The sequence below is a fragment of the Rhinopithecus roxellana genome, chromosome 12, assembly GCF_007565055.1.
Source record: "Rhinopithecus roxellana isolate Shanxi Qingling chromosome 12, ASM756505v1, whole genome shotgun sequence".
NCBI lineage: Eukaryota > Metazoa > Chordata > Mammalia > Primates > Cercopithecidae > Rhinopithecus > Rhinopithecus roxellana.
Window position 1 is genome coordinate 82,697,675 of NC_044560.1, and position 70,658 is coordinate 82,768,332.

Here is a 70,658-nt window from a genome sequence, read left to right on the forward strand (position 1 = left end):
CAGGAGGGACCACCCGGGTCCGAGGCAGCACCATCCCTCAGCAGATGCATGCACAAACTACCATAATTCAGACACACCACATTCCCCAGCACAGCTGACCCAGCACAGGAGTCTGGGATAGGCCCCTGACACCAGGCTCAGGGACAAGCCCACCAGTGCACACCCAGGAGTGCACACACCCACACCCCCGACCCAGAGACTCAGCAAGTCTGTGCACACCCCACACTCGAACAACTCCACCTCTCCCTGGGTCTTGGACCCTGTGGGGTGAAGAAGGCCAAGACTCAGAAGTCCCAGAGAATAAGGGCAGCCTTGAGTCACTCAGTGTCTCCTCTACTCTGATGGGCTTTGGAGAAGCCGTGGTGGTTCTCCCTACATCCTACCTCCCTGAAGCTCTCAGTCAAGGGTTAGCAGGAAAAAGCAGACCCCAAATCCAGTCATTTCCATCAGGTGCCACACCACAGCCAGAAGCAGGCAAGGGTCAGGGGCTGCCTCTTCACAGGGATGCTCTACCCCCAACCCCCGCCACAGAGAACTGGCTGGGCACAGGGAGGTGATGTCAGGATGTCCAAAGGACAGTAAAGGAGGAACTACAGATGGAATGATGGTTTCACAGCCTCCTTCCCTGCCAGATTGGGAGCATTTTGAGAAGGGGTGTGGGCTGACTCCTCCCAGTAATGCTCAGCTATGGGCCTGGCACCAAGGGTCTGCTCCATTTAAAACACTTATTGACGGAATGAAGGAAAGAAGTAAATGAGTCAGAGAATGCAGGACCACTTAAGAAGGGAGGGAGCACTGTACAGAAGAGGCAGAAATAGTATACCCAGGCTGTGTGCATGGCTGTGTGCATGTGTGTGTGTGTGTGGTCCTTATGCTTGGGGGAAGATGTGTGAAATGAAGGTTAGGCTGGAAATACATCACTGAGGGCCTTCTAAGCAAAACCAGAGGTAGATTTTATTCTGAAAGCAAAAGAGATCTATGATCTATGAAGGGTTTTGGACGGGAATGAATCACAGTCAAGTTTGTTTAAGAAACAACTGGGGCAAATGGAAGGTGGATTTGAGGAGTCAAGATTGAAAAAGGGGACTGGATGGAGGCTCATTCATTCATTCATTCAAGCAATATTTATTGGGAGCTTACTAAAAGTGCCCAGCACTGAGTGAGTAGAACAGATACAATCAGTCGAACAGTTCCAAGATGCCAAGGAACTTCTAGAACCTGACCACATAACTGCTGTGTTTATGTGGAGTTCACCTCTAGTGGGGAAAGGGAGGCAGACACAGACACCTAAATGTATGGAATGCGTATGTGGACAAGTGCAAAGAGGGAAAATAGTGTCCAGCAAGGGTGCAGAAGTGGTGGATGAGAATGGGGGCTGTTTTAGGAAAGGTGGTCAAGGAAGGTGTCTCTGAGAAGGTGACACCTGAGCAGACCCCTGAGGGATATGAGGGATATTTGGAGGAAGAGCTGTTCAAACAGGGGAAATTGCAAGTGCAAAGGCCCTGAGGGGGAGTGTGCCATTTACTCAGATGGGGAAAGACTTGTGGGAAGTCGATGATTTCTATTTTAGACATGCTGCATTGAGGTGCCTTCAGGACATCCAGAGACAGTGTCCAGGAAACAGGAGAGATCTGAGTAAAGATAGGGATTAAAGAGGCCGGGTGCAGCAGCTCACACCTGTAATCCCAGCATTCTGGGAGGCCAATGGGGGAGGATCACTTGAGCCTAGGAGTTTGAGACCAGCCTGGGCAACATAGCGAGACCCTTTTTCTCTGCTAAAAAATAAGATTAGCCAGGTATGGTAGTGCACCCTTGTAGTCCCAACTACTCAGGAGGCTGAGGCAAGAGGATTGCTTGAGCCCAGGAGTTCAAGGCTACAGTGAGCCATGATCACTGCCTGGACAGAGTAAGACTGGGCAGAGCAAGACCCCAACTCTAAAATATAAATGATAGGGAGTAAGAGAATTGATCCCTGGGAACTGACACAGAGGATAACTGCAGGGAGGGGAAGAGGGAGCAACCTGAGGTGTGAGAGTCAATTGTGGGGAGACTGGATGCTAGGGATGGGAAGTGGGGAGTGGAGAACATGTGACTAATGTGGTATCCCCAGAATGGTCCTAAGAACAGCTGCTCCTCCTCCCAGTCTTACCCAGCTGCCTGGGAGAGAGCTGGGGCTATTTCATTACATTTCAGACGGTTCAGTGGTATGCTGGTACAATTTAACAACTGGCTTGGGGGCGGGGAAGTGCAGCCCTGATGTGCAGCATTTGCCAATTTCCATGGTGTAAATCCTCCCATGATGGCCAATTTACATTACCAATGTGAAGTTAACTGACTGGCAAAATTCCTAAGAATTTAACAGTCAGCTCTCACAAGCTGGTATGGGCTGGCTCTAGCACCTTCTCCAGACCCTTTCCAGAGAGATGGGGAGAGGCAGAAAGCTAGGGTGGTGGTGGGGGGATTTGCCTTTCAGTCGGAGGAAAGCATTCTGGCCTCCCCATCTTCCCTCTCGACACCCAAGTCACTCCCCAGAAAGAAGCTCTGGAAACCTCTTCTTTGTTCCCGCTGCTCCTCCAGTTCTAACAAACAATTTGGTATCCTGCCTAGGCCCTCTTTCCATTGCATTTCCTGCTTAAAAGATGGACTGGCCTGGGTGTGGTGGTGCACGCCTATAATCCCAGCACTTTGGGAGGGTGAGGCAGGCAGATCACTTGAGCCCAGGAGTTTGAGACCAGCTTGGGCAACATGGCGAGACCCCGTCTGTATTAAAAATACAAAAATTAGCCAGGCATGGTGATGCATGCCAATAGTCCCACCTACTTGGGAGGCTGAGGCAGGAGGATCACTTGAGCCTGGGGAAGTCAAAGCTGCAGTGAGCCAAGATCACTGCACTGCACTCCAGCGTGGGCAACAAGAGTGAGAACCTGTCTCAAAGAAAAAAAAAATGTGGGCTGATACCACACCCCCACCCACTCTCCCTGGTTCCCTTCTTTAGAAGCAGATGCCAGAGAGCCGTGGGCCATGTCACCTTCACCCACAGCCAGAGCACCGCTCTGGTCAGTGTAAACAGATGGCCTGGATGTTTGGCCCAGCTCTGCCACCAGCTCCCAGGAGGCTCCTCGCCCTGTTATCAGTTTCCCCATCTGTAAGGTGTTGGCAAGTGCTAGCCTCTCCAAAGGCCCTTTGACTATGAGATTCTGCAATTTCTATCACTGCCTGTCTCAGCCCTGATGGCAGCTCGGGGCCTTCTCTCTCAACCATTTCCCCAGCCTCCTAGACCCTCCCTGCTCCAGCGGCCCCCCACTGCCTCTGACTCCCCAGGCTCCCGGATAAGGGGCCCAACTAATTACATTAGGATTTCATGCTAATTAGCAAACAATTACACGGGCAAATTGGTGCCTAATTTGGAACAATAACGACAGCTCCATTGGCCCAGGAACATAGCTGCAGACAAGACTGTTCCCCTGGCCTGGTCCTGTCAGGGCCACTGGAGGATGGGAGCCAACTTTCTGCTCTAATCTGAGCCAAGGCCTGCAGTTCTCCTTGTAGAATCTTTAGGTAACTATTTATGCTCATTACATGGTCAGCCCAGGCCTGTGCTAAGTGAAGAGGGTAGAGGAAAGGGAGGGAAGGTGAAAGTGTGGGTGGAGGGGCACTAAGGCCTGCAAGGCTCGCTTCAGTGAGAAGATGGGGAAGATTTTGGGGAGGCAGGGAAGACGGAAGACAGCATAGGGAAGGGGAACAATAATTAATGTGAACAATGGCTTGGATGCTAGAATGAGCCATAGGAACTCATGGAGAGTTCCCATGGAGAAACCACGTGGGCCAGAGCACAGGAAGGTAGGGGAGCTGAGGTCACAGAGGTATATAGGGCCAGGCTGGGACTGTCATTCCAGGAAATTTAAATATTCTCCTGGAGGCCTTGGGCGCTAACGCGGCTTCAGGGTAGAAGGAGTAGACTGTGCTGGGACTCATCTTAAACTCAGAATCTTGGATCACCAGCAGCCATCCATCCCACCTCCAACCTGTCATGGGGTCCCATTTGGTTTGCCCTCTTAACATCTCTAGAACCCGCCATCCTTGTTCAGGACCACAGATACCATAGCAGTAGCTGCCAGTCCTGTCCCCCCACCATCCCTGTCCACGTTTTCTCCATGTGACCACTTTATGGCACGAAACTGCCCCCTATTCCTCCCCTGCTTAAACCCTCAATGTCTCCCCAGTACTCTCAGAATAAAGTTCCAACCCGCTGTAGACCTCCCAGCTTTCTCTCCCTTCCTACCTCTGCATCCACCCTGTTCCCTGGGAGCTAGACACCATTTACAGATCATGCCAGGCTCTTTCACACCTCCAATCCTTTGGCTGTGCTGTTCCCTCTGCCCAGATTGCTTTCCCGGCACCCCTTTTTTTGTTACCAAATGCATCCTCCCAGGCCCCCTCTTCTGCCTCCCAAATTTCCCCAGGAAGTATCGATTCTTCTCTCCCCTGGGATCTGTTTGTAAACTCCTTCTTCTGTGGCACAGGTCACTCCATATCAGAGCTCTTTGTACCAGGGTCTTCCTGTTCCACCCGACTTGGAGCTGATTAGAATCAGGGCCTGGGCCCAGCGCAGTGGCTCATGCCTGTAATCCCAGCACTTTGGGAGGCTGAGGCAGGCGGAACACCTGAGGTCAGGAGCTTGAGACCAGCCTGACCAACATGGCGAAACCCTGTCTCTACTAAAAATACAAAAATTAAATGGGCATGGTGGTACATGCCTTAATCTCAGCTACTCGGGAGGCTGAGGCAGGAGAATCACTTGAACCCGGGAGGCAGAGGTTGCAGTGAGCTGAGATCGTGCCATTGCACTCCAGCCTGGGCAACAAGAGCGAAACCCCATCTCAAAAGAAGGGCCTGGTGCTGATTTACTTGATGTCTCCTTCACCCAGCACCAAAAGTGAATGGAGAGAGAAGACAAAGGGACACGATAGAAACATTTTCCCCTGAGCACAGTGGGGAAACTGAGGCAGAGACCCAGAAAAATATTTATGAACGTGGCAAATGCTTCTCTCAGAAAGGAAAGCTGGGTCAGCTTCCAGCCTCTGCCCATTGGAGCCAAGCCCCGCCTCCATCCCCTTTAAGGTTTTCTCCTGAAGCACCCCACCTCCACCAGCCCCCACCCTGGTGTTTTTACCTCTGCTTTCAGTAAGTGAGATAAAGAAAGCCCCTATAGCCAAGAATTCCCAAAAAGCAAAGGCAGCTCTCATGGGGGCAGTGGCAGAGCAGATTGAACTGCAGCATGAAGGGCTGTGGGCAGGCTCAAGGAAGAACCTCCTGACCATCAGAGCTCAGGTGATCCCTAAAGTGATCCCTAAAGGAATGACCAATGGGGAAGAGGAGGGGGCTTGACCTATCCAAGGGATGTCGGAAAGAAGCAGCCGGGGATGGAACACAGATCTTTCCAGAGGCAGGGGGATGACCTGGCTGACTTGCCTGAGAGCTTGGTTCTCACTTGGGGGGCTGCTACTCTATCTCAAGGCCCATCGCTCACATTAATTACTGAGAAAAAGCTGATTTCTCCTCATTTCCAGATCTCAAATGACAGTATCATTAGGCTAGTAATGTGCTGAGAAATTGTGCATGTCTGTCTTGGAATATGTCCTGAGCCAGAATGGATGAGGGCGCCCCCAGCAGGGGTTTGTCTACAAGACACTCCCCATGGCTGAGGGACAGTCTCCAGAAGAGATGCTGTGCCACCAAGGCAGAGATACTCTCCCGCTCTGTTCAGTTGGTACTAATGATGGTGATTAAATCATAGCAGGCAATGGTGTGGGCAATAGCCCACAACACAAAAACCCTGCCACACATGAACAGAGCCACTGTTGACTTACCACAAGGACAGGAACTCCCTGGTCTGGGCTGAACTTGAATTTGAAACCTGCTCTGCTGTGCCATGGTCCTTCCCAGTCTTGCCTGGACACTTTTCTCTGAGCTCCTATCCGCCTGTGAATCAAGAAGCATCTGGGCGCCATCTTGCCTCCGGGAAGGAGGAGTTGGCCGGTCCTGAACATTTTCTCTTCCCTCAGCAAAGTTAGTTCCCTGGATGTGAGCGGAACACTGCCTCCTAGCCCCGAAAAACTCCTCTGTTCACAGCTCTTCACACACCTCTCCACACTTTTCTCTTCATGTCTAGTGCTTTTTTTTTTTTGAGACCAGAGTCTCGCTCTGTCGCCCAGGCTGGAGTGCAGTGGCGTAATCTTGGCTCACTGCAAGCTCCGCCTCCCGGGTTCACGCCATTCTCCTGCCTCAGCCTCCCAAGTAGCTGGGACTACAGGCGCCCGCCACCACGCCCAGCTAATTTTTTGTATTTTTAGTAGAGACGGGGTTTCACCGCGTTAGCCAGGATGGTCTTGATCTCCTGACCTCGTGATCTGCCCACCTCAGCCTCCCTAAGTGCTGGGATTACAGGCGTGAGCCACTGCGCCCGGCCGTCTAGTGCTCTTTCAAACCCACTTGACACATGAGGAAGCTGAGGCCCAGAGAAGCAAGGCGATTTGCCCAAGTTCAAGCCTCAGAGCTAGGCTTGACCCCCAGGTCTGCCAGAGGCCAAAGCTCAGATTGAAGCCAGAGGCCTCAATTCAATCCATGCAGTACTCTAGGCATATGATGTCCTCCGTCCCAGCTCCCGCCCTCAGAGCTGAGGTTGGTGAGGGAGAGGCAGGATGTGAAAATATAATTATAGCTCAGTGTGATGCATGCATGACACAAAAGAGGAGATCCAAAAGGTTTATCCTCCCCAGTAATCAAAGAAATGCAAATTAAAACAACAGTGTAATGCAGTTTTACCTGTTGAAATTAAGACAGGTTTTTGTTTTGTTTTGTTTTGTTTTTTAAAGATAGCACCAGGGTTGGTGAAAAGTGCAATCTGGGGCGCTGTCAGACTCCGTTGATGAAAGGGTAAATTAGAACAACTTTTCTAGAAGGCCACTGGGCAGGAGTGTCAAGAGCTTTAAAAACAGATAGACCCTTTGGCCCCATTAATCTACTTGGAGGAACTCAATCCAAAAAATAAACACAGCTGTTAAAAAGAACCAGGTACAAAGATGCTTATTACTGTTATTTACAACTATGAAAAATCACAACCAACATAAATGTCTAGCAATAGAGGGTTGGTTAAATAAATTATGATATATCCATATATAAGGATATTATGCAAACATTAGAAGTCACGTTCTTGAAGAATTTTTAATAATCTGGGCAAATGCTCACAATATAATGATACATGAAACAGAGCAGGAAAGAAAACCATACAGATAGGATGGGCTTTATGTTATAAAGAAAATGTTTTATCAATTCATTTGAAGAAGTCTGAAAGGAAATAAAATGAGAGTTAATCTGAGAGGATTCTGGGTGATTTTTTGTTTCAATTTATACTTTTCTGTTTCTTCCAAATCTTCTATACATTTTTGGGGGAAATAAAAGCCATTAGAAATATATGCAGTGTGTGTGTACAGGTGGAGTAGCAGCCCAGGATGAGAAACAGAGGCTCCTAACCAGCCTGCAGGCAGTCAGGGAAGGCTTCCTGTTGGAGGTAATGGCTGTGCTGTGTCCCAGAATGACTAAGCTTTATCCAATGGAGGGAGGATTCGAGTTCTAGGCTGGGGAACAGGTATGTGCACAGGCAGAGGCAAGAGAGATCCTGGCCTCTTCTGGAAACTCTTAGTCACTGGCTAGGTGAGGGGATAACAGGGAGAGGATGAGGGGTGGGCAGAGGTCTGACCAGGGAAGGCCCAGAAGACCAGGCTGAGGAGCTGACACTTTGCCCTAGGAACAAAGTGGAGCGTTGACAGGTCCTAAGCAGGTGGGTGACAGGATCTAAGCTGTGTTTTATCTTCAGGGACACAGAATGGTGAGAGGATGGGGCATGGAAGATAGAGAGAGGCCAGATGTGGAACCTGGGGCAAGGGGGCAGCAGTGGGGAGGCTGCTGCATGTCCAGAGGAGGGAGGGTTTAGGCCTGGGCTGGGCAGTGGTGGCCAAGAGAGGAGGGCCCCTTGGAAGCAGTGATTAGGAGCAGATTGGACAGGACTTGTGATTAATTGAAGAGTAGCGGCAGAGTGCGGGAGGGGGCCTCTGCTGCTGACAGTGACTATAGCATGCTCAGAGATTTCGATCGCAGTTTTAGGAGTGGCTTCCTCCTCCATTTCCCCTAGATAGACAGATCTGGGGCTTCTATGATATTAGGCTGCAGATGGTGGGAGAAGTTGACCTTGGTCCCACCACCACACCCAGCCTGACCTCTGACTCACCCTGAGCACCCTGCACCTTCGTCACCTCTGCACTGCCAGCCCTGGAAGGTGGGGCGGGCAACAATGAGGGAAGTCCACAGGAAGGTGAGGAAGTCCCTGGCAAGGTCCCTCCCTCAGGACACAGGCACACACTGTCACACACGGGGACACACATCCTCAGAGAGAGAGCACAGCCACCCACGGGGCTCTGAGAGTCAAGTCATAGGCACTGATGTATACCCAGGGACATAGCCTGACAGGAGCTATAAGATACGGGACTGTCACACACACAGTCACCACCCCACAGTTACACAGCCTCTGACACTGCCAACCCCAGCCTGGGTCTCACACACAGGCCACTGTGCTCAGCCAGAGTCCCCAAGGTCCTCCCTCCTGCCCTGCCCCCCCCCACCCTCCTCCAGGAGGACAGGGCAGAGGGCTGGCTGGCAGAGAGGCCAGCACAGGGGGCTGGCACAGGGACCTGCAGCTCAACGGGGCAGCCCAGCCAGGAGGGAGGCCTCTGAGAAGGGGTTGCCAAGGCAACAGGCTCCTGCAGAACCAACCAGAGGCTGAGATTCTCGGCTCTTATTTTTAGAAGTTGGGCCTGGGCTGGTTGGGCCGGTCAGGGGCCAGGCTCCCCCGGGCACGCCCAGGGCATAGACACCAGCCTGAACACCCTAAGGGGTTCTGGTGGGCAGCATCCATGCTGCGGCTTCTTCCACACACTCCCAGCCTCCTTCCTGGGGTTCATGCCCCAGGTGGGATCTTCCATTTCCTCTGTCTTCAAATACAGCCAGGGGCCTACCAGCAGCACCCACCACCCACCAGAGCCGAGGCCAGGGACAACAGCCTGTTCGCCCTCTGCACTGGAGCCTCTGAGTGTCTGTGCTTTGATTGATGGCATCGGGGAAGGGGAGCTTGGCCAGGCCTGTAGGGTGGTGTTGCGAGGCTCGCGGGTCACTGTCAGCATGAGTGTATATGTGTGTATTGCAGGGGCTGCTCTCACTCTCGTGTGCGTGTGTGCATGTGTGTGTGTGTGTGTGTGTGAATTCCCTCTTCTATGGGGCAAAACAGAGGGTCTCCCTCTGTCTCAGCTCCACTCACCACCCCCCGCTAACTTCCACCCTTGCCTGGATTTCTTTAAAGTGAGGGGAGGGGGCAGAGATCTCAAGCTGCTGCATTGACCTTGGTGGCCCCCCTTGTCCAGCCCCTTTCTGTGTCTGAGCAGGCTTCTGAGGGGGTAGAAAAGCGGTGGCCAGGACGGGGAGGGGCCAGGCAGGCCCAGCCCGACAGAGCCTGGGAGAGGGGTACTGGGGAAGCTGGGGTGAACTGACTTTAAGGTGACTCCTCCAGCTGCCAGGGATTTCTCTGTTAATCTGGGACAGCTCTGTTTGCATCTCATTTCCCTATATTTGCATAACAAGGGCCTGGCTGGCACCAGAGATCGAAATTCCTGGCCTGGTAAATTGTGTGGAAAAGCCTCTGGAGGCCCAGCAGGAATCCTGGGGAAGCAGAGGCAGGGGTTGGCTGTGTTGATGGGGAAGGTCCCCATCCAATCCCAGGAGCCTCCACTTCTTCCCCACTCCTTGGTCAGGAGGGATAAGAATGCTGGCGGAAACGGAGAGGGAGGGGTGACATATCGCTAACAGAGTAAATTTCTAATGTTCTCATCACAAAAAAAAGTTAAATATTTGAGGAGCTAGATATGCTGATGAGCTTAATCATTCCACAGTGTATTAAAAACTCATAACACCACTTTGTACCCCACAAATCAATACAACCATAACTGGTCAATTTACAATAAGAAAACAATTTCAGTCATCCTCAACAGACCCTGGCACCCAGCATGGAGCTGGGGTGTGTACCCATTGGTGGAAATGGCCGGAACTTGGTAAGGTCAGAGTTGGGATGAGGAAGTAAACCTCAGCAACCTCTTCCCTCTCCACTCTCTCAGCCCCCACCAGTCTCGGGAGAGGTCCTCTCTGGCAGGAATGACTGGGATCCTATCTGGGACCTGCCACTTACTGTCCCCAGGACTCTCAGACCTGGGCAAACAAGGTCCATGTCCTGGGGTCCCACTTTAGATGACACCCTTTGGCCCTCTTCTGCATGGGGGTAAGGAATTCAAAGGTTCAGGGTCCACCTGGAGCTCCAGTCCCCTTCTAGGCCATATTCCGACCCACGACCCTGGAATTCCCTGCCCAAGGAGGCCTAAGCCAACAACCAGGGTCTATGGAGCCACTTTCCCATGCGCATCCTTCCTCCTCAAGCCCAAAGGGTGGCTGTTTGCCAGGAGTGTGGACCAAGCAGGGATTGGAGTGTTGGGGTGCCCACAGGCATGCATATAAGGGCCCTTATACTGCAGGATGGAGCCCAAGGTAGGATGAGAAGGGGGATGGGCAGAGGGCTGGGGACCTCCTTTTGTGTTGTTGCCCTAAGCTCTTTAAACACTTGGGGTGGCTCTGACAAGCTGTTTGACCTTGGGCAAGTTACTTAACCTTCCTGTGCCCCCCAGTAGGGTTAATAATAGTACTTGCCTCTCAGAGTTGTTATGAGGATGAACTGAGTTAATTCATGTAAAGCAATTTGAACAGTGCCTGGCACAGAGTACCAGTGCGTAAGCGTTAGCTATTATTATCCATTATCCTAGGATTTGGCTTTTTTTTTCTCTCCAGCTGCAGAAGCCCCTTCTCTTTCATTTAAGAGACTGAGCAAGAAGCAGGGGAAGGGGATCCCCTGCACTTCCTCTTCCTCCTCCCTCAGCCCAGGCCCCTTTTCTCCTTTCCCAGCTTCTGCACCCCCAGGCCAGGGGTGCCAGGAGGACAGCCAGGTCATTGGACTGAATGTCATGATTTGTTTAAAGTCTTTATTGGCTGAATGACTGAAGGAGCAACTGAATAAATGAAAAACAAGGACTGAGTGAATAAAAGTCAAACAGAAGGCTGGACGGACTGATGGAAGAACAGACTGACAGACAGACAGTTTGGCTTTGGGGCCCTCAGATCTGTTTCCCGGAACATTACTGTTTTCTGCCTGTTTTGATTAGATGGTGGGAGGCAGATAGGGGAGGCAGGCTCTCTGCAAGGTCAGCTCTGGCCTGGTGAGTGGCTCACCCTGCAGAAGGGGCCCCTGTGCCTGTGGCATTAAAGGGAGATTGCCCACATTCAACCAAGTCCTTCTGTGTCCTGTAGATGTCTGACTGTGAATGAGAGACCTTGGGACAGGCTCTATCCTGGCCTAGGACAGCGGGGGCTGAGGGCAGAAGCTGATGAGCCTCATTACTTCCTTATTTACACCCTAGCCTGCTTCTGGTGGAGCCAGGCCTCAGTGCCCGCCTGTCAGCCAGCGGGTTAGCGGTGATGGAGAGCTCCCTTGGGGCCTGTCAGCCTCCACCGTCTGGCCAGGCTGGGGAAGGCGGGCGGACCTGTCGCAGGATGCCCCTCTGGGCCCCCGGCTTGGACTCGGCTCATCTCAAAGAGTGATGGACGAGTGGGCATGTGGGGGTGCAGCTGTGTGGGCCTTCGTGTGTGTGGCCAGCCAGTGCACACAGTGGCTAGGTCGGGGTGTGACAATAAGCAGCATTTGATGTGTTCGTATTCATGACTGGCCATGTTTGTGTGTCTGCATGACTGTATTCTGTGCATGACAGTGTACGCCCCAGAACGTGAGCACAGAGCATGGGTCTCACGTCTGGGGGTTTTCCAAGGGAAGCTCAGGGTGGAGACAAGGGTGGGGAAGGCTTGAGCCCAGTGGGGACTGGGGCTGTGGCTTTAAGAGGAAGGTGCTCAGTGAATTCCTGGCTCAGCTTTCAAGCAGGAGAAATTAACCTCCATGTCTATCTCTTGAAAGGGGCTGGAAGTCCCTGTGAGGGAAGCCAAGTCAGCCTGAGAGCATCCCTGCCTGTCCTTGAGCCCCATTCCGGTGGTGCGCAGTGGGGAGACAACTGCTTTCAGGCACCACCCCAGGCTTCCCAGGCAAGCATCCCTCGCCGGCCCCAGCACAGAAACAGGATACATGTAAAGCCACTCGGAAGTACAGGCATACGATGACCCAGACATGGACACTAGCACAGCATGATTACATGTGATCCAGTCACCCACAAGTGTAGTCACAGATCTGCTGGGCACAGCACACATACATATACCCAGGCATCACAACAGACGCTCACCTCGTGCAGCCACACAAATGTATAGACACATGCATGTTTACACACAGGAATGTGCCCATACATGGGTGAAACACATTCTTGTGAAGATGCACATGCTTACAGTCACATGCATGCAGACACACTTGCATGTTTTCACACACATTCTGTCACTCCTGTGTCCCCTCCCACCCTCCAGTTCTCTCTCAGTCCAATTCTCTCCAGTTCACGCCATTTCTCTCAGTCCAGTGCCCTGCTGCTGCCCTCACTCACTATGGACAATCCTCTGAAGGGCATCACAGGAGGGTTGTATGCACATGTGACCCTATGAGTAGAAAGCTGTGTGTGTCTACACGTCTAAGTCTGTATACGTGAATGTCACTGGTAGTCTGTGTGGCTCTAGCTCTGTGAAAGTGTATGTTTGTGACACTGTGGGTATTTTTCTGTGTATCTCTGTGTATGCTTCTGGAAGGCCCTATGTGTGCTGTGTGTACTCGTCTGTGTGAATGTGAGTATGTGAGACAGTGGGGAATTTTTATATCTTTGTGACTGCATTCTGTGGGCCACCTCTCTGAGTATGTCTGGATGTGTTTATCTCTGTGTGCATTTGCATATCTTTGCCTGTGTACATGCCTCTGCGGTCCAGGATCCACAGTCTGGCTCAGTGAGCACCCCTGCCAACAGAGGCTGTGGCCTGGGGTGGGGCCAGGCAGGACTGAACTGAATACCCTGGCCGTTGACAGTTGTATTTACAGAGCTCCGAGTAGGACGTAATTGCTTCTATTAATCTTTCTCCGGTTGTTAATTGCTCACTTATTGGGTTGTGTATTATGCCGACTGTTGCTCTTAATTCGCCTCCATAGCTGCAGGTGTTTGCTGCCTTATTAACTGTTAATCGGCACGGCTAGGGATGGAGACTTAATTGGCCCCCAGAGTGGGACACAGGCGGGCCAGCCGGGCACTGCCAGGCTCACAGCCTGTCCCTGGAACCCTCACCTGTGGAGCACAGGTGGCTGGCCCACGGCCATCCACCAGCAGACAGCAGTTTTGCATATAGCAGTCAGAGTGACAACTGCAGAGTATGGCCCCCATACAGTCCTATCTCCTCCAGGAAGCCACTCAGTCCCTTGGAAGCCAGTTCTTATACCCCTGTCCATCACCAACAATCTTCCTCTACCTAGGATAGGAGCCAACCCCAGTTTTTAAATGAACAAGAGCCTCCAGGAGTTCTGCTGCTCCTATCCAGCACACTTTAGGGGTCCCTTTCGGCTTCTGCTTGCACAGCGCAAAGAACAGGGAACTCCCTCCACAGCACTGTTACCATAGCTGCAGCAACGAGAGGGTTCTCCATACTGAGCTGACTTCTTACCCCCCACACAAGTTGCAACAGAGGAGTCCTTACTGCCTACAACAGGGAAACTCAGGCTCAGAAATGGCAAGGGGGTGGCCCCAGGGTTCCCCAGTCCTGTCTGGTAAAGGTACAGACATGTGGCTCTCCAAGCAGTTTCTGCTGTCAGTCTCCTTTCCACCCCAGTCCTGCTTCATCCCAAACACCTCAGTCCTGGAAGGTACTTCCTCAGCCACCACCTGCTCCGCCCTGGTCTTCGGGCCTCCCAAGCACAACTGTCACTGCTGCAGCCGTCTCAGGCTCCAGGGCTTTGGAACAAGAAAGCAAGTTTTCTGGAAACCAGCGGGCACCCTGAGAGAGACAAGGCTGTAAGGGGGAGGCAGGAGGAGGGTCCACGCTCACCAACCCGACCTCCAGCTTCCGAGAAGGACAAATAGGGAAACCAACAGTCCTCATCCTGTGCGTCAAATCCAGTCTGCCCTGACATCTGGAAGTTCTTCTGGTGTCTAGTTGGCATGTCTCAAGCGGCAGTGGAAGTTGATTTGCTTTGGTTGGGTTCCGAGAAGAGTTAGGCTCCAGGGAAGGAGGAAGGGAGTACCACGGAGTGCCTACTATTAAGAAATGAGACCACTACTACTCCTGCCGCCCTCCTCCCCCCAACTTTGCCCAGTTCACAAGACAGGAGGAAAGAGAGAAAGCAAAAAGTTGGGAAAAAACAAAAGTAAGATAAATAGCCAGACAACCTTGGCACCACCACCCAGCCCTAGGAGGTAAAAAAAAGTAATAATAATAACATCAACCCCTGACGTAAACTACTTGTGTTATCTGTAAATTCCAGACACTGTAAGAAAAAAGCATTATAAAACTTTCTGTTAACTGATGCATGTAGCTCCCAGTCATGTTTTCCATGCTTGCTTGATTTATCACGACCCTTTCACGTGGACCCCTTAAAGTTGTAAGCCTTTAAAAAGGTCAAGAATTTCTTTTTCGGGCAGCTCGGCTTTTAAGATGCGAATCTGCCGACTGCTCCCAGCCAAATAAACCACTTCCTTCTGTAATCCGGTGTCTGAGGGGTTTTGTCTGCGGCTCGTCCTGCTACACTATATGCCAGAAAGCAGCAATTGGTGTGTGCAAAAGTGGCATCCCGTTTAACCCTCCCGTAACCTGGTAAGTTAGGGATTAGTATCCCTGTTTACAGAGAAAAAAACTGAGCCACAGAGAGGGCAACGAAACGTGTGCAAGGCCACACAGCCAGAAAAGGGCAGAATTGGAGTGCCAACAAGGCCTGGCATTGCTTGGGAAGCTGAGTGTCTTCTGTCAGGGCTTTCTGGATGGATTCATGCTAAAGGTTCAATAAGGGGACATGGGAAAGGGAACTGATGGTCACTATCACAGCTCACTCATCCACCCCACATATGATAACACGGACAGGCGAAACACGCATGCGCAGCCCACGTGCCCATCAGACGGGATAAGGAAGCAGCAAAGAGAACCGTCCAGGGATAGTTGCCCAAACAAGTTCCGGCCCCGCCTCTATGTTAATGACATGCAGATATATGTAAATTTGTACGAGCAACAGCTCAAACCTTTGGGAGCAATGGGGTGACACAGGAGCAGTTGCTATGGAAATCCAAAAGCGATACCCGCTCCGCGCCCCCACCCCACAACAGGCAGGCGCACAGACACGTGCACAAAGACGCAGCGTTCTTCACTCCGGAGCCAAGAGGATCACGGAGTGACAGTGTGTGTGAACCGGAAAGACCCTCAGAAACTGCGTCCACCTGGGGGAAGCTTAGGCCCGAAGAAAGTCACCGGGAGAACAGCGTCGCGATCCCTGGTAGCCTGAGGCGCCTTCCACTAAAACCCAGGGCGCAAGGTGTCCCTTCAGGGTCCCGGGCGATTCCAGCTCCGGCCTAGCAACGAGACCCGCCCAGCGTTGCATAGCAACGTCCCTGGAGCCTAGCAACCACCAGCCACGCCCCCTAGCAACGTCATGCCTAATCCTCGCTCCAGGCCTTTGCCAAGAGAGAGGGGCAAGGGGCTCGTGGACTGGGGCCAAAAGGTGGCGAGGGTGGGGGAGGGTGTCATGTTTAGCAGGCTGCAGGATTTCAGGGCCCACCTACAGCCCTTCCACGGGCGAGCTGTTACAGAGCCGCGTTATCACCCCCATTTACAGAGGGGAAAACCGAAGCTCCCAAAGGACATCCCTGCCCAGAGTACAGAGCGCGCTCTTCCCTGCGTGCTCCAGGAGAGCGGCTCTAGCAGCTCTCTGGAGGAAGCCCTGGGCCTGGAGGGGAGGTGGTGCACAGTCGTTTCCCTCCGTACCAACTGCATTAGGAAAACCACCCAAACTGTGGGCTCAGAACGGAGCTGTAGGTTTGCATAGTAATTTGCGTCATTTGCATATAGTGCGGAGGCTGCGGCACTCCCAGGCCATTCCGAGCCGGAAAAGCTCCCGAAGGAGCCCCGCTTCCTCCCCCGGTTCAACTGTCCAGCCCTCTCTCCCTACCCCTCACCCGCACCCCACCCGCATCCCGTGCCGCCCCCGCTTCCAACTCCTTCCGCTAAGTTCCCGCACCTCGCCCCACCCCCCGCTTTGACTCCAGTCCTGCCAGCCCCGACCTCCATCCCAAGGCCGAGGGCCCCCTCTGCTGTCTTCCGCCGGTAGGGCAGCCGCAGAGCTCATGGGGCAGAGAAGAGGGGCTCCCCCAACGGAACATCGCCCCACTCCTCCCATTCCGGCAGGGTCCAGGGAGAGGCCTGTACATGGGTGGACGTTGAGAAGGGGTGGGCAAGGAGGGAGTTAGGGCCCTTCTGGCCACGGGGCGAAGGGTGGGGTTCTAGAGAGGTTCTCTCCTGGAAGCCAGGCCCCTTTCCCTACGCTGGGTTGGTTTGGCCCTGGCAGCTGGTTCCCCCATCAGTCCGCAGATTCAGTTCTCACGACCTACACCCCACATGAGACACTTGACAGTTACAGCTGCTGTTAGAAGATTATTCTAGCCCCAAGGCAAGGCAGCACCATCCAACCCTAATACCAGTCTCCAACCCCACCCTGAATGCTCACCACCAAGGCTAAGACCTTTGACATTTTCTAATACCAGTCTCTGGGATCTGGCAAGAGATAAAGAGAGGAGTCACTCAATCTGGATCTCCTGACTTCCTCAACAGAGACCTACACACAGGCAGGCCATGAAACTCACACGGATACTCACGCATGCTTGCAGGCACACCCATGCACAGAGATCCCCCAGAAGCACATAGACACAGAGACTCGGAGGGAATATGGTGGAGTTATGTACTGTCCTTCCCCATCTAGTCAAAGGAAAAAAATCTTAGTATTAACTGAAAAATTTAAAAACCACTGCAACTTGCTCTTTTTTTCTAGCAATCTCTTGATGTCTGATCCTCCAAAAGGCTCTGTCCATTTCTCTCTCCACCCCCAAACTTGGTCCTACTGTCTTTCCCACCACTTCCTCTTCCTTCCAGTTCAGAATACTTGCAAAATGCCTCCAGAAACTACCGTGGCAATAGCTGTGCCCTGGGGCACAGTGATGGTTCAAGACCTCAGACCAGCAATGAGCAAGGCTGCACATTTGTGCACAAGACACTCACTGACACACCCACCCAACCATTGGACCAGGACCAGGGGCTCTCCTGACCAGCTAGCAGATGCAATCCCAATTTTGCCAAATTCTTTATTGAACAAAAAATCAACAGCAAACACTGTCAAACAAGAAGCTCAAACAGGGCAGGTGGGTAGAGCTAACCATCCTCTCCTTGCAGCCCCATCTCTCTCTGGAACAGGCTTCAACACTAGTGAGGGCATCAAAACCCGTTCTGGTGGGTAAGGAGGGTCAGGCCTTTCTAGGGAAGGGACACTCAGAGCCAGCTTCATCTGTAGTCCCCAAAGAGGCGTCAAGAGCTGGGCCAGGGGGCTTTGGAGCTGCAAGGGGGCTGGACAGACACTGCAGAGGGCAGGAGACGGAGCTCTTGTCCTGGGGGCACAGAAAGGCTTGGAGCTGGTGACTCATGGTCACCAGGGATTCAAGGTGCTGGAGCAGGGCTTGTTGGGGACAGGAGTCCCTGTGGAGGTGCTGGCCACAGCCAAAGCCATGACCAGCTGGTGCTACTGAATAGGGATGCCGGGACTGGCGCAAGCCTGGTTCTGGGGGCCATTGCCCTCGCCCAGGACCCTGCCAGATTTCAGGCTCTGGCCAGAGCCTCCCCCTGCCTCTGGGGGGCCTCTGCCAAGCACAGATTCCCCTTGGAGCTATACTGCCCCTGCCTTGGCTCTGCTGCCAGGCACCTCCTGGGGGAGGGGTGCCCTTCAGGGGCACATTTGGCCTCCTGTCATCTGGCTGGTAGTATCTCTTCTCCACCTTACTGTTGAAGGAGACCATCTTTTGAACCTTCCCCAGCCAGAGGCTGGACCCTGCTGTGTCTGGAAGCCCTTCCTTGGGGAGCAGCACAGCCAGCAACAGACTTGAGTGAGTGACCTCCAGACCTGGGAAAAGAAGAGGGGAGACAGAAAGAGCCCAAAGGCCTGTGAGGGAGAACTGTGTTCAGCTTAGCTGCAGCAGATCTGGAGGCTAGATCCAGGAAGGGCTTCTCTGCAGTGAGATGGGGCCCATGAGATGCTGGGAAAAGTAAGTGGGAAGATGGGACTGTCTTGGAAGATTTGAGCTCTGCGGGATCAAGGCTCATCCGGCTGAGGCTGGGGTATGGATGGTTTGACCTGAAGACTCTACAGACTCAAAGTCTACCTCACTGTCTCAGGACATGGAGCGTCAAAAGGCCAAGCGCTTTGCTCAGGAGTGGGTAAAGCCCCACCGCCACCCTCGCTGCTTTCTGGAGCCACACCGTGGAGGGTGTCTGTGCACAGAGGCTGAGCTTGGCCCCCCGTGGCTGTGGTGAAACATCTCTCCCTCCTCTCTGAGGTGACAGTTACAGTCAAGTGTGTGTAGGTCCTGCCTCTGTCCTGCTGCCTGGGTCAAATGTGGCTGTCCCAGGAGTTTCTCTTCAAGGGTGCCTACCTTGAGAGGCAGTGTGGTATGGTGGTTAGGGGCCAGGTTTCTGAAGCCATGTTGCTTGGGCGTGAAGCCCAGTTCTGCTACTGACTGGCTGTGTGACTTTCGACAAGTCACTTGCCTTCTTCCTCCCTCAGTTTCTTCGTCTGTGAGATGGAGAGTCTAGTCTAATATTACCATTCTCATAGAGTGATTTTGAGACTACGAGAATTTGTCTAGGGAAAGCTTTTAGAACAATGGCTGGCACGCAGTTCATGATATCCAAGCGTCAGCTATTGCTGTCATTGTTCTCATATTTGCCTGGCTGGGTAAGGAGTTCCCTTCTGAGATGTGCCTGCCTCTGCTGGGTGACTGTGTCAACCGCGCCTGGTCTGGTCACCAAGTGAGCAGAGGCAGGGTCTGGTATGGGGACTGGGCACTCACCTGGGCCCCCCAGAGGGCGCAGCCTGGTGGGCAGGGGCTGGAAGGCAGGCAAGGGCAGTAGGACCATCCCCATGTGCTCCACAGAGGCCAGGCCGTGGCGCTGCCTGTCATTGAGGTACGAGTAGAGCAGGCGGCAGTTCTGGGTGTCCCGGGCCCCATGTGGGCACAGTCTGATCACGCAGACGTCCTGAGGTGGCAGGAGAGCAGCTGTAAGCGCAGTCATCCTCTGTTCCTGCCAACACCCCTGGGCTCCCTGAAACCCCTGAGAACCCCGTAAGAAAGTATGTCCCCATATGGAGAGGGAGTGGGCACAAGGGTGGGAGTAAGGTGCTAGGAAAAGAAGGGATGCCCAAGAGTGGGCAGTTACCTTGGCCTCGGCTGGGCAGATGCTGGCCAGAAGGTCCCAGACAGTGTGGGAGGGGATGCAGCCTGCCGAGCGGATCACGGTGGGCAGAGCCTGGGGGCAGGAAGGATGGCCAGTCAGCACCCCAGCTTCCCACCCACTCGGGGTGGACGCATTCCCAGCCACCTGGAAGGTTGCAGCCTGTGGCAAAGATGGGCAGGCAGTATTCCAGTACCCTCGATGGCTGCCCAGAAAGCTCTAATTGCCCCATGGAGGTCTGCAGCCTCTTCTGGCTAATCTACAACTTCTCCGAAGCCCCTCCCTCCCTCCTCTATCCTCTGCCCTCATCCAACACTTTAGCTGATCATTAAGTCACTCAGTGATCACTCTTAAAACTCTCCTTTGGGCCCTTCCTGCTATGTGCTTTGGGTGACAGGGAGTCTTTCACCCTGTTTGTCTCTGTAGGAATGGGACCAACATCTCATTTACTCCCATGCCTCGCACAGGGCCAGGCACAGAGAGGAGTGTCCGTGACTTGTTTTAGAATGTGTGAGTGAAAGGAGAGGAGAGAAGAGGGGAGGGGAGGAGAGAGGAGGGCAGGGGAGGGGAGGGGAGGGGAGGGAGGGAGGGAGGGGAGGGGAGGGGAAGGGAGGGGAGGGGAGGGGAAGGGAAGGGAGGGGAGGGGAGAGGAGAGGAGAGGAAAGGAAAAGAAAAGAGAGAGGCTGCCTAGGCTGGTCAGTGTGTAAGGGAGTCCCTGGCGAGGAGGGCAGGTGCACCTGGACAAGCCGACAGCTGTGTCCCGAGACCAGCTGGGCCCTGGCCCGGAACCGCTTGATGGAGAACATGTCCAGAACACCTTCCCAGGGTGGCATGCAGGGCAGGGCCTTTGTGGGTGCAGCAGGCACCTGGAGCCCAGATGGAGGGACCCTAGAGGGAGGGACAGAAGACAGAGCAGGCCATGAGGACTTTCCCGGCACCTCCTTTCTTTTCAGATTAGATCCTGTGTCTCCACTGTGGGGACTGCAACATTGGCCCAAGCTTGGTCTTGTGCAGGGGGCAGCCAGAAGGCTGGGATGATTAGTTCCATTGCACAGATGGGGAAAGTGAGGCTCCCAAGGGAGGGAAGACTTGCCCAAGGCCACACAGAAAAAGCCAGTGCTATGTCTGTTGCCCCAGCTGGTGGCCTCCCATTCAGCCCTGCTGGATTATCCACCTCCCTGCTCCCAACCCCACACCTGTCCTGTGGTTCTGTGGGAGGCATCTCCCTGGCTTTGGGCATCTCTGGAGCAGGCATAGGAGTTTGGCTTAGGGCTTTCTGGAAGATATTGTCCCCGCAGCTCTTGGCGGCTTTGAAGGAGCCTAGCAGCTCATTCGAGGACTCCCGGTCTACAAATAGCAGAGGCAGGAGCTGAAACAAGGGCAGCAGCGGCACTGAAGCCAGTCCAGGGCTTTAGAGCCAGGGTTGAACCAGGTGCTTTTCTAGGTGACCTGGGGCACAGGCACCCCTGCTCTGCCACCCTCTCCCCAGGCCACAAATCCCTGTTGCTGCTGAACTGCATGCTCAGCCCCAGCCTGGCTGCCACCCCTGCACCCCTCCCGTGTCCCCTCCCACCCATGCAAATGCGGCAGTTGGGGTCTAGGAAGTGGTGGTCATGCTGCCCCGTGGTGTCCTCTGATGCGATGGGCAGGGCCTGTGGGCTGCAGTCCAGGAACACCTGCGATCCCTGGGAGGCAGAAGACAGAGGGGTAGGCTGAAAAGGTGGCTGGGGATGCCAGGAGCCCTCCATGGGTAGAGGGCCCCAGAATATGGTTTATTTTTCTCAATAATAAATGTTGTTTTATTACCAAAATACTGTGAACTCATAAAGAAAATTTGGAGAACACCAAAACTTGAAAATTAAAAAGAAAATCCCTTCTTGTCCCACCACTCAGAGACCACTGTTGATATTCTAGGTATTCCTTTATAATCTTTTTCTTTTGTTGTTGTTTTTTGTTTGTCTGTTTGTTTGGTTTTTGGTTTTTTGTTGTTTGTTTTTTGAGATGGAGTCTCGCTCTGTTGCCCAGGCTGGAGTGCAGTAGCTCAATCTCGGCTAACTGCAACCTCCGCCTCCCGAGTTCAAGCGATTCTTCTGCCTCAGCCTCCCGAGTAGCTGGGACTATAGGCGTGCACCACTACGCCCAGCTAATTTTTGTATTTTTAGTAGAGACAGGGTTTCACTATGTTGGTTGGCTAAGATGGTCTTGATCTCTTGACCTCATGAGCCGCCTATCTCGGCCTCCCAAAGTGCTGGGATTACAGGCGTGAGCTACTGCGCCCGGCCCTTTATAATCTTTTTCTATACACAGGGCTTGGGGGTCCTTTTCCTAAAATAGCTGGGATCAAATATTCAACTTAGTGTTCTCTTTTTGTCCACTAATAATAGCAAAGGCGTTTGTCACGTCATATAGTCCCCATAGACACTGCTGTGATGGGGTGAGACTGGAGTGGACGCCTCACCTCTGTTGCTATGCATTTGGGTCATTTCCAGGTTTTCACTATTACTAAATAGCACTGAGGATATTTTTGTGCAGAAAGTAGTTTCCTAAACTTTAAATTATGTCCTTAGGATAAGATTTCAGAAGCAGATGACAGAATCAGGGATAAGGAACATTTTAAAGACTCTTGACGTCTATTGCCAAATCACTTTTTTTCCTCATACTAGAAATAGCTTTAAACATAAAACAATCATTGCTTTAGGATGGTTTAAGAAGATTTTGAAACTCTACTCTTATCAACCACCTCCAGAACAGTCTCACAGCACAGGCTTTGGAGTCAGGCTGGGTTCAAATCTCAGCTTCCCCACCACACGTATGTGACCTTGTGTAAATGGTGTCAGGTTCCACACCCCAGAAATGGCCAGGGAATAGCACCGACCTCCTAGGCCATTGTGAGATGTAAATGAGACACTGCCTGTAAAGGGGCACATAGCAGGTGTTCAATAAACAGTAAAGATTGTTATCATGTGTTATTTTCCCCTCCCCTCCCCTCCCACCTCCTCTCTCTCTTCCTCTCTGGGGCTATCTAGGTTTTTCTCCTATATTGCCTTCAGTTTGTTCAGGGAATACAAACTGATTTAGACTGGGGAGCAGCCACACCCCTTGGGACTCCTCTTGGCACAGGTAGAAGTTCTCCCAGTCGTTGGCCTGAATATTAGTGGTAGGAGTGGGGAGCAGGGATTTCTGTCTGTTCACTGTCACTTCCCCAGTGCCTAGACCCGTGCCTGGCACCTGGTAGGTGCCCATAAATGTACTGACTGACTGAATATAGTTAAAGGGACCTGCCCTGCACCCCTCTCCTGAACACGCAGCTAATGAGACCCAGGTGAACACCTGACCCACACAACACTCAACTACAGCCAGAGTGGCCTTCTGAGAATGACCAAAGGGAGCCAAGGGAAAGTTCTAATCAACTGCAGGAGTCTTGAGATGATGGCTTCATGGATTCTGGGGCTGCTGAGTCACCATGTCAGGCTATGTGCAAGCCGGGGCCAAGGGGGAGGAAGAAGCAGGATGGACATGAGGATGGAGCAGATCCTCAGCGCCAAGAGCCCTAGACTCTTGTTACTCCTGTTGGCTTTCCAGGTCTGAAGACAAGTTCCAGGAGGCCCTCTGGATGAACTGCCAGGGCGCTGGGTGGTTCCCTGCCTGGAGCATCCCTAAACCAATCCACTGAATACAGTGGGTCTTCATTCCTTCCATCTGAAAAAGTCACTGCCTGGAGCAGCGCAGCCTGCCGCTTCCCAGCAGAGATCTGGGCAGAATGCCTGAGGTTGGGGATGACTATGATGATGGGACTTAATACCACTCATGTGGGGGCCTTGGGGTGAGGCCAAAAGGAGGAGGACCGGCAGTGACAAGGCACTGGCAGGCCTGTGCCAGCAGCACTGTCCCACCCCATGTTCCCCTATGCATTAAGGATCGCGGTCCCCATTTTATCACAAACAAAGTGGGCCTCAGAGCAGTCAGGTGACATACCCAAGGCCACACCGCTGGTGAGGCAAGGCGTGGGACCCCCAGAGCATTGGCTCGGCCCAGCACCAGGTCAGGCCCCAACTTACCACCAGATCCTCCAGGGTCAGCGTCTGATCCACGTCCCGCTGGATCTCTACTTCGCCCTTGTGGGTCATTTTGGAGGCTGGAAGTCTACAGGGCTCCTTCTGTTGCTGCTCAATGATATTCAGGCCCTGAAGAGGCGGAGCAGCCCAAGCTGAGCCCAATTAGGGGACCTCTGGCCATCAAAAGCCCGTGCTCACTTTCCTCCCTTGAGGCCCCTCTCTTGTGGTTCCCCCTCCTCAACACTTCTACTTCCGTCATACCCTTCCCCTGGGAAGCCCTCCACCCTTAGCGCTACCTCTCCATCTTCCACTGATTCACCCTTCAAGTCCTGCCACCTCCAGGAAGCCTTCCTGGATTTTGCTTTCACCCCAGGTCAATTCAACCTCTGACTGTACCTCATCCTCTTCTGAGAAGGGTGTGGTGTTGCTGAAAGAGTGCAGGCTCTGGAGTTCCCACTGGGCCATTAATAAAATTCATAAGATGGTATGGCCTGGGGCAAGCACTTAGCTACTCTAAGCCTCAGTTTATCTGTTCTGTAGGAATTTAATTAAAAGCACTATATTAAACAACATATATAGAGTGCTTAGCCTGGAACATGGCTCATAGTAAATGCTAGTTGTGAGTCTTACTGTTGATCAATGTCACTCTACCTGCAATGCTTCCTGAAAACCTGTCTCTCCTTTTCTAACCACCCCTGGAGGACAGGAGGTCTGCTCCTCTCTGGTGGGTTCAGCCTCGTGGGCATGAGATCTGTGCAATCGCTCAGGGCCCTGCACTTAGGAGGCCCACGCTTGGTTTAGCGCTCTGTTATTGTCACCTTGAAATTCTTAGCAGTTGTTGAACAAAGGGCCCCACATTTTCATTCTGCACCGGCTCCCGCAAATTACAAAGCTGGTCCTGATCCCTGGTCCCCATAGAGCCTGGACAGAAGCTCAGCCTATAGTGGATGGATTCACCTGATGGACTCTGGTTATTCATTCTAATCAGTTCAGTGTCTTCCAGAGCAGGGGCTGGAGTGCCTCGCCCCATCCCAGTGGCCTCAGCCCCTAAATCAGTCCCTTCTTCTCTCACTGGGCTACCAACAAATATGAGGTGAGCATTCTCCAAAGCCCGCTCAGTGCCACAGCTTCCCTGTCCCAGAGCAGACCCCAGGCAGGGAGAGACCCACGGCCACAGGGTACATGGGGACACAGCTGTGAATCCCGGGGGCTATGGGGCCCCTCCCTCAACCTGGGGTACCAGGAAGACCTCCAGTCTTTTCCAGGGCATCTGAAGCTGGGATAGGAAGAGAGGTACCTCAGGACTCTAGACTCTGGGTCTCACCACAGTCCTCCCCCAGCCCCCGACCCCACAGTCCAGCTCCATTGAAAACCAAGTGTGTCACATCTCTATCAAGCTCTCCAACCCCAGTCCCTTTCATTTCCACCCCTTCTCCTGTTTCTCTTGTGGGGAGGGTCTCTCTGACTCCCTGTCTGCCTTCTCTGTTTCCTTGTTTCTGTCTTTCTGAATTCCTCCTCCCTCGCTCCCTGTCTCTGTCTCTCCCTCTTCCAACCTCAGGCCACCCACGCTGCCCCCACATCCCCTCACCCATCCTGACTGGGCTCAGCACTCACCCTTTTCTCCTCCTGGTCCCGCCAGCGGGCCAGCTCCTGGGGGGCCAGCTGCATCGAGCTCATCCGTACCAGGTCATAGTGGGTGACATCTCCATGAACCACTTTGAGAAACAAGTCCTGTGGGGGCAGGGGGCAAGGCTGCACCACACGCTGAAAGAGCTCCCCCACTCCAGCATCCTGCGGGGGCTCTGAGATTCAGAGGGGACCTGGCCCAGCCCAAAGCCCTGCTCACCAGGTTCCTGGGGTCCCGCAGGTTGAACAGCAGGCTGCGGTACTTGGTCTTGTACCGGCTGTTGGTGCCTTGCGTCAGGTCCCAAAGGGCTGCCTCAATGCCAGCAGCGATGCCCTCCACCACCTCCTCACTCAGCACTGGGTCTGGGAGCTCCTGAAGGCTGTGGAGGCCAGGGCAGGGTGGGGGGCACTGAGCCCGGGAGGCTCTCCAGGCACTTAGTCCCAGAGGGAGGCAAATGGGTGGGCAGCAGGGTCTGGGCCAACTTGTTCCTGTCATGGGTGTTTCCCTGCAGGAACCTACTTATTCTCACCCCTACTCTGTGAGGAGGAAATAGGATCATTCGCCTTTTACAGATGGGGTTACTGGGGCTTAGAGAAAATAAGGGGCTTACTCACAGCCGTGTAATTAGTGGCAAAAGCAAGATTTGAAACCCGATTGTCTGACTTGTCAGCTCGTGCCCCATCTCTGGCCCATAGGATGTATGGAGGGGAGGAAGCTGGGATCAGGTCAGAGTAAGGCAGGAGTCAGGGGGAGGGAACGGAGCCCTGGCCCTCGGTGTCATCTGTCATTGACTTGCTATGTGGACTTTGCAAAGTCTGACCCTCTCTGGGCCTTGGTCTCCCCATCAGCAAATGAGAGCTCTGGGCTCAGATCTCTGAGCCGCTCCCAGCACAGCCTCTCACTGTGTGAAAGTATTTGCTGCGGGTGATATTGACGAGGATGGACCTGAGCCGAGGCTGAGAACTGCAGCAGCTGAGTGGGGAAGCATAGCCTTAAAGCCAGAGAGACCCAGCTTCAAATTTCAGCTCTCCACTGGCTCTTTATGTGGGCAAGAGACCTGGCACAGCTACCAAACAGGGTTAGCCAGACACCCAGAAGCCCTTAGAACGTGGCAGGGCCCCGAAGACGGGGGCATGTGAGGGCGGCCTTTGGGATGTCAGGGGAGTGGGGAGCAAGGTCTCACCGAGTCCACAGCACCTCCTGCATGGAGCGGACAACAGTGCCCCGCACCCCGATATACAGGGATGGCTTCTCCTGTTGGAGCTGAGCTGTGGGGAGAAAGTGTCACAAGCTCCCAAGGGTGCCCAGTGGGAAGGGGAGGGGGCTGACTCAAGACTGAGGGGCTTAGGCAGACCGGAGAGGGGTCCCACCCTTGAAGACCTAGACCCCTCCCTCTATCCATCTGGGAGCCAAGACCAGGCAGCCAGTGGCCCCCACCCCTTCGGGGAGGAGCTACAGGCTGATGGGATGTGGGGAGAGAAGAGTCGTAGCAGGGGCTGGGGCCAGGAGCTGGGCCCTTGTCCTCCCCAGACCCCAGCAGTCTCTGGAAGCCAGGGGCCAGCAGAGGAGGCTCCCTCCAGGGCCCTTCACCTGAGTCCTCTGCCTGCTCCAGCAGAGGCTCCTCTTCAGCCTCCATTGGGCCACTCTGTGGGGGAGGCGTGAGGAATTGAAGCTGTGCTGGTGGGCCCGGCCTTCCAGCCCAGGGGACACTGCTTCCTCTAGTCACCTCCCCACTCCCACATCCTCCCTGACCCATGCTCCAGTGAAGGAGGCACGTGGCCAGGGCAGAAGCACTCACCTGGGGACACGCAGGGTCCGAGGTGGGGTCGCCAAGGGCCAGGGAACCACTTCTTGGAGGGTAGAAGGGGTGAGAGAGGCCACCAGGTTCCCCTGCTGTGCCTCCTGGAGGAGGCTGGAAAACCTTGGGGCGGGGAGCAGACAAGCTAGTTAGCTGGAAATGGAGGCCAGGAACTGTTCCCTCCCCAGATGCACTGGAGGCCCAGCCCCTCCCTCCTCCAGTCCACCCTGAATTCAGAGCTGCAGAAGGAAGTACACATGGAGCCCAGGCCAGCCATGCAGGCTGGGGCCTAACCCTGCCTCTGGCTATTCTGAATGACCGCAAGCAAGTGGCACCCTCTCTCTAAGCCTCAGGGACATCTCTGTGAATCAGGTGTGAAGGTGCCTCTCTCAGCAGGATTAAATGACATCACTTGTTCTGTACCTGGCACCCAGCAGGGCCCTGCACCATGGGCCTTTTCTTTCCTCTGAGCCTCTGGGCAGGTGAGGGTGAGCTGACCTCCATCAAGTCCTCCAGAACCTCCAGCTTTGGCGGCAGCTGCCCCGCTGCCTGGCCGTGGCTGAGGGCCCCCAGGAGCTGGATCACTGGCCCGGAACCCAGCTGCGAGGGAGATCGCACTTCAGAAGCAAGCAGGGCCAGCCACTGTCCCCGCCTTCAGAGTGCTCGCCTCACCTGTAATTATTGAATGTCTCTCTCCCACTGGACTATAAGCTCCATGAGGATAGAGAATATGCCTGTCTTGGTTCCCCCTGAATTCCCAATGCTTGGAAAAGGCCTGGCACATAGTGTTCAGTGAATGTTTGCTACCTGGCTAGCCTCTGTCCCAAGAGAGGAGCCTGTCTCCATCCCCATCCTTTCTCAACTTCCCCCTTAACCCCCAGTCACATTCACAGTTAACTGGACTCTGTGCCAGGACCCTCTCACCCTCCTTCTGACCACAGATACGTCTCATCAGAAGGGACACGCCTTGTTCTGACTCCACCTCCTCCTGTTCAAAGCTCTGTCGTGACCCTTTCAGGGGTCACTGACTTGTCTGCCTCTCCCTTGAAGCAGCCAAATGCAGTCATCTGTAAGGCTTACACTCTGTAAGGCTGCTGATCACTCCTCTATTGCTGATAAAAGAAATTCTTTCATGACCATTTCAAGGTGCACAGTAGATTTTGTTCTTCTAATGAACTATGGAATCTATCCTGCTCCCCTTTTTGCTATGGCTGCCAGGAAGCTCAGTGTTAACTTTGAGCCTGGCAGGTATACCTTTCCAGGATTGGTAGAGAGTAAGGTATTATTGTAACAAGATCCCCCTTCTCCTTCCTCTTTTCTTGCTTTCTTTAGGCTTTTAGCCCATTTTAAGTGTGTTTCAATTCTTTTCACTTATTGCAAACCATAGGGGATTGTTTTAAAAGTAGGTGACTCTGAAGACTAATAATCCTTGAATGAATGATCATGAAATGGTCAGGTTCCAAGGTCTGCAGGAAACTAAAAGTCTAACATCCAACATTATAGAGGGAGGGGAGCACTAGGATCCACTGGGGGAGGGCAGGCTGGGTGGGGGTAGGATCTCCACATCTACTGTGGAGGAGCCCTGCCACTCCACCCTACCGGAGGAAGAAAAGCAGTAATAAAACGTAAAAACCTACGTAACACACAAGCTTCACTCCATGGGGTATTTTCACTTCCTCCTTGGAGAGAAAGAGGATGCAGAGATTAGAATCCACAGGACCCAGCCACCCCATGGTAGGGAATTCACAAAAAGAAGACATTCGTGTTGAAAGGGTATGTGTTCAGTGTTCACTGAGTTGTACTTATAGCAAAAAAGTTGTCCATCAAAGGGAAAATGGTTAATTAAAAAAAGTCCATCAGGCTGGGTGTGGTGGCTCATGCATGTAATCCCAGCACTTTGGGAGGCCGAGGCGGGTGGATCACCTGAGATTAGGAGTTCAAGACCAGCCTGGCCAACATGGTGAAACTCCATCTCTACTAAAAATACAAAAATTAGCCAAGCATGGTGACAGGCACCTGTAATCCCAGCTACTCGGGAGGCTGAGGCAGGAGAATCACTTGAACCCAGGAGGCGGAGGTTACAGTGAGCCAAGATTGCACCACTGCACTCCAGTCTGAGCAACAGAGTGAGACTCCATCTCAAAAAAAAAAAAAGGCCCATCAAAGGGAAATGGTTAATAAATGTTGACACTTCGCACTATGAATTCTTTTTTTTTTTTTTTTTTTTTTTGAGATGGAGTCTCGCTCTGTTGCCCAGGCTGGAGTGCAGTGGCCGGATCTCAGCTCACTGCAAGCTCCACCTCCGGGGTTTACGCCATTCTCCTGCCTCAGCCTCCCGAGTAGCTGGGACTACAGGCACCCGCCACCTCGCCCGGCTAGTTTTTTGTATTTTTTTTAGTAGAGACGGGGTTTCACCGTGTTAGCCAGGATGGTCTCAACCTCCTGACCTCGTGATCCGCCCGTCTTGGCCTCCCAAAGTGCTGGGATTACAGGCTTGAGCCACCGTGCCCGGCCCGCACTATGAATTCTATGTGGCTTATAAAGGGTAAGGAAGTCATCATAAAAATTACCACTTGTTGAGGGCTTGTGAAGTATCTGACCCCACAGGAAGCACATCCTTCATGCTATTAAGGTCTCAGAACGACACCATGAGGTATATACTATTTCTATCCCCATTTTACAGAGGAAGAAACTGAGGCTCTGAGAGGATGTGAAAAGTCCTATAGCTGCTAAGCTACAGAGCTAGTATTAGAACCTAGCTCTGTCTGACTCCAAAGCCCAAGCACTTAGCTGTGGGGCTATGTGGAGACGTGGAAAGATTCATGGAAAGATGTCATGAAGTATTATTGGGAGAAAAAGAAAAAATAGGTTACAGAACAACATCTGTTGCATAAGCCCATTTATGTAAATACATATTCATAGATACATAATAGAGGTTATCTCTGGGGAATGAAATTCCAGGAAGACTTTGACTTTCTACTTGTAGACACATGGGTATTCATGTTATTCAAAAGGAGCATGTATTTCTTTTATAACCAGAAACATATTTTTTATTAAAAACAAGTTAAGAACAATACGTGTGGTATGCTACCATTCGCATTACAGGCAGAATGAATTTTAAAATTTGTATTTGCTTGAATACGCATAAAATATCACAGGAAGTATCTGCAAAAACCTATATAACCCAGGCTGCCAGTAGGGAAGTAACTGGGTGCCGGGAAAGATGAGTTTCACTTTTTTTGTTTTTTGGAACCATGACAATGAATCAGCCTTTCAAAAAAGTAAATTGAGAAAGAGGGAGACAAAACAAAGAAAACAGGGGTGTGTGAAGAAGAGCAACAGGAAAAATATCAAGACCAGCCCTTCACAGTTCAAAGCCTTTGGCTGGCCCCTGTCTCAGGGGTCCTAATGTCCACATTATGAGGCTCCGAAACAACAGGCAGGAGAATGAGGCGAGTGAAGGACTATCAGACCAGAATACAAACTACATATGTATAATAAGTTTGAAGAAATAAAAGGAGGAAACGAACACATGAGTGAAGGACAAAAAAAACTGCAAAAAACACCAGGCAGATATGATCAGGAACCAAACACAACTTCTGGGAATGAAAAATGTAACAATCTTAATTAAAGTTTAAAACTCAACATATAGGTTTACTAGCATATTAGATGCAGCTGAAACAAATTAGCTAATTGGACAACACATTTAAATAAATTATCCAGAATCTTCACACAGACACTGTGAAGCACTAAGAGACACATCACGCCTGTAATCTCAGCACTTTGGGAGGCCGAGACAGGAGGATTGCTTGAGGCCAGAAGTTCAACAGCAGCCTGGGAAACATAGCGAGACCCTGTCTCTACAAAAACAAGAAAAAAAAAAACACAGCCAGGCGTGGTGCTGTGTACCTGCAGTCCCAACTACTCAGGAGGCTGAGGTGGCAACATTGTTTGAGCCCGAGAAGTCAAGGCTGCAGTAAGCAGTGATCACACCACTGCACTCTAGCTGGGGTGACACAGCAAGATGCTGTATCAAAATAAAGGAAAAGAGAGGGGAGGGGAGGGGAGAGAGAGAGTAGTTGAGAGGGGAGTAGGGAGTGGGGGAAGGGAGTGAGTGGGGGAGATTGGGGAGGGTGAGGCATGGTGCTTGGTGTGGAGGGAGGGGTGGGGTGTGTGAGTTGGAGGGGAGGATGGGAGTAGGGGGGAGGTTTTCTTAGGGTAATGAGGGCCACTAGGAAGGGCGGAGGGAGGGAGGATAAGAAGGACGGAGGAGGAGGACGTAAGGAAGAAGGAAGGGAGGATAGGAGGAATGGAAGTAAGGAAGGAAGGAAGGGAGGAAAATCTAAAGTTCCAGAAGCAGAGAGGAAAGAGAATGGGTAGAAGCAGTGTTTAAAGAAATAGGGCTAAGAATTTTTCAAAATTGATAAAAGACAAAAATTTACACATTCAAAAAACTCAGTGAATCTCAAACAGATTAAATAAAAGGAAATTCATACCTAGACACATCAACACTCATGATAAGGAGATCCTTAGACGCATAAAGAGAAAAAATACCTAACACTTGAATAGCACTTAAAATGTGCTATGTCTGTGGCAAGTGCTTTACATATTAGTTAATTTAATCCTCACCACAATCTTATGAGATACTGGTACTATTATCTCCCCCATTTTACAAAAGAGGAAACTAAGGCACACAGAGGCACAGGGAGGTTAATCAGCTTGCCCAATGTCACACAGCTAGAAAACCAAAGAGCTGGGATTTAAATCCAGGCAGTCTGATTCCAGAGGCCATACTTTCAACTACTATTCTATGATCCCATTCACCGAAATACATTTTACCTATAAAGGAATGGCAATTAGACTAACAGCTACTTTCTCAATAGTAATAATGAAAAGCAAAACATAGAAAAATAGTATTTTCAATGTGCTTAAAGAAAATAACTATCAATTGCGGACCCAGACAAAATACTTTTCAAGAATAAGAAAGAAATAAAGATATAGAAAAAAATCGAGAGCTGTTATTTTTCTTGATAATTTTGTTTTGCTCAATAAACAAAATGCTAAAAGATAAACCTGAGGCAGAAGGAACGAAAAAGAATCCCAGCTAGAAAAGCTGAGACAAAAGGAAGCATTTTGAGCAAAGAAAATGATGATGTTGTTAAATCCAAACAAACATTGATTGTATGAAACTATAATAACAGTGTGTAATTTGGGGATTTAAAAAAAAAGCTGGGCGCGATGCCTCACACCTGTAATCCCAGCACTTTGGGAGGCTAAGGCGGGCGGATCACGAGGTCAGGAGATCGAGACCATCCTGGCTAACACAGTGAAACCCCGTCTCTACTAAAAATACAAAAAATAGCTGGGCGTGGTGGCAGGCGCCTGTAGTCCCAGCTACTTGGGAGGCTGAGGCAGGAAAATCGCTTGAACCTGGGAGGTTGAGGTTGCAGTGAGCTGAGATCATGCCACTGCACTCCAGCCTGAGCAACAGAGGGAGACTCTGTCTCAAAAAACAAAACAAAACAAACAAAAAAAAAACTCCTCCTACAAATCAATAAGGAAAAGTTAAACAACAAAAACTTTTTAAGGAAAAGACTTAACAAGAATAACCAAAATTCATGAAAAGATGCTCCTTAGTAAGAGGGCAGTAAAAATTAAAACAACATTAAGACACTGCAGCATATCTCCATTTCAGCAAAAAACCCAAGTCTGATAACTATCAAGGGTTGGCAAAGATGAGAAGTCACTGGAACATTCATACACTGTTGGTGGGGGTGTATACTGTTTCAACCACTTTAGAAAACATCTGGCACTGTTTAAGTTGAAGATGTGTGCACCCTATAACCTAGCAATTCCACCCCAGAAAATATTCCCTGGAGATACTCTTGCCCGTATGTTCCAAAACCCATACAAAACTATCACTGCAGCACCAAATGTAGTAGCAAAAAAAAAAAAACAAAAAAAAAAAAACAAATGTCCACACGGAGTCAACAAATAAATAAATTCGGGCATATTCATGCAGTGGAGATACTTGGTGCCAACACTTAGGAGCTGTGTGATCTTGGGAAAGTTACTTAATCTCTCTGTGCCTCAGTTTTCTCATCAGTAACATGAGGATAATACCAGTATTTACCTCATGGTGTTGGGGCAAGGATCATTATCATTATTCGAGACTCTTAGAACAGTGCCTGGAACAGAAGAAGCTCTCTCTGTAAATGCTGGTGTTGATAAAGTTCCTTGGTCCCTGCCCTGGAGAAAGGCCATCCTGACACTCGACCATCCTGCAGGCTCTCCATTTCCATTCAAGCAATGTTGCCCTTGCTGGTCTCTCCCACCTGGTTCTTGTCCCACCTGTAACTCCCACCTATCCCTCCACTCCTGCAACACTCCAAGCTGCCTCCTGCAATGCAGCCCTGCAGAGCACTGCCCTCTTCCTAGCAAGCCTCTCCTACTTTCTCACCTGCTGAACACCTACTTCCCTTGCCCAGACCCAGTTCAGACAGCCGCCTCCTCTGCCCTCCCCTCCCCTCTGGACATCCATGGTCCACTGGGCTTCAGTCTGTATTTCAATCCTCTGGTTAGTGGCTTTCTCCTCCCATTAGACTGTGAGATCCCTGGACGAGACCCCCTCCTTGTTCAACAAATGATAATAAAGCCCCATAAACACCCAAGTTATGCAGGACTAGAGTCAAATCCTGGCTCGGCCACTTACTCGGTATGTGTCCTGAGTGAGTCACTTCTCAGAATCCCAGTTTTCTTACTCAGTAAAATGGGGATATTAATGCTGACTTTTTTTTTCTTTTTTTTTAGACAGGGTCTCACTCTGTTGCCCAGGCTGGAAGGCAGCAGCACCAGCACAGCTTACTACAGCCTTGACCTCCTGGAATTAGGTGATCCTCTCACCTAAGCCTCCCAGGTAGCTGGAACTACAAGCACACGCCACCGTGCCCAGCTAATTTTTGTATTTTTTGTAGAGACAGGGTTTTGCCACATTGCCCAGGATGGTCTCCTGAGCTCAAGCAATCCATCCACCTTGGCCTCCCAAAGTGCTGGGATTACAGGTGTGAGCCACCACGCCCAGCCGACCTTGACCTTTAATGGTTAACATGAGGATTAAATGAGATGACATACATGAAGCTCTCAGTCTATAGTAAGCACACTAATGAAACGAGCTCCTCTTAGGCTGCTCATCTGTTGGGAAGACACGCTCCTCCTTCACTCATCTCCCGACACTTCGCAGCTGCAGACAGCATACCTTGAACCAGGGATTCTGGGTCAGGCCAGAGGAGCTGTGTGCCTCCCTGGTGATGACGGGCGGACTGCGAGCAGCACAGGGTCACTGACAGAGCTGCCCTCCCCACACCCACTGCTCTCCTACCCACAGAGCAGCTCTAAACCTCACTGGCCACTGTGGGGCCCAGGATGGACAAGAGAATGGCATCCAGTCCCCCTCCCATCTCTCCTCCAAGAGTCTCTGGTTCATGCCAGAAGAATACAACATGGCCAGCCTCTGATATCCGACTCCTGGCAGTTCTGGGGCCCAGTTCATTCTCCCCACTTTATAGAGGAGGCAACTCAGATTCAGAGCAGGGACACATTTCTAAATGTCTAAAGTCTTCTTGCAGCCAGGTGCGGTAGCTCACGCCTGTAATCCTAGCACTTTGGGAGGCCGAGGCGGCGGATCACCTGAGGTCAGGAGTTCGAGACCAGCCTGGCCAACATAATGAAATCCTGTCCCTACTAAAAATACAAAAATTAGCCGGGCACGATGGCCCACATCTGTAGTCCCAGCTACTCGGGAGGTTGAGGCAGGAGAATCCCTTGAAACCAGGAGGCGAAGGTGGCAGTGAGTCAAGATTGTTCCACTGCACTCCAGCCTGGGTGACAGGGCGAGACTCCATCTTAAAAAAAAAAAAAAAAGTAGGCCAGGCGCGGTGGCTCAAGCCTGTAATCCCAGCACTTTGGGAGGCCGAGATGGGCGGATCACAAGGTTAGGAGATCGAGACCATCCTGGCTAACATGGTGAAACCCCGTCTCTACTAAAAAATACAAAAATCTAGCCAGGCGAGGTGGCGGGTGCCTGTAGTCCCAGCTACTCGGGAGGCTGAGGCAGGAGAATGGCGTAAACCCGGGAGGCGGAGCTTGCAGTGAGCTAAGATCCGGCCGCTGCACTCCAGCCTGGGCGACAGAGCCAGACTCCGTCTCAAAAAAAAAAAAAAAAAGTAAATTAAAAAAAATACTAATAAAGTCTTCTTGCCACTGAGCTTAAGTAAAAAAAAAAAAAAAAAAAAAAAAAGTTAAACTCATCTAAATGTCTAAAGACAGGTCTAAAGTCACCCTGGAGTAAGAGGCAGAGCTTGACCTTGAACTTCTCTGTCTGCCCCTGCTACAAGCCAGGCTGTCTCCAGGGGAAGGTGCTAAGGCCCTAAACGGGGCTCCAGATCAGTCAGGCACTGTGCCCCGCATTGCCCAGGCCCCACTCAGCCCTGTCTGCAACCACCCGCCCGTCCCTGTCACAGCCCAGACTCAATACTTCTCCCTCAGCTGGTACTGGTTGTCATGGCAACGAGCTGTTTGGAAAGCTGTAGGATGATGGGCTGTGCCGCAGAGTCAAGGATGGAGCCTGGAGGAGCCAGCAGTCGTGGGCTGCTTCCAGTCAAGCCAGGCAGGAAGCTGGCTCCACCACCGCACTCAAACCAGCCCCTTCAAAGGCTGCAGACCCAGGAATCCCAATTCTCCAAATAAATCACATGAAGAAGGGAGAAGCCAGACGCACAAGGATGGTCACCTCTGCATTATTTACAGCAGGACGAAATTGCTTATGTCGCTAACAGGTAACCTATTTGGGTATTTTTCTTGCACCAAGCACTGTGTTAAATGTCAAACATGTGTCATCTCATTTCATCCTCGCCACCTCCCTAGGAGGTAAGTACTCTTCATACCCACATTTTGCAGATGAATTACATTTGAAAAGGTGAAGCCACTCACCTCGGTTGTTCAGACAGCGGCAAAGTCAGGATTGAATGTTAGCCTATTGGCCTCCAGGGCTCATGCTCCTAACTAGACTACAGTGGTTAGAAATGAGAAGGGGAAGTCCCAGCCCTCATCCTGACAGCACCTGTGGCTGTGACAAATACATCCATAGACACTGATGACGCAGGGCTCAGGAAAAGATCAAATTCGGCAGAACAAGGTGAACCCACTGGGAAAGATCTTCAAATACTACAGAACTTACAAAACCAACCAAAGTCCTGGAACAATAAGGCATAACAGGAGCCTATCTATAGATAAAAAGACTTGATGCATAGTGGAAAACAGCTCACTGGTTCTATTTTACTAATTGGCTGTTTGGCCTTGAGTACTCATGTCACCTCTCAGAGTCTCAGTGTTCAGATCAGTAAAATGGGTATATGTCAATAGTGTCTACCTCATAGGATTGTTACAAAGATTGCAGATAAAGGGCTTAGCACAATATCCAGTACATGTTAAGTAAGCCAGATGCTGTTACGACTGTGCTGATAACACAGAAGATACACAGAGAAGGCAGCGCAGTGAGATCTCAAGACAGACAGCCTGGGCTTGTACCCTTGCTCCCATTCACCAGCTGGGTCTGTTACCTCACCTACGTGGACATCATGTGAAGATTAAATCAAAAACACCTAACACATCATGCACATTCAATAAACGTGATGAAAATTCAACTATGTGAGAAATATGCAACAAAAACAAGTAGAGTCTTATTCTGCCTTTGGTGTATAAATGTTAGCTATGATTATTAATAAAATGATGATGATGATAAAGGAAAAGAACAAAGGAAAGGGAAGTGGTGATATAGGGAACATAGCTGGGCACTGACTCCCTAGCTGTGTGAGCCTGGAGAATATTGTTAACCCTCCAAGCCTCAGTTTCCCCATCTGGTTATATGGGGCTAACGCCTATCTTACAGGGTAACTGTGAACACTAAAAGAAAAGCAAATTTAACACGAATTAAGCAATTTACCTGTGCCTTGTGCTGTGCTAGGCACCTTTGTTTTTTTTAAGACAGAGTCTTGCTCTGTTGCCAGGCTGGAGTACAGTGGCATGATCTCAGCTCACTGCAACCTCTGCTTACCAGGTTCAAGCGATTCTCCTGCCTCAACCTCCAGAGTAGCTGAAACAGGCACCTGCCACCACGCCCAGCTAATTTTTGTATTTTTAGTGGAGACAGCGTTTCACCATGTTGGCCGGGATGGTCTCGATCTCTTGACCTCATGATCTGCCTGCCTCCACCTCCCAAAGTGCTAGGATTACAGACGTGAGCCACTGCACTAGGCCTAGGTACATTATTTTATACCATAATCTCATTTAATCCTTGAAACAAACCCATGAAGCTGAAATTAGTATCCTTTTTTTTACAAGGAGGAAACCTAGAGCGGTTAAAAAAACATCCCACAGTCACTTAGCTAGGAAGTGGGCAGAGGCAAGATTCCAATCCAGGACTCACTGACTCCAAAAGATAATGACCCCTCGCAAGGATTCAGCGAATGTAGTTTACTTTCTCTTTTCCAGCTTGTGGGCATCATTTTACCCAGTTTGGTTAATAGGGATGAGAGAGAGAATGTTCACAAAGAGTCCATCTCGCTTAGTTTTATTAAATTCTACCACCAAGCATGGTATTGAGAAACATGGCCAGGCCCTTCCTATCCCAAACTCTCAGACTCAGCTCACCAGTCTGGGGCAGCCTCCTAGGCTGGGTTCCTCTGGCCTGTCCTGGTGGGAGTTGTCTGAGCTTCCGTCTGCACCCTGGTCTTGAGCACAAGGCACTGGACCTTTCTTCAGGTTCTTAGTGCCCTTGGATCTTCTCTGTTCCATGAGTGGGCCTGAGCAGGCCCTGCTGGCTTCAGGGTCCAGGGAGGAGCTGAGCCTGCCCAAGTGCTCCCAGGAGCTGGCACCGGTGTCAGCGAGTCCTTGTTCCAGCCTTCCTCTGGATGCTGGCTGAGCCTTGGCCTCCAGCTCCTCCTGGTCCTGTGCTGGAGCCCGGCCTTCATCGCTGCCAGCCCGCACGACACACAGAGCTTCTTGCTGCTCTGCACAGGCCTGTGCTGACGCCCCCAGGCACAGTGCTGCGCTCTGTGGAGGAGCCTGTGCAGCTGAACTGACAGACTCCCCTCTACTGAGCACTGGGAACAAGACAGGGCCACAGGGGCTGCCTGGCTGGGCCCCACCCCCTGTAGCGGGCAAATATCCAAATTTCTCAGTCCCTGAGGCACATCCTGCCCCACTTCCACCTGGCTCTCCAGGCCCAGACCCAGTGTCTTTTGGAGAAGGAGGTCTGCAGGGGCCTCCCAAGGACTGCAGGTCAGCACCTTGGGGAGGGTCTCCCACAGAGAGGAGGTTGTCCCCACGAGGGCTCTGATCAAGCCACAGGAAACCACCAGCCCCTTCCCAGCACTCTGAATTAGTCCCTTGCTTCCTCCATTTCTTTCTTACCCTCACAGGGACTGGGCCTGGTGAGGATATCAGGGGCCTTCCAGGGGGCTCCTCTTTGCTGAGTGTGGGGCTTCTTCTGTCACACCCTGGAGAACTCATTCCACCATCTCTGGCCTCCCCAGGCCTGGGGCAGCTCACCTCCTCCACCCCTGCAAGCCTCTCCCTGCAGACCAGAGCTCTCTCTGGGAAACCTGCAGACCTGCTACAAAGTTTCCTGGGACAACTGTCATCTAAGATGTCACACAGAGAAACCTGGAGCCTCTTGGAGGTCAGATCTCTCCCCTGAGCAGGCACCGAGGGCGGCTGCATGTGGAGCCCAGGACCCGGCATCGAGCCCCGGCTCTCTCCCACAGCTAGCAGCTCCATGACCCCTGGGCAGACCCCAGCCGCACCCACAGCCTGGGAGCTGGCACCTCGACGGGCCTCCTTCCTGGGGATCTTCCTTCTGCTGCCAGCCCTGACTCGGGGCCCAGAGCTTGCTCCTGGCCCATGTGGTGCCAGGCCTGGCGTGGAGCTGGCTCCTTTCATGTTCTCTAAAAGCTCACAGTTGTGCTGGGGACTCAGCACAGCGTCTCCTGTGCCGGGGCCTTCTACGTCCCCCGCCTGGGACATGTCTGTCCACCTACCTGGGCCAAAAGCACAACACGGGCCCTGTGTGGAGGCAGAAAGAGGAGACTTTGTTATGTAGAGTCCGACTTGTCAGCCCGTTCAGTGGGAGCTGGGAGAAGCCCCTCTTCCAGCCAGCGCTCCCAAACCCTTCCACTCCTGAGGCCTAGGGGTGAGCACTCCAGGGAGGGGAGCACCCAGCAGGAGCCGGTGTCCTGAGTGAGGGTGGAGAGGCCTGCCTCCAAACAGGGCCGAGCTACAGTGGCCTCCAGGGTCTTCTCGTCTCTGAGAGTTCACGAATTCGCTTAAATGGGACTAAGATACCATTTATTTACGACTTATGTGCTTATTTCATTGCATACTGGCAGCCACAGGTGAGGACAGAGATTCTGAGACGTTAAGACACTCACCCAAGGGTGCACAGGAAAGTGGAAAGGCCAGGAGTCTCTCTCCCAGTTTTCACACTCCGCAAGGAGCAGATACTGAACGGGGTTCGTCCCCATGACCCTCCCCGTCTCTCTCCCTTCGGTCCCGTTCTGAAAGGCGCCCCACCCAGGTTCCCAAGCCTTACTGGGACAGTCCCCCAGCATCCAGGAAACCCGGGCCCCATCGGTCTTCGCTCTCACCTGGGCTTCCCCGGGTTTTCCCTCCTGAGGTTCCACCCACTAGCTGAAAAGGAGTTGGGATCACGTGACGCGGGGGAGGGCGGCCTCCGCTGAGGGATAGGGGCGGAGTCCCTGATGGTGCGCAAAGGGCCGCTCCCCAGGCGTGCTGGCGTTCCTACCCCGGCAGAGGGCGCCCTCTTTCCTCCTGAGGGCTTCCCGGAGGAGGTGCCAATGCTTGTGGCTCCCAAGCAGAGGTAAGTGGGGGCAAGTGGCAGCGAGGAGCCTTGGCTGCCTGCCTGAGAGTTTAACTTGATCCTACCGCAATAGTCCCTGAGCCAGTAGGGTAATGTCAGACTTATCTAGATTATTTGCCTAATTTTATTTTGTTTTATTTTTAAACTTTTATTTTAGGGTCAGAGGTCCATATGCAGGCTTTTAATATAGGTGAATTTGTGTCACGGGGGTTGTTGTACAGATTATTTCATCACCCAGTTGTTAAGCCTAGTACCCAATGTTTATTTTTTCTTATCCTCTACTTCCTCCCACCCTCCACCCTCAAGTAGGCCCCGGGGTCTGTTGTTTCTCTCTTTCTGTCCACGTGTTCTCATCATTTAGCTCCCACTTATAAGTGAGAACATGCAATATTTGGTTTTTCCATTCCTACATTAGTTTGCTAAGGATAATGGCCTCCAGCTCCATCCACGTTCCTGCAAAGGACATGAGCTTGTTCTTCTTTATGGCTGCATAGTATTCCATTGTGTATATGTACCACATTTTATTTAGTCAATCTGCCATTGATGCACATTTAGGTTGATTCCATGTCTTTGCTATTGTGAATAGTGCTTGCCTAATTTTTAAAAAATTATCTCAGATATAATTAATGTAGATGGAAATGCAGATTCAAGCCCAGTAGAAGGTTAGAAATAAAAAGTGTAAAGCTATCTATCATTTGCCAATCCCCCAACTCCTGGAAAAACTATGGTTTTTTTTGTTTGTTTTTAATCATGTTTGTTGTCATGTTAGTTTTTTTAATTTCATAACTGTGAATAATATACTCATACCTCTATTACTTGATTTATTAGTTTTAACTATGTCTGTTGTATCTATCTGTTGACTTCCTGCTGTGGTGATTTTATTAACCACCCTTTCCCCCTTTCTCTTCCGTTTTTCATATATATATATATATATTTTTTTTTTTTTTTTTTGAGACAGAGTCTCGCTCTGTCGCCCAGGCTGGAGTGCAGTGGCACGATCTCAGCTCACTGCAACCTCTGCCTCCCAGGGTCAAACGATTCTCCTACCTCAGCCTCTCGAGTAGCTGGGATTACGGGCATGCACCACCATGCCCTGCTAATTTTTGTATTTTTAGTAGAGATGGGGTTTCACCATGCTGGCCAGGCTAGTCTTGAACTCCTGACCTTGTGATCCACCCACCTCAGCCTCCCAAAGTGCTGGGATTACAGGCATTAGCCACCATGCCTGGCCTTCTTTTTTATATTTATATTTTAAGTTTTACTATTGGTTTATATTATCACTTTGAATAATAGTCTTAAATGTCTGTTTCTTCTGTATATTGTATCTCTTGACTCTTCTCCGTGTGAAATGGGTAATTTCCCTTGATGTCCCCTCCCTGCTTCTGCCTTCATCCATGAACTAAGCTTTTACTTTTGTGTCACTGAGGTTTATAGCATTTACGTTCCGTTCGGTAAAGATAATTCAGTTTACCATTGTTTACCTGTAGATTGATTCTTAACATTGAAAACCAAATGACATTTGTAATGTTTTGTAAATACACTTATGTAAATACTTTTACTGCAGAAACAGGGGTGTTTGGCTTTTTTTGAGATAGGGTCTGGCTCTGTCACTCAGGCTGGGTTGTGGTAGTGTAATCATAGCTCAATGCAACCTCGAACTCCCAGGCTCAAGTGATATTCCCATCTCAGCCTCCTGAGTAGCTGGTACTACAGGCATGCACCACCATGCCCAGCTAATTTTTTTTTAATTTTTGGTGGAGATGATGTCTCACTTTGTAGCCTAGACTGGTCTCGAACTCCTGAGCTCAAGCGATCCTCCCATCTTGGCCTGGGATTACAGCCGTGAGCTACTACACCCAGCCAGAACCAGGGATTTGATAAGTCTGATTGCAAGGGAGATGGAATTCCCGGGCACTAAACCTGTGCCAGGTGAGACTGTGAGAACCTTCCAGGCCAATGGAATACTAAACCACAGTTAGACTACATAAATTAGATCTATATATCAACATGAATGCATCTCAATGACATCATGTGGAATTTTAAAAACAACATAATATGAATAACAAGGGAAATCGAGTCTGGAGTACATGGGAACTCCCTGTACTAATCTTCAGATTTTTCTGTAGATCTAAAACTATTCTAAAAAACAAGGTTTGTTACAAAAAACAAACCAAGCTATTGGATAATCCATATTGAACACTGTCATGATATGGCGTTGGAGTACAGATGAGGTAAGAGGAGAGACTGGATGTCGCCAATGACCAAAACTACTGCTCTAAGGAAATAGTTTCTGTAAGTAAGAAGGCCTCCCTCTAAGGAATGTCTTGGTCATGATGGCAGAGAGTTGACCAGGTTCCCTAAGACCAGTGAACTAAGCCATTCCGGTCCATTTGGATAGTAGAAGTCGCCCACATTAGGCAGAGAAAGGGGGAGTGGAGATGTTGTCAGTACCACATGGTATAGAGATAAAGAATGGCTAACATGTAGTGCTGTTTTGAGCCAGGGACTGGTCTTAATGCTTTACCTATGTTAATCTTGTATTTGCTTATATTAATTTACCTATATCAATCCTTACACCAAGTCTGTGAGGTAAGAACTGTTATTATCCTTATTTGACAGATGAGGAAATAGGCAAAAAGAGATTAAGTAATTTGCTCAAGGTTAGCAAGTACTGGTTTTAGAAACCAGCCAGTCTCTGGCCAGTTTCTCTATATCCTGGCATTCTACTTTTTTTTTTTTTATTAGTTTTTGGTTTTTTTTTTTTTTTTGAGACAATCTCACTCTATCACCCAGACTGGAGTGCAGTGGCATGATCTCGACTCACTGCAACCTCCACCTCCCGGGTGCAAGCGATTCTTCTACCTCAGCCTCCGGAGTAGCTGGGATTACAGGCGTGTGCCACACCCAGCTAATTTTTGTGTTTTAAGTAGAGATGAGGTTTCACTATGTTGGCCAGCCTGGCCTCAAACTCCTGACCTCAAGTAATCTGCCCGTCTCGGCCTCTCAAAGTGTTGAGATTACAGGTGTAAGCCGCTGGGCCCGGCCTATCTCCTGGTATTCTAAAATGTCTCATTGTCATAAAAGAATAAAGTAAGATTTTGCCCAGGTTTTGGCCTAATGTCATTTACCCCATCATTAGATGTTTACTCCATTGACTCATGACAGCACCTCTGCGATATACCTGGTTCCCATGAATGAATGCAATTTATTTCTTGGCTTTTTTTTCTTTTTTAAATGGAGTTTTGCTCTCATTGCCCAGGCTAGCGTGCAGTGGTGGGATCTTGGTTCACTGCAACTTTTGCCTCCTGGGTTCAAATTATTCCCCTGCCTCAACCTCCCAAGTAGCTGGGATTACAGGTGTCCACCACCACGCCCAGCTAATTTTTGTATTATTAGTAGAGATGAGGTTTCACCATGTTGGCCAGGCTGGTCTCAAACTCCTGACCTCAGGTGATTCACCTGCCTCGGCCTTCCAAAATGCTGGGATTACGGGTGTGAACCACCACACCTGGCCTATTTGTTGGCTTTCTTTTCTTTTCCATTGATCGATTTGTCTATTCTTGATAAACATTGTTTTAGTTCTATGGTTTTGTGATAAATATTGCTAACTGGGGAGCAAGCTCCAACCCCCCCTAACTTGGTTTCTATTTTTTATTATCGTCTTAGCTAACTATATACCTTTATTCTTCCATATGAGCTGTAGAATCATTTTGTCAAGATCCTTGCAGAATTCTGTTGGGATTTAAATTGGAATTTCATCAAATTTACAGATTAGGGATAAAACTGAGTAATACTAAGTCTTCTCATCCATAAATGTACCTTATTTCCATTCTTTCAGGCCTTCAATTCATTTTTGTGATTTTTCTTCATCAAAATATTGCACGTTTTAATTGAATTATTCTATTCTTTAATATTTTTATTGCATTTTCTTTTTTCTTTTGTTTGAGATGAGGCCTCGCTCTGTGTACAGGCTGAAGTGCAGTAGTACGATCACCTGGGCTCAGATGGTTCTCCCACTTCAGCCTCCTGAGTAGCTGAGACTACAGGTGCCTACCACCATACCCGACTAAATTTTTGGGTTTTTGTAGAAACAGCGTCTTGCTATGTTGCTCAGGCTGGTCTGAAACTCCTGGGCTTAAGCAATCCTCCCACCTCAGCCTCCCAAAGTGCTGGGATTGCAGACATGAGCCACCATGCCGGGCACAGTGATTCACTCCTGTAATACCAACACTTTGGGAGGCCCGGGCGACAGATCACTTAAGCCCAGGAATTGGAGCCAGTCTGGGCAACATTGTGAAGCCCTGTCTCTACAAAAACTACAAAATTATCCAGGAGTGGTGGCATGTCCTATACTCCCTGTAGTCCCAGTTATCGGGAGGCTAAGGTGGGAGGATGGCTTGAGCCCAGGAGATTGAGGCTGCAGTGAGCTGAGATTGTGCCACTGCACTCCTGCCTAAGTGACAGAGTGAGACCTTGTTGCAAAAAAATAAATAAATAAAATAAAATAAAAATTAATGTCATAAAGATATTCATAGTATTCTCGTGATTCAAAAATCTCTATTGTATCGGTTACAGTCCCCTTTTAATTCCTGATACTATTTATTTGTGCTTGCTCTCTCTCTTTCTCTCTCTCAGTTATCCTAGGGTTTTTTGTTAAATCAGATTTTTGGCTTTTTATCTCTTTTTTTTATGATGTTGTTATTATATTTTCTATTTCACTATCTTCTGGTTTTACCTTTCTTACTTACTTTCTTCTACTTCCTTTGGTTTACTCTTGTTCTTTCATTTTTTTTAAGAGACAGGGTCTTGCTCTGTTGTCCAGGCTGGAGTGCAATGGTGTGATCATAGCTCACTGCAGCCTTAAACGCCTACTAATTGGCCTCAAGCTAATTTTCTAAATTATTTTAAATTATTTTGGAGAGATAGAGTCTCACTATGTTGCCCAGGCTGGTCTCAAACTTGTGGCCCAAAGTAACCCACTCCCAACACTTTGGGAGGCCAAGATGGAAGGATCACTTACATCCAGGAGTTTGAGACAAGCTAGACAACATAGAGACCTTGTCTCTATAAAAAATACCAAAATTAGCCAGGCATGGTGGTGCATGCATGTAGTCCCAGCCTAGCGACAGGGTCTCTAGGGAAACAGAGTATTAGTGCCTAACATTTCTATTTTGTGAAGACGAAGACTCTCTATGCTGCCCAGGCTGGTCTTGAATTCCAGGGCTCAAGCCATCCTCCTGCCTCAGCCTCCCAAAGCACTGGGATTAGAAGCATAAGCCACCACACCTAGTGGCTACCTATTATTATTAAAAATAAATGTAGTTTCAGGCCAGACATGGTGGCTCATGCTTGTAATCCCAGCACTTTGGGAAGCCAAGATAGGAGGATCACTTGAGGCCAGGAGTCCAAGACCAGCCTGCAACATAGTGAGAACCCCATCTCTAAATAAAAATAAATAAATCATACATAAATAAATGTTTCAGCCAGGCATGATGGTGAATGTGTGTAATCCCAGTTACTCTGGTGACTGAGGTGGAAGGATCCCAAGCTCCGGAGTTTGAGACCAGCCTAGGTAACATAGCGAAACCCTCTCTCTATTGAAAAGAAAATGAAAATATACTTTTACTGCATTGTGATCAGTTAAAATTGTCTATATAATGTTGATTTTTAAAAAGTTTTCAAGATTTCCTTTGTTATCTGATATACTGTCAGTCATCATTAACATTCATTGTATGCTTGAAAAATGATTGAAATTCTCAGTTTAATAATTTAAGCTTTTCCTCTTTTTTTTCTTTTTCTTTTTTCTTTTCTTTCTTCTCTCTCTCTCTTTTTTTTTTTTTTTGATATAGAATCTTGCTCTGTCACCCAGGCTGGAGTACAGTGGTGCGATCTCGGCTCACTGCAACCTCTGCCTCCTGGTTCAAGCAATTCTCCTGCCTCAACCTCCGAGTAGCTGGGATTACAGGCATCTGCAACTGCGCCCAGCTAATTTTTGTATTTTTAGTAGAGACGGGGGCTTCACCGTGTTGGCCAGGATGGTCTCGAACCCCTAATCTCATGATCCACTAGTCTCGGCCTCCCGAAGTGCTGGGATTACAGGTGTGAGCCACCATGCCCAGCCAACCGTTTAAGCTTTTCTTACCTCAAGCTTTTTACTCATGTTTTTCAAATCCATAGTAATCTATAGTAACTTGAATCTATAGAAATCAGTGTTCAATGCAGAAAACAAAAACTACCCTAGGTATTTTAAGCAGAATGAGGTTTAATACACTGGGTGCTTCAAAAGTCATTAGGAGGTCAGGCGCAGTGGCTCACGCCTGTAATCCCAGCACTTTGGGAGGCCGAGCCAGATGGACTGCTTGAACTTAGAGGAGTTCAAGACCAGCCCCGGCAACATGGCAAAACCCCATCTCTACAAAAAGTACAAAAATTAGCCAGATGTGGTGGCGCGTCCCTGTAGTCCTAGCTACTTACGAGGCTGAGGTAGGAGGATGGCTTGAGCCCAGGAGGCAGAGGTTGTAGAGAGCCGAGATCACACCACTGCACTCCAGCCTGGGCAACAGAGCCAGACCCTATCTAAAAAACAAAAAAAGTCATTGGGAGGCTGTAGGAGTGGACCCGAGGATGGGCCTGGAACACACATTAGAACTGTATTTATAAATACACTGCTAGGGTAACAATACAAAGATCTAATAACAGGCACCGCCACTGCTGCTTCTACTGCCCACATGCACAACACTAGGGGCCAGACATCGATGCAGGCAAACTCGATAGCACCACAGTTGTGCTTGGAAGCAGTAACAGCCCATGGAAAAGGACAGTGGTCTTGGCCTCTCATCTGCTTTTCAGATTTTGCACAATAGCACTAAGTGGTGGAAAATAATTTACATCTGACACACTCATTGTAAGGGAATCTGGGAAAGAGCTTTTGGCTTTCTGTCCTCTGCAGGAAGGCATACTAGGTTGTGGAGGATCGCTTGAGCCCAGGAGTTCAAGGCTTCCATGAGCTATGATAGCACCACTGCACTCCAACCTGGGTGACAATGAGGCCCTATCTCTAAAAAAAACTTTTAAATAAAAATTTTTAAAAATCGGCTGGGCGCAGTGGCTCATGCCTATAATCCCAACACTTTGGTAGGCCAAGGGGGGCGGATCATTTGAGGTCAGGAGTTTGAGACCATCCTGGCTAACATGACGAAACCCCATCTCTACTAAAAATACAAAAATTAGCTGGGTTTGGTGGCAGGTGCCTGTAATCCCAGCTACTCGGGAGGCTGAGGCAGGAGAATCGCTTAAACTCGGGAGGCAGAGGCTGCAGTGAACCGAGGTTGCACCACTGCACTCCAGCCTGGGCAACAGAGTGAGACTCCATCTCAAAAAAGAAAAAAAAAATTTTTTTAATCTCACACAATTATGATGGACTTGTCAATTTTTTCCTTTACCTCTGTAAGTTCCTGCTTTATATGTTTTTAAAAACACTTTTTTAGTAGCAGGCAAATTCATAAATTTTTACATCTTTTTGGGAGATTATAACTTTCATCAGTGCCAAATGTGCCTTTTCTTCCTATTAATGTTGTTCTGCTTTAATTCGGTTTTCTGATATTAATATTGATACACTGCTTCCTTGTAGTCAGTATTTAGCTGATACAGTTTTGTGGGTTTGTTTTTGTTTTTGTTTCAGAGACGAGGTCATGCGGCGTCACCCAGCTTAAGCGCAGTGACACGATTGCAGCTCACTGCAGCCTCTAACTCTTGGGCCAGGCTAGAGGTGCAATCTCAGCTCACTGCAACCTCCACCTCCTGGGTTCAAGTGATTCTCTTGCATCAGCCTCCCAACAAGCTGGGATTACAGGTGCCCAGCAACATACCCAGCTAATTTTTGTATTTTTAGTAGAGATGGGGTTTTGCCATGTTGGCCAGGCTGGTCTCGAACTCCTGACCTCAAATGATCTGCCCGCCTCAGCCTCCCAAAGTGTTGGGATTATAGGTGTGAGTCACTGTGTCCAGCCTTTAAAATTCTTAAAGTAGTAATTTGGCAGTGGAGTTTTGTTTTCAGAGACAAATTAGAGGTGAGTGAAGGAGAGGTGATGCTGGCACCAGAGACAGCTGCCAGAGAGGATAAGAGAATGTCCCACTTTACAGACTCATGCCAAACTGTCTTCCCGAGCACTTGTGCCAATTTACACTCCCATCTGCAGCCTCTGAGCAACCCAGTGAACCCAGATCCTCTCTGACACCTGGTACTGTCAGACTGCTGCTGCTGCTGCTTTTTTTTTTTTTTTTTTTTTTTTTTGTAGATGTAGTCTCGCTCTGTCGCCCAGGCTGGAGTGCAGTGGTGTGATCTTGGGTCACTGCAACCTCTGTCTCCTGGGTTCAAGCGATTCTCCTGCCTCAGCTTCCCAAGTAGCTGGGATTGTGGGGCTAATTTTTGTATTTTTAGTAGAGACAGGGTTTCATCATGTTGGCCAGGCTGGTCTCAAACTCCTGACCTCAGGTGATCCACTCGCCTTGGCCTCCCAAAGTGCTGGGACTACAGGTATGAGCCACCACGCTGGCCTTTTATTTTTTATTTTTTGATATGGGGTCTTCTTGCTCTGTCTCCCAGGCTGGAGTGCAGTGGCACGATGACAGCTCACTGTAGCCTCTACCTTCTGGGCTCAAGCAATTCTCCCACCTCAGCCTCCCAAGAATCTGGGACTACAGGTGTACTACTGGTGGCATGCACCACCAGGCCTGGCTAATTTTTTTTTTTTTTGAGATGGAGTCTCGCTGTGTTGCCCAGGCTGGAGTGCAGTGGTGCGATCTCCACTCACTACAAGCTCCACCTCCCGGGTTCACGCCATTCTTCTGCCTCAGCCTCCCATGTAGCTGGGACTATAGGCACCTGCTACCGCGCCGGGCTAATTTTTGTATTTTTAGTAGAGATGGGGTTTCACCGTGTTCACCAGGATGGTCTCGATCTCCTGACCTCATGATCTGCCCGTCGTGGCCTCCCAAAGTGCTGGGATTACAGGCATGAGCCACGGTGCCTGGCCAAGCACGGCTAATTTTTAAAAATTATTTGTAGAGATGAGGTCTCTCCATGTTGCATAGCCTGGTCCTGAACTTCTAGGCTCAAGTGATCCTCCTGCCTCAGCCTCCCAAAGTGCTGGGATTACAGGCGTGAGCCACCATGCCCAGTCATTAGGCTTTTTTTTTTTTTCTTTTGAGACGGGGTCTTGCTTTGTTGCCCAGGCTGGAGTGCAGTGGCGAGATTTCGGCTCACTGCAAGCTCCGCCTCCCAGGTTCACACCATTCTCCTGCCTCAGCCTCCCAAGTAGCTGGGACTATAGGCGCCTGCCACCACACCTGGCTAATTTTTTGTTTTTAGTAGAGGCAGGGTTTCACCATGTTGGTCAGGATGGTCTTATCTCCTGACCTCGTGATCCGCCCGCCTCGGCCTCCCAAAGTGCATCAGGCTTCTTAATGACCAATTTCTGGCTCTTGGTAGCTTTCTCTCTCTTTCATTCTCTATCTTTCATAAATATGCATTTGTATGTGTGTGTGTGTGTGTGTGTGTGTGTGTGTGTGTGTATGTGTGTTTAATTCAGAAGTAGAAAGAAATCTTATTTTTTTCAAGGAGTAGTTTACCTGTTGAGAGTGTCAGTTGTTGCAGAGGGCCCTGGAAATATAAAGACTAAGAAAGGACCCATCATGAGGCCCTGGGTTACTGGTGACTCTGGGGGAGTGGTTGGCTGTGGAGGGAGGTTGATGAAACCTCAAGGGGATAAGAGGCGGGACACCAGGGATGCAACAGAAGAGAGCCAAGTAACGAGTTCTGGTAGCCAAAGGAAGGATAAGATTTCAAGGTCAGGTGGAGGGCATGTCTAGAAATGGAAGAACTAAGTTTATAGTGAAATGAGGAGGAGCCAGGGAGGAGGGGGTGATGGAGAAGCAGAAGTAAGGGGCCGACTCCGTGTTAAGAGCAATGGGGGCCAGGTGAGGTGGCTCACGCCAGTAATCCCAACACTTTGGGGGTTCGAGGTGGGTGGATCACAAGATCAGGAGTTTGAGACCTGCCTGGCCAAAATGGTGAAACCCTGACTCTACTAAAAATACAAAAATTAGCCAAGCATGGTGGCACATGCCTGTAATGCCAGCTACTCAGGAGGCTGAGACAGGAGAATCGCTTGAACCCAGGAGGCAGAGGTTGCAGTGAGCTGAGTGCACCATTGCACGCCAGTCTGGGTGATGTAGCAAGACTCTGTACCCCCACCCCCAAAAAAAGAGTAATTGGGGGCATCACAGTCCTCTTGAGGAAAGAGCATTGACTTTGCAGTCAGACATATGCAGATTCAAATCCCAGGGCTGCCGGTTATGAGGTGTCAGAGAGGCTGAAGACGGAGGAGCACCTAGACCAGAAGTCCCTTAACACATGGTAGTTAGTTCTCTCTCCCTTCTTCCACCAAAAGAGTCTGTGGCTGAAGCCAGACCAGATCCAGAAGCTGGGAGGTTCTGCAAGAATGACCCTTGGCTGAGTGGGCTGCAGGCTTCGGAATTCCATGAGTCTCAGGGAGGCCAGATGAGAGCGGGTTTCTAGAGAGGGAGAACAAAGGGGATCCTGTGAGTCAGCGAGAGATGAGGGTGATGATGGAGGAGGCTGAGGTGCTGCTGCCAAGGCAAGGAAATTGCCATTGATGAGGGTGGGGGCTGGGCCTCCCCGGCTGAGGTCCAGCAGGACAGAAGTGAAGTCAGGGCAGAAATGTGCTCTGTCCTGTCCTGCCCAAGAGGAGCCACCTCCACTTCCAGCCACGTCTGCTTATGTCGTGTGGCCAGTGCCCAGTTCTACCCCAGCTGCTCCTCCTCCTTCGTCCCCATCTCAGGTCCTGGGGTCCTTCCACTGTGTTCTCCCAGCCAGAAATCTGGGTGTCAGCCTTGCCTTCCCAACTCAGCAGCCATCTAGGGTATGGACTCAGCCTCACTCTGCTTTTTCCAGGAGGTTCCTGGGCCTGGGGCACCTTCGGGCAGCTTCAGGCAGCTCTCATCTGGCGGGACTCCCTTCCACCGTTGCGCAGGAGGCTGGGGACTTCACTGGCTCCCTCTGGCTCCCAGAAGGATCCACCATCATGGATTCAGCTGAGGGGAACTCTCAGTCTCGCCTTCCTGAGATGCACTGATATTTGGGAACTGGCTTCTCAAGCTGCTGGGGAAGGGTGGGGAGGGCAAAATTTCATTTTCTGTGGATGCCTTTGTGCACATCCCTCAACCTGGCTTCATGAGCTGTGGGAAGGAGGGAAGGGGGGCAGATCTGGACCACACGGAGCAGCCAGGAGGTGAACTTTGGAGGGAGAGCAGTCTCTGCAAATCACGTTAACCTGGGGCACTCCCTAACCTGCCCATCCTGTGCCCACCTAGTCTCGGCCAGCAAGCAGCAGGCACCACTGCTTTGCACTGTGCATGCCAGGCCCTTTTAGGCCCTTCAGCAGAAGGCAGTGGGGCCACTCAGCCAGCAGTCACCACTGCTGTCCATAGCTCCACTGACCCAGCCCAACATGCCGTAGCTCACTCACTTTGTCACCCCGCCTCCCAGGTTCTCTGATTTGCTAAAGGACATGTTCATGGTTGTCTATCTTATGAACTGGAAAACTGGAGCAGATCCTCAGGGCCCCAAGCAAGAGGCTCAGTGTTAGAGGGCTTGCAACTCCGTGTCCTGAGGCTCAGTTCCTGCCTAGAGATGGACACCACTGCCTCCTAGGGCCACCAGCACCAGGACCCTCTGAAGCTGCCAGGTGCCCCTGCCCCTTGGGGCCTCCTCCCAAGGCCCTTGCTCTTCTGCACCGAAGGTCATGCCTGCTGCCCCTGGACACTGCTAACTGTAGCTGCGGGTCACTGGTGAGTGTGTTGGGCATTGTTTGTGCCTCCGACAGTGCTCTGTGCAGACACTACTCAACCTGGTTTGCACCTCTAAGTCCTGGGCTGCAGCCAAGGTGGCTGGATTTCCTGTGCCTCTGAGCTGCTAGCTGCTATGGACACAGCCAGATGCTCCAAGGCTCCTGATCCTTGTCCCGAGGGCACGTGAACAGACACAGCCAGGAGGAAACCGGAGCACTGGCTACTGTGGGTGTATGTGTTTGTGCTCATGAAAAATGGCCCTTTTCTGAGGCTGCCAGGTGCTGCTGAGAAGGTGACTCTTCTCCCGTCCACGCTCCCTTCCATACTTACCCTTAGGAAGGAAGTCATTATGCACAGCCCACGCTTAAGCAGTGGGGGCTCATGTGCCACCCTCCCTGAGGGTAGACTATCTACATAAATTATTTGGAATCTGCATGGGAGATCTGTCTCTTCTCATTCATTTATTTATATCATTTGTTCAATCACTTATTTATATCACTCTGGACTCACGGGTATTGATTTTATATTTTGAGTTGTAATCCATTGCTACTTTATTTGGTTTGTTGCTCAAACTGTTCCTGTTTTGGCTGTTGGGGGCTCTGGGTCTCTTTAACATTTTGTTGTGTCCCCATTATTACGGGGTGGGATATGTTTCCTGCCTCCTTGAAGACTTTCCACTCCCCTGATGACACACATCAAATGTCGTTGAGACTCCAATTCATCCCTCCTTCACTCACCCCTGCCACTTGCTACTCTGGACCCTGAGCCCTGGCTGGGCCTGGGGATCTCAGAGCTGCTGGACACACTAAACTTTGAACCTTGCCCTTCCCCCTGCCCAGCCACTGCCACGCACAAACAATGCCCTTTCCCCTGGTTGAGTCTGTCCTCCAGTTCCAGCCTCCAAAAAGCTTTATATCACTTTAGTGCCAAAGCTGCCAACTACAGTGTATATGAACAAATGTACTTAAAGGACAAAACAAAACAAAAAGACCTGCTTCTCTATTGCTTTTCAAACCCGCCTTATCTTCTCCACTCCCACACTTTAGATCAATGTCCATTTGCCTGCAACTGTTTTTATCACACACCCTCTCATTGGCCAGGGTAGTGTCATGTTCTCTGGAATCCCCCAGACTCCGATTCCAATCCTAGTGACCCTAGGCAGTCAGTTGATCCCTCAAAGCCTCACTTTCAGGCATCTGTAAAAGAGGGGCAGTAACAGCCTCCAAATAGCTCACACTGATTGATCACCATTATTGATATCAGGCAATAACTTCTGAAAAGTACCTAATATCCTCTATCTGCCAGGCCCTTCCTTCCTCCATCTGGGGACTCCAAGGTCTGGGTTTCAGTCTCCATGAAACCTTTCCCAACCAACCGGCTGGAGTGAGTAGTTCCTGCCTGCCTGCCTGCACCTCCCTAGTAATTCGAGCGATGATTTGCTGACTCTCTCCTCCATCCCACCCCACCTCCAAACAGGCTGCCCAATGGTCAGAGTCATGCTGCATTAGAGCCGGGGGTTAGGAAGAAGGGGCATAGACTTGGACTTGGACATCACACTTGAGTGTGATCTGCATTGGGACTGTGGCTCTGCACCTCAACTGCTTGGCCTCAGCAAGTCCCCTAACCTCTTTGAGCTTCCTTTTCCTTATTTATAAAATTGTGATGACAGTAGTTATTTTATAGGAATGCTGTGGAGTTTTAAGTACATAATCCATGTCAAGCATTTCACATAACGCCCAGCACACAGAAAGTGCTTAATAAATGGTCCCTTCCTCTCTTCTTATTATCAGGCAGGCTGCTCTGCCAGGCTCCGTTTATTGATGGATTCAAGGTTAAAAATAGAGCGGCAGCCTTGGGGAGTAGGTCCTTCAGAGCTGGGAATTGACACCTTTGGGGCTGTGAATAGGGAAGAAGCCTGTCTCTCCCTTCAGGGGCCTCTCAGAGAAACACAAATCTCGATGCCTCTGGCCTTTCTCTCATTGATTTCCAGGGCAGGCATGCAGAGGCCAGACTGCTCGGCTGGCAAGCTCAGAGCAGAAGCTCTGCAATCAAATGCGCTGTCTTCTCACCCTAGTCCTGCCATTCAGTTGGCTGTGTGACCTTGGGCAAGCAGCGTTTCCTCTCAGAGGATCATCAGGGAAACTGACAATGTTAACAACATTGATTTTTTTATATGTATTACATATGTATATAACATATATATTATGTGTATATATCACATATGTGATATATATATATAACACACACATACATACATATATATATATAAAAGCAAACAGAGACCTTGAGGTCGATGAACAACCAGCTCTGGGACTCAAGGTAATGGTGTCCCCTCTCTGAGCCTCAGTTTCCATATCTCTGAAACAGACACAGCAGCTCCGACTTACAAAGCTATTGTGAAGATGCAGCAAGGTCATGGATAGCAGCTGCTGACAGTGTTAACACCTGATGGGCACCTGAGTTATCTAATAGTCTATCTTCCAGTCTGAGGGTATGGGGAGACACATTTATTTTAGCTGTTTGTAACTGTTGATCCACCAGCCTGGGAAAATGCAAAGAAATGCATCAACAGAAAAACCCTTCACATCTTGAGTTGCTAACAGGCTGGTCCTGCCAGTGGGTAAACCACTTCTGTGTGATTGACTTCCCCTGCCATCAGCTCAGCACTCTTGGCAACTTGTTTTGTCACCCAGGATAAGACACTGGTTTAATTAAACCAGATCCTGATTTGTGGGCAGGAGCCCCCACTTTCCCTTCTGCAGGGAGTCTTAGCAGTGATGTCAAAGGGCATAAATCTGACTTCCAGGGCCACTGAGCCAGCCTCCTTCAAGCAGATAGGCAAGGGCTGGATGCTCCATGACTTCAGGGACACACTCCTGGGTTGTTTCTCCCCTGGAGGGGTCTATCAGGCTCCAAAACCCTGTCCCTCACTCATTTCTGACCCTGAGATGGATACGGAATTTCATGACAATAACATTAATAAAAACACACAGTCCTGGCCAGACACGGGCTTACACAGTCCCAGCTCTGGGATTATAGCTGTGAGCCACTGCATCTGGCCTACCATTGTTATTTTAAATCTTTCTTGACCTGAACCCTCAGTTCATTTTTAAAACTCTTCCTTTGGCTGCACAAAGGAGCATGGTGGCGCATGCCTATAATCCCAGCATTTTGGGAGGCCAAGGTGGGCAGATCACTTGAGGTCAGGAGTTCGAAAGCAGTCTGGCCAACACAGAAATCCCGTCTCTACTAAAAATACAAAAATTGGCTGGGCGTGGTGGCTCATGCCTGTAATTTCAGCACTTCGGGAAGCTGAGGCAGGCGAATCACCTGAGGTCGGGAGTTTGAGACCAGCCTGACCAGAATGGAGAAACCCCATCTCTACTAAAAATACAAAATTAGCTTGGTGTGGTGGCACATGCCTTTAATCCCAGCTTCTCAGGAGGCTGAGGCAGGAGAATCCCTTGAACCCAGGAGGCGGAGGTTGCAGCAAGCCAAGATGGCACCACTGCACTCCAGCCTGGGTAACAAGAGTGAAACTCCGTCTCAAAAAATAAATAAATACATAAAAATAAAAATACAAAAACTAACCGGGCATGGTGGTGCACACTTGTAATTCCAGATACTTGGTGGCTGAGGCATGAGAATTGCTTGAATCCAGGAGGCAGAGGTTGCAGTGAGCCGAGATCATGCCACTGCACTCCAGCCTGGGCAACAGAGCGAAACTCTCCCTAAATAAATTAAATAAATAAATACACAATCCCATCACATTGCAGTCCTCAAGGGAGATTTCTGCCAGAGCTCAGGAGCCTTGGGCCAAGGCACTACATGCAAAAGCTGTCTTCCCTGCCACCTGCAACCTCTGCACATAACAAGCAGAGACAAAACTCGTGTTTTGTCCAGGCTGAGCAGGATGATCACCTGAGGCTACAAGCAACCCCTATAGGACTGTTCTCACCAGGTGAGGGCGTTGATCTGACAGCATCCTATAAAAGTCCAAGCTCTAGATTCTCATTCTTTTGGGTTTCAGTCCCAGCTATAGCTTGGGTGACTCTAGGCCACACTCTTAACCTCTCAAACCGTTAATTCCTCAGAGTGTGCAGTTGCCCGTTGAATAACATGGGGGCACTGACCCTTGCATAGTTGAAAATCCACATATGTGAATAACTTTTGACTCCCCCAAAACTTAACCACTAACAGCCTACTGTGGACTGGAAGTCTTACCAACAACATAAACAGTTGATTAACACATATATTGTGTGTTTTGTATATATTATATGCCGTATTCATACCACAAAGTAAGCTAGAGAAAAGAAAATGTTATTAAGAAAATCATAAGGAAGAGAAGATACATTTACTACTCCTTACGTGGAAATGGATCACAGATCATCATAAAGGTTTTCACAACCTTGTCATCTTCATGCTGAGTAGGCCTGAAGAGGAGGAAGAGGAGGGCTTGGTCCTGCTGTCTCAGGGGTGACAGAGGCAGAAGGAAATCTACATGAGAGTGGACCACACCATTCAAACCTGTGTTGTTCAAGGGTCAGCTGCATATTTATTTGTTTATTTGCATGTTTATTAGTATTCTTGCTTGTAGACAACAGAGTCCACTCTGGCTAGTTTTGTAGAAGGGAAATTTATTTAGGGATGTTAGAGAAACAGGACCTGGATGCAGCTTCAGGAGCCTCTCCAAGAAGCGCACCACAGAATCAGACTCATGGGGGGCCTGCTGCTGCTGTCACTGACTCCAGGCCACACTGCTTTGGCTGCCACCAGGCTGGCAGAAAAAGGATGCCCTGCACACAGCTGTTCCCATACATAACTCATCTCTCAGTTGGTGTCTCAGGTGGGCAAGTGTGATTGGAGGAACTGAGGTCACATGCCTGCACTCTAGCTGCAAGGGAGGCTCCCTTGGCTCTAAGGAGGAACTCAAGATATCAGGAATCCTACTTCAATTTTTTCCACTTGATTGCTTTCTTGGGTCCCTAGTAAGTAGTTCAAATGCAAAAGAAGTTGGAAATTTTAAGCTAAAAACAAGTTATTTTAAAGAAGAAAAAATCCAGAGAATTTCATTAGAAGTAGTTCTCGCCAATAGACAACCAATTAACTGTAAGTTCAGGCAAGCTGTCCTGCTGCATCAGAAATGTTTAAAGGCCTGTATTCCCAGCTACTGGGAGGATCGTTTGGGTCCGGGAATTCAATCAAGGCTGCAGTGAGCTATGATCATGCCGCTGCACTCCAGTCTGGGCAACAGAGCAAGACCTCTCTAAAAACAAAAACCACACACACACACACACACACACACACACACACACACACACACACAGAGGAAATGCTGAAAGGATTGCTTTCTTTTCTACAATAAGTAAAAATCCTCCAGAAAACAGGAGGAAAGGAAAGAGCACCAATACTTGTGTGTATATTATGTGCTAAGCGTTTTACACGTATTCTTTCTTTTAATTTTATTCTTTTTTTGAGACAGAGTCTCACAGAGAGGAATTTTTTAAACTGTTGAGCAGCAGTGAAAGATAAATGGTCAGTACAGCTTCCTTCCTGTGTCCCTCAATTAGACTGTAAACTCCAGGTAGTCAGGTACCTTGAATATCTTGTTCATCGCTGTATCTCCAGCACCTAACATGGAGCCTGTGATAACGAAACAGATAAAGGAAATGTAAATAACAATAGAACCACCTCAACTTTGAGGCTTCTGGCCAACGTACAGTCTCCAACTTACAGTCTCCAAAGGGGCTGTCTCCAAACCTTTGGAAAAGCTCTTCCTTATTCATGGAATGTCCATTCCTCCACACCCCCTTGCCTGATGGCGAAGTTGTCTTAGTCTTTCTGTTCTCAGCTTTGACTCACCTCCTCCCGGAGGGTTTCCTTGATGTACATCTCCATGCCTATCACCTCTGTTGGCATCACCACCACATCCTTGCTCTAAGAGCTAGTTTTGTGCCGCAGTTAAAGAGGCAAGCTCTGAAGTCCAACTGCCTGATTTCAAATACTGGCTTCAGCTCTTATTGGTTGTTGGGGCTTAGGTAAGTCATGTGGCCATGCTGAGGCTCATTCTCCTCATCTATAAAACGGGGATAAAAATAGTAGTTAAGTCTCAGGATTGTTGTGAGTTTTAAATGAGATAGTATATGCAAGTTCTTAGAATGGGGCCTGGTACAGAGAGAGAGAGGGAGCGTGCGATCAACCCCTGCTGCTGTTGCAATTCCTTACCGTTTTAGAACTTAGCAGGACAATATTGTAATTGTTTTCCAGTTTGTATTCCCAACTTAACTGAGGCCTTCTGGAGTCAGGAACTGGGGTGTCCTTTACTCTCATACCTCTTCATGCACCTGGCATCCAGATCGGATGTCCACTTAATATTTGTTGTATGAACTCAATCAAAGAAATCACAAATGCAAAAATGGAAAGACAAAACGTTTAGAGTTTGTATAATAGAAAAATAACTTAAACTAAAATGTCACCTGGGAGCGGGGAAAATGGAAAATGACTAATAGCTACATGATGTAAAGATTTTACACACATCAATAAAAAATATCTGAGTTGCTAAGACAGATGGGTACAAAGGTCATGAGCAGGCAATTTAAGTAAGGAAATAGAAGTAGTAAGTAAAATATGGAAGAATAGTCAGTCTTCCACAAATGAGCTACAAATTATAGCAACAGTATTATAGAATGCAGAATTAAATATAGAACTATTCATAACTGAGAAATGTCCAATGGCAGAAGAATGGTTACATAAATAATGATATATTGGCTTAATGGCATGGTATTCCGCCATAAAATAATTATGAAAATGTTGAAACAAGTGTTTATGACATAGAAAGTTTGCAAGCAGATTGCAAAATTAAACTTAAAGCATGATCACCGTGTGCGAAATGTTCATCTGGACTTGATAAAAGCTTGGCAGAGAATATAAGAAAATGAACACAGTTGCCTTGATAAAAAAGAGAAACCTTACTGAGTGCCCCCATAGGCCAGACTCCATGCCCAGGGCTTCCACACATACGGTCTCACTGAATCCTCCAGTTCTCCCCAGCTCCCTGTGAGCTAAGAGTCATTCCCCTTTACAGGTAAGGCAGCTAAGGCAAAGAGAAAGGCAAGAAAACCTGCCTGAGGAGGTGCAGGCAGTAATTAGCAGAGAGGCGTGCCAACCCTGGTGTGTTGGACTCCAAGTTCCGTGCTCTTTCCAACTCATCAGATGTGTAAGATGGATGTGATCCAATAGCTTTTATTTCTCTTTAAACATTGCCTTTAGTGCTGTTTAAATGTCACTTGCGCAATTAAAACACAATTAAAAGAAAAACCAAAGCTGTCTCGGGAAGGCAGTTTAGTCTCTGTTCCTCCAGAGAGCTCCATGGACCAGAACCCCACCCTCTCCTGGCCGATGCCCTGGGTTTTGCCCAAACAATCCCAGGACACAGCCCTGCTGAATTTTCTGTCCTTCTTCATTGGATTTAAAGCACATGGGAGGCATCTGGCATTTCTTCCACCCCTCTCACCAAGACTCTCCTTTCATTTGAAGGTGACTAGGAACTCTAGTTACCCTGTCATGGGGACCCCAGTACTATTGTCAGTATTTCAAAAAGCCAAATGGAAATTGTGCTTTCATCCTAACAAGGCCTTGTGGGCTGATGAAGTGCCCTTAGTGTCCGTCCTTGGATGAAAGTATGTCCTGATCCTGTGCACCAGGAGAAAAGGTACAGAATCCCAGGTTGCTGAGTTTGGGGGAGTCAGGGAGTCCCTGGAGAGTGGACTTTTCCAGCTGAGATCTGGAGGGCAAAGAACAGAAGAAAGAGGCTCACTCTGTTGTCCAGGTTGAAGTTCAGTGGCACAAGCATAGCTCACCATGACCTTGAAGTCAAAGCAAAAGTAACACAAAAGAGAACACACTGATGCAACACGTAAGATAGAAATGAAGAAAGAAAAATTAAATGAGAAAAAAATTTTAAAGTTTACATGATAAGATAAAAAATGTGAGACCCTGTCTCTAAAAACAACAAAGTGGGCTGAGCATGGTGGCTCACGCCTGTAATCCCAGTACTTTGGGAGTCAGAGGCGGGTGGATCACCTGAGGTCGCGAGTTCCAGACCAGCCTGACCAACATGGAGAACCCTCGTCTCTACTAAAAATACAAAATTAGGCAGGCGTGGTGGCACATGTCTGTAATCCCAACTACTCGGGAGACAGAGGCAGGAGAATCGCTTGAATCTGGAAGGCGGAGGTTGCGGTGAGCTGAGATTGTGCCACTGCACTCCAGCCTGGGCAACAAGAGCAAAACTCTGTCTCAAAAAAAAAGCCCTGAGGCAGGAAAGATGTGGAGCTTTCAAGGAAATGAAATGAAAGATGCACTATGGACCGGGTGTGGGGGCTCACGCCTGTAATCCCAGCACTTTGGGAGGCCGAGGCGGGCAGATCATTTGAGGTCAGGAGTTCAAGACCAGCCTGGCCAACATGGTGAAACCCCATCTCTACTAAAAATACAATGACCCTAAAAAACTATATACACATATCAGAGTCACTGAAGAAGGAAACTCAAATAATGGTATCAAAACAATATTCTATTATAGAATGATCAACATCAAAATATATTATATTGGCTGGGCACAATGGCTCATTCCTGTAATCCCAGCACTTTGGGAGGCCGAAGTGGGTGAATCACCTGAGGTCAGAAGTTCGAGACCAGCCTGGCCAACATAGAGAAACCCTGTCTCCACTAAAAATACAAAAAATTAGCTGGGCGTGGTGGCAGGCGCCTGTAGTCCCAGCTCCTCGGGAGGCTGAGGCATGAGAATCGCTTGAACCCAGGAAGCGAAGGTTGCGGTGAGCCGAGATTGCACCACTGCACTCCAGCCTGGGCAACACAGCAAGACTCTGTCTCTCACACACACACACACACTATATATATACACACACACACACACACATATATATATGCTATTTAAAAATTATTAGATTTTAAAGTTAAGAAAGATTCCTTTGAGAATCTAAACATAAAGGAACAAGTCACTTAAAAATCCCAGGCTGGCCTCTGGCTTCTTCACAGCAACATCCAGCATTAGCGTACAATAGAGAGATACCTACAAAGTCATCAAGGAGAGAAAGTGTGACTCAAGAATTTTATTTTCAGCCAAATTGTTGTTGAAGGAGAAAGGCAAAAGACAAAAGTTTTGAACGTGTGTGGGAAGTTTGGAGGCTGAGGCAGCCACACAGTCTGGATTTGTTGGAAGAATAGGATTTTTTTCCTTATGGTGACCCAGAGTTTTACTTAGGGGTTCATTTACACATTCATCCAACAGATTTTTTTTCTCTCTCTCTCTTTTGAAACAGGGTCTTGTTCTGTTGCCCAGGCTGGAGTGCAATGACGTGATGACGGCTCACAGGGGCCCGGACCTTCTGGCCTCAAGCGATCCTCCCACCTCATTCCCCTACCCCGAGTAGCTGGGACCACAGGTGTGTGCCACCACGCCGGGCTAATTTTTTTTTATTTTTTAACTTTTTTGTAGAGATGGGGTCTCCCTAGTTTGCCCATGCTGGTCTTCAACTCACCGCTCAAGTGATCTTCCTGCCTCAGCCTCCCAAAGTGTCGGGATTACAGCTGTGAGCCACCATGCCTGGCTTAAACAGATTCTTAAAGACTCAAGAAGGTGGCCAGGCATGGTGGCTCAAGCCTGTAATCCCAGCACTTCGAGAGGCCGAGACGGGCGGATTACGAGGTCAGGAGATCGAGACCATCCTGGCTAACACGGTGAAACCCCGTCTCTACTAAAAATTACAAAAAATTAGCCGGGTGAGGTGGCAGGCGCCTGTAGTCCCAGCTACTCGGGAGGCTGAGGCAGGAGAATGGTGTAAACCCAGGAGGCGGAGCTTGCAGTGAGCTGAGATCCGGCCACTGCACTCCAGCCTGGGCGACAGAGCGAGACTCCATCTCAAAAAAAAAAAAAAAAGAGAGACTCAAGAAGGTGTTGGGCCCTGTGTCCGGAACTGTCTTATACCAAATGCTAAGAAGGGTGAGGGAGAAGTGTCTTTGCAGAGATCGGTTGACCTTTGAAGGTGAGTCAGAGTAACTGACAAGAAGGGGATCCCAGGCAAAGAAAAGGGCATGAGCAGCCAGGCGCAGTGGCTCACGCCTGTAATCCTAGCACTTTGGGAGGCCGAGGTGGGCAGTTCACAACATCAGGAGATCAAGACCATCCTGGCCAACATGATGAAACCCTGTGTCTACTAAAATACAAAAAAGTAGCCAGGCGTGGTGGCACACGCCTGTAATTCCAGCTACTCGGGAGGCTGAGGCAAGGGAATTGCTTGAACCCGGGAGGCAGAGGTGGCAGTGAACTGAGATCGCACGACTGCACTCCAGCCTGGCAACAGAGCAGACTCTGTCTCAACAAAAAGAAAAGAAAAGAAAAGGGCATGAGCAAAGGCAGTGGGCATGGAGGCACGGAGCAGATATTCTAAGGCAGAGGCCAAGCTGTCATCATGGATGGGACCTGGAATGTCCAGGTGTTTGGAATGGGAGAAATGGGTAAACCTTGAAGGCTCATGGTTGGGAAAGAGGGAGAGATCCTGGACAATGGGCTTTCAAGAGGCTTCAACTTGGCTGGATGCGGTAGCTCATGCCTGTAATCCCAGCAATTCGGAAGGCTGAGGCAGACAGATCACTTGAGACCAGGAGTTTGAGACCAGTCTGGCCAACATGGTAAAACCCTGTCTCTACTAAAAATACAAAAATTAGCTGGGCTTAATGGCACACACCTGTAATCCAGCTACTCGGGAGGCTGAGGCACAAGAATTGCTTGAACCTGGGAGGTAGAGGTTGTAGTGAGCTGAGATTGTGCCACTGAACTTACTCCTGCCTGGGCAACAGGAACAATCTAGGAAAAAAAATCTGGGCAACAATCTAGGGGAAAAAAAAAGGCTCAAACTTTATCCCGTAGGCAGGCAATGTGGAGCCACAGAATGAGTGAAGCAGGAAAATTCAAGGAGACAAGGAGATATCTTGAAACCTTCGCAATGAGAAAAGGTTCAGATATTTTGTGAGAATGCAGCCATTCCCACAATTGCTTATAGCAGTCATACCTAATGGTGCACACTAGAATCATTTCCTGCAAAGTCAGGAATAAGGCAAGCTTGCCTACTATTGCTGCTTTTGTTCAGCATTGTATTGAAGAGTCCTATTAGCACAGAAAAAGAAAGACCAGCACAGAAAAAGAAAGACCTGTGACCATCTACATATTTTTCATTGCTGAGTCAAGGAAGGTGCTTGTATATTTCCCTCTTTCTTCATCTTTATGTTTTTCCTGGAGTTTTAAATTGCCTTTCTTTTGTTCTTACACTATCTGCCTTTATTACTGAGGGCAGAAACTTCCCAATAAATTGGAAAGGTGGATATTCCTATTTCCTTTCTACAGATAGAGGAGGCTCAGAGGAATTGGCAAAGTCCACAGGAAATACCCAGTGGAGCTGGGATTCTTATCTATTTCGTGGGATGACTCTATCAATCCCTGGGCTGGCCCCATACAAAGAGCTGGAGTATGCGTTGGCAGATACAGAGGTGCAGTGGGTATGTCTCAGTTATCCCAACTTCATAAAGTTCACAAAGAAGAGGACAGTTGCAGGAAATTCCAGAGGGCACCACATGAAAGAAGGTCCTATGAAGTGATGTGCGGAGACCCAGCCATGCTGCCCAGTGTTCAGCTCTCCGAAGAGCCGAGCCACCTCTGTGCAGCAGCAGGGCGTTTGGATTTTTATCCCCTTGCCTAGAATGTTCTTCTCTGCTCTTCCTTGGGTTGGCACTTGGGTAGCACTTCCTTGGGTTGCTCAAGGCTTTGTTACCAAGTCAGGGTCCCACCTTCCCTAGGCAGAATGCTTCATGGAGGCTCCCCAGGCCTTGTGCAAATGGGGGTCTATCGCATCAGGTCATCAGACTAGCCCATTCCTGTTGCAGCCTTGGGACTTGTGGACACCATCTCTGGCCCTTGCAGAAATACATGAAATGAAGCACTTGGAAAATTCCATGTTAATCAGCACCTGGAAGTAGATGAGCATGAGTGAAACCCCCTCAAGGGCTCCCAGAAATACCTGGCTTCTCTCTCTCTCTCTCTGTCTCTCTCTCTAAACTGCCACATCTAATCATCTATTTACTCAATACATTGCGTGAGCACTTCCCCGGTGCCAGCCTGTGCTAAGCACTGAACACCAGGGCAGGCTGTTCCTGGCACAAGGGAACACAGCCCAGGGGCAAGTAGGGCTGAGATCCAGCCCAGGGACCGTTTGCCAAGCCGTGGGCTCAGAGAGCAGCATCTGCCCCAAAGGATTCCTTTTTCTAATTCCCTCAAAAGCACTGCATGGGCTGGCTGCAGCCCTGCACATTAATGAATTAAACCCACATGGTCCCTGCCCTTGTGGAGCTCCAGTCCGGTGCAAGACAGACACATAATTAAACAATTAAACATATGATTAGAAATCACCCTTATTTTGCTGGTGAGGAGACTGGGTTTCCTAGAAACTAAGTGACTTAGACAGTGAGTGACAGGGTCAGAGTTCAAACTCTGGTCTCCTGGCTCCAAAGCCACAATCTGTTCTGCAGCACGAAAGAGGCATTTGAGCTACATCAGCATTCATTCTGAGCATCAGCCCCAGTCTCCAGCATTTCAGATTCTCCCTCTTTCTGACCCACTTAATTATAAGCTCTGGTTCCCCTGATCCTGAAGGTCCCTCCTCTTGACCTTGCCAGCTCTTTCAGCTTATCCCAGCCTCTCTCCTCCCTCTGGCTGCCAAACCTCTAGCTTGGATCCACCTGCTTCCTGTTGCCGAGGCTTGCAACAGTGAATGACTCTCGCAGCTGGTACTTCCTGTCTCAGGTGTCTTTTGGAGCCAGTCATGCATCCCAGAGGCTGGGCTGGGGACAGAACTGAGCAACAGTCCCTGGGTCATACTCAGAATTCCATTCCCAGTGGCAACACAAGCCATCACAAATCTAGGAATAAGCTGATATGAATAAAATTATGAAGCTTTATTGAAGGTCATAAAAGGAGATCTGAATCAACGGAGAGACATGCCATGCTCCTGAGTGGAAAAACTCAATAATGTAAAGATGTCATTTCTCTTCAGAGTAATCTACAAATTTAATGTGATTCCAATCAAAATAGCAAAGGCATTTTTTGGCCAGGCATGGTGGCTCACACCTGTAATCCCAATGCTTCCAAAGGCCAAGGTGGGAGGACCACTTGAGGCCAGGAATTTGAGACCAGCCTGGGCAACATAGCAAGACCCTGTCTCTACAAAAAAAAAAAAAAAAAAAAAAATTTAATTAACTGGGCATGGGCCGGGCCTGGTGGCTCACACCTGTAATCCCAGCACTTTGGGAGGCTGAGGCAGGTGGATCACCTGAGGTCAGAAGTTCAAGACCAGCCTGGTTAACATGGTGAAACCCCATTTCTACTAAAAATACAAAAAATTAGCTGGGTGTGGTGGCATGCACCTGTAATCCCAGCTACTCAGGAGGCTGAGGCAAAATCGCTTGAACCCGGGAGGCAGAGGTTGCAGTGAGCTGAGATTGCACCATTGCATTCCAGCTTGGGCAAGAAGAGTGAAGCGAAACTCCGTCTCAAAAAAAAAAAAAAGGGCATGGTGGCAGGAGCCTGTAGTCTCAGCTACTCAGGAGCTGAGGCAAGAGGATCCCTTGAGCCCAGGAGTTCAAGGCTGCAGTGAGCCCTGATCACACCATGCATTGCAGCCTGGGAGAGACAGAGCAAGATCCTGTCTCTAAAAAAATAAAAAATAAACGCATTTTAAATGGAATTTGACAAGCTGATTTTCAGGTTAATCCGGAAGGAAAAAAATACAAAGAAAATACACAAGAATAGAATATCCAAGAAAAAATTGTCAGTAGTTTTCATTGTGGTAAAATATATATAACATAATATTTATCGTTTAAACCATGTTTAAGTGTACAGTTCAATGGCATTCAGTACCTTTACACTGATGTGTAACCACATCACCGCCATCCATCTCCAGAACTTTCCATCTTCCCAACCGAAACTCTGCACCCATAAACACCAACTCCCCATTCTCCCTTCCCCACAAGAAAAAAAATTTAATGAATAAAAATGAGAAAACCGTCAAGCCAGAAATAAAGACACCTTATAAAACAAGATAAATTCTATCTATCAATCATAAATGTAGCATTTCAAGTCCAAGAGGAAAAGATAAACTATTTAATAAATGACGTTAAGACAAATGGCTCTCCAATTTTAAAAACAGAAAATTTGAACTCTACCTCCACCAGACACACACACAAAGTCCCTTGAATTTAAAGAACTCAATATAAAAAAGCCCATAAAATCATCAGAAGAAAAGTAAGAAAGATGGGCAGATTTGACTACATAAAAACATTTAACTTCTGAATAACAGAAGGACTCCATGAGCAAAGTTAAAAGACAAATAACAAGTGGGGAAAACAAACCCACCATAGACATGCAGAAATGCAACAAAAACATATCTTGAAATAATAACAATTTTGCTTTTATTTTTCCCACTTCCTCACATCAATCAGAAATTTAAAATTACCTCCAGGAGAATTTGTGCTTTTATAGCGGGAATATAAAGAGAGAGAAACAGTCAGTGTTTAGATGTCATTGTTTTTTTAACTTTCCGGATAGTCTACTGAAGCCCACATCAGAAATCACACTTTTGAAAAGCAAAGTCTTTTGATTTGCAAGAGGCTGCTTTTGCTGAGAGAAGAAAATGCTCTTGAAAATCAAAAGGGAAGGTCTTGGAGGAAGCTGAAGATAAAATTTATGCCTTAACGGTGGATTGAGAGGGAATGGAGAAGAGCCAGGTTGTGTTTCCCTGAGGGAAGTAAATGGGGTCACTGAGCTAGGAAAGAGAAAGGCAGTAGGAGTGAGATGACTTTGGAAGAAGTCAGGGGGATCCAGGATGGGGAACTGGACCTGTGGGACCCAAGGAGAGGAGTGGAGTCAGTGCCCAGAGACAGCTAAGCCCACTCTGTCACCACTACTGAGGAGCTTCCTGGGGACTGGGCCATCACCAGTAACCCTTCTGTGGCCACTCAACTGGATACGACAGGCCACCTTGGCTGAAGAGCCACATTAGTCATTGTATTAATCCATTCTCTCATTGCTGTAAAGAACTACCTGAGATTGGGTAATTTATAAAGAAAAGAGGTTTAATTGACTCATGGCTCTGAAGGCTGTACAGGAAGCATGGCTGGGGAGGCCTCAGGAAACTTAAAATCATGGCAGAAGGTAAGGGGAAGCAAGCACATCTTACATGGTCAGAAAAGGAGGAAGAGAGTGAAGGGGAGGTGCTACACACTTTTAAACAACCAGATCTCATGAGAACTCACTATCACGAGAACAGCAAAGGGGATGTCCACCCTCATGATCCAATCACCTTCCACCAGACCCCTCCTTCAACACTGGGGATTACAATTTAACATGAGATTTAGGTGGGGACACAAATCCAAACCATATCAGCCATTCAGCTCTGCACTGTCTGACGAGGGCCTTCATTGACAGCTGTCTGGAGTGCTCAGCAGGCGTGATACCTACTCATGTCCTGATACATTGCTGAGGACCCCCATCCACACTTACCCCTAGTAATGCCTTCCCTTTTCACATGGCTCAGGACATTTACCAGCCTCCCAAACCAAGGGTGGGATCTTTGATACCCACAGAGGAGGCAGTAATATGGAGTGAAGACCGCCTGTAAGCTGTCCTTGAGTAAAACTAGATAATGGTATAATCTACCCAGGCTAAAGTGATTCACAATATATAAAGAGCTCCTATAAATCAAAAAAAAGAGGCCAACAACCTAATAACTAAATAGGCAAAAGATATGGAAAAGAGAATTCACAGAAGAAATACAGATGTCTAGTAAGTATATGAAAAGATGTTCGGTGACTGTTCTAATTAGAAAAATGCAAGTTAAAACAATAAGATACATTTTGTTTAGCAAATTGGCAAAAATTTAAAAGGCAGAAAAGGGAAAAAAGCACCCTCCTTTGCCATTGGTGGAATTACCCATGGGTGAAGGCTTAGGAAAGGGCAATTTGGTAATTCCATTGAAATTTTAAATTATACACTTTTAAACCCAGCAATTCCACTTCAACCAAAATGTCCAACCAGGGGATGGTTGAGAAAGTCATGAGCAAAGGGGCCTGTCCAACATGTGTGTGTAGAATGGTTTTGCAACATCATTGTTACAAAAAACTGGATTGGGAGTAAAGTTGGGAATGATGCCGTTGAGGTGGGGATCATGATAGGCTGGCCTGAGAGCACGATCCTTGAGTGACCCATAAAAGAGGTGAGAAGTGGCCCATGCATATTTTCGGGAGAAGACACTCCAGGAACAGGGAATAGCCAGTGTGAAGGCCCTGGGGGGAGGTGGGAGCCCATGCCTAGCATGTTTGAGAAAGTGATGCCACTGTAGCTGGAGCAGAGTGGCAGGGAGGAGGGAGGGGGTCTGAGAGGAGGGCACACCAGGGAGATCCCCAGAGGGAAGGTGGAACCAGTAGGCACCTCACTCAGGGCCTTGCAGGCCATCATAAAGGCACTTTGGTTTGGCTCAGAAACTGGAAGCCACTGAAGGGATTTATTGTTAAGATTAAAAAGCAGAATGTAAAATCAAAGTATAGGATGCCATGTTGAAACAGTCATTTTAAAAGGTTGAAAGGGAATCATCAAAACTGACCACAGCTGCCGAGTTAGGGTGAAGGGATTATGAATTTTTTCCTCTATCCAACTTTTAATGTTTCTGTGTTGCATGTTTGTGATTAAAATATGTTTCTAAGAGTTTTTTAGGTTGTGGTGGGTTTTGTTTTGTTTTGTCTTGAATACTGACTCTCAATAGGAAGGCAGAAAACTATTATGAGGGGCCAGGCACAGTGGCTCACGCCTGTAATCCCAGCACTTTGGGAGGCTGAGGCAAGCAGATCACTTGACCTCAGGAGTTTGAGACCAGCCTGGCCAACTTGGTGAAACCCCATCTCTACTAAAAATACAAAACTTAGCCAGGCGTGGTGGTGCGCACCTGTAATCCCATCTACTCAGGAGGCTAAGACAGGAGACCTGCTTGAACCCGGGAGGCGGAGGTTGCAGTGAGCCAAGATTCCGCCACTGCACTCCAGCCTGGGTGACAGAGGGAGACTCCATAAAAAAAAAGAAAAAGAAAAAGAAAAAACCCTATTGTGAGGGAGGAGGAGGGGTGCAAAGAGCTATGGAGTTAGAGGCGGGTGGAGGGCAGGGCCAGGACCAAGAAAGAAGAGGGGCCAGGGGTAGGGAAACCGGTACAGAGGAGTGATGGGAGGGAGAGAGGAGGACACTGAGGCAGACAGAGAGATGGGAAAAGTGAGACCAAGAGAAGCAGAGGTGAAAGATAGAGAGAGACAGAGACCAGGACAGGTGCAGGGGCCCGTGGAGGAGGCCAGCTCCATGGTACTCCCTTCAGGACCTCAACACCCCATCAACCTCTCGAGACCCCGTAAGACCCACGGGCCCAGGTGCTTGACTCAGGCAGCCCAGCAATGGCCCATCCTCCAGCCCTACTCCAGCATCTCAGGGTCTGGGAACTCAGGAGCCATCAGTGCCGCTTGGATGACCTTAAGCAGGGAAGTGGCATGACCAAGCTTGAGTGTCAGAGAGCCCCTGTGTGCAAGGAAGAAATGGGTTGGGTCCAGGAAAACTACTCTGAGAAATATCGGGTACTTCTAAGAGCAAGGCAGGGCTACAAAGCACTTTCATATCACACGCGCGCACACACGCACGCCCACACACCATGGGGAGCCTACACATCCGTTACAGCCCACACAGAGAAATTCTGGTATGTGGTGAGGGCCAGAGCTCTCACATCTGCTGGAGGCACCTAAGCAAGGCCAGAAGTGCACCTGCAGCAGGGACTCATCTGCTGAGACACCGTACAGACCCTGGTGGGGCGCTCCTCACACCCGCTTGGCCCACTTGACTCAGGGCATTCAGGGGGACCGTTGTGTGCACCCTGCTTGAACCCCATTTCAAATGCACCCTGCGGCTTCCCTCAGCTTTTCTGCCTCCGGGCTTTCTCCTTAGCTGCAGAAGGCCATTCAACCCTCCAGCAGACACAGCTTAAAAGTTCAGGAAGTTGATGTCCCTGGGGCAACCCTCAACAATGAGGGACTGGAATCATGGATAAATGCGTCAGCTTTCCGACCTTCTGTGGAACAATTCTGAGGGTATTGCTCATGGTTTCTCCAAGGGGCCCCAGCAGGATATGCCCAGTTGCCTATAGTGGGAACCAGCTCAGAGAACACCCTCATTGAAGGAATCATTGGTCCTGTGGAGCCCCACGGCCTGGGTGCATCTACTTGCCTCACTGTAGTATCATTTAGTTGCTTCTTCATCCCTTGTATTTCCCGTAGACAGAAGTCCGGCCTCAGATTCAACTCTTCTGGCAAAGCACCAGAGCAGGCACTGTTGGTGTTCCACCATGTTCCGTGGGTCAGTGCTGGAGGCCACCTGCAGACCTTCTGGGTCTTGCAACCCGAGGGCATTTTCTGCTCCTGAGAAGAGCCAGGGAGTTAACATCCCCCAGCAGCCTTTGACCAGCGTTGGGTGGAGATTGGTGGCTAAATAGTCCAGCTCCTCACCTCTCTAGGGAAGGTTTCCAACATATTCTGTATAGCCTTTCAGAGGGCCCCCAGAGGAACGGAGCTCCAGTTCCCGGAGTAGAGACCCACTCATTAATTCACTTTTTATCGGCTTTCTGCCTTTCC

The 70,658-nt window shown here is 49.4% G+C and overlaps 1 protein-coding gene and 1 long non-coding RNA gene across 5 annotated transcripts; both read right to left on the reverse strand.

Moving 5' to 3' along the window:
- Positions 1-17,433: 17,433 nt before the first annotated feature.
- SPOCD1 (SPOC domain containing 1) lies at positions 17,434-39,855 on the reverse strand. 3 transcript variants are annotated; one of them, XM_010353840.2, is made up of 16 exons: positions 39,772-39,855; positions 37,778-39,190; positions 28,708-28,749; positions 27,494-27,670; positions 27,071-27,193; positions 26,863-26,917; positions 26,456-26,540; positions 25,492-25,651; positions 25,260-25,376; positions 23,649-23,774; positions 21,164-21,275; positions 20,787-20,937; positions 20,328-20,478; positions 19,576-19,665; positions 19,209-19,395; positions 17,434-18,262 (listed from the first exon to the last, which is right to left on the reverse strand). In XM_010353840.2, the coding sequence occupies exons 2-16, from the start codon at positions 39,149-39,151 to the stop codon at positions 17,613-17,615; spliced, it is 3,600 nt and encodes a 1,199-aa protein (XP_010352142.2). In that variant the 5' UTR covers positions 39,152-39,190; positions 39,772-39,855; the 3' UTR covers positions 17,434-17,612. The 3 variants fall into 3 exon arrangements, with proteins under 3 accessions (XP_010352142.2, XP_010352149.2, XP_010352137.2); XM_010353835.2 differs by having other exon boundaries at positions 17,436-18,301; XM_010353847.2 differs by lacking the exon at positions 37,778-39,190.
- A 17,541-nt stretch (positions 39,856-57,396) lies between these two features.
- Positions 57,397-58,341, reverse strand: LOC115892300. 2 transcript variants are annotated; one of them, XR_004052194.1, is made up of 3 exons: positions 58,101-58,341; positions 57,738-57,951; positions 57,397-57,518 (listed from the first exon to the last, which is right to left on the reverse strand). It is a non-coding gene; the product is annotated as an uncharacterized LOC115892300 (long non-coding RNA). The 2 variants fall into 2 exon arrangements; XR_004052193.1 differs by having other exon boundaries at positions 57,610-57,951.
- Between the last annotated feature and the right edge of the window lie 12,317 nt (positions 58,342-70,658).

Bases quoted from the DNA above. Each gene is read 5' to 3' on its own strand.
- SPOCD1 (XM_010353835.2), bottom strand. From the start codon at position 39,151: ATGTCCCAGGCGGGGGACGTAGAAGGCCCCGGCACAGGAGACGCTGTG. The intron at 28,750-37,777 runs GTGAGCTGAGTC...TTTCTCTCCAAG, and splicing joins TAGGAGGCTGCCCCAGACTG to GAGGAAGTGAAAATACCCCA. The intron at 19,396-19,575 runs GTAACTGCCCAC...CTGCCACCTCAG, and splicing joins TCTGCCCAGCCGAGGCCAAG to GACGTCTGCGTGATCAGACT.